General features: G+C 32.7%; 3 protein-coding genes and 1 long non-coding RNA gene across 5 annotated transcripts; 1 reads left to right on the top strand and 3 right to left on the bottom strand.

The window, feature by feature from the left end:
- Positions 1-3,440: 3,440 nt before the first annotated feature.
- Positions 3,441-4,109, top strand: LOC133792418 (uncharacterized). Its single transcript, XM_062230322.1, has one exon. It carries the CDS (start codon positions 3,441-3,443, stop codon positions 4,107-4,109), a length of 669 nt encoding a protein of 222 aa, XP_062086306.1.
- Positions 4,110-42,281: 38,172 nt separating this feature from the next.
- On the bottom strand, positions 42,282-43,730 carry LOC133792417 (T-complex protein 1 subunit theta-like). Its single transcript, XM_062230321.1, has 5 exons — positions 43,720-43,730; positions 43,565-43,621; positions 43,346-43,448; positions 42,657-42,777; positions 42,282-42,485 (listed from the first exon to the last, which is right to left on the bottom strand). Exons 1-5 carry the CDS (start codon positions 43,728-43,730, stop codon positions 42,475-42,477), a joined length of 303 nt encoding a protein of 100 aa, XP_062086305.1. The 3' UTR covers positions 42,282-42,474.
- Positions 43,731-46,320: 2,590 nt separating this feature from the next.
- LOC133790014 (uncharacterized) lies at positions 46,321-47,428 on the bottom strand. The gene is made up of 3 exons (XR_009873848.1): positions 47,064-47,428; positions 46,849-46,936; positions 46,321-46,669 (listed from the first exon to the last, which is right to left on the bottom strand). It is a non-coding gene; the product is annotated as an uncharacterized LOC133790014 (long non-coding RNA).
- A 12,386-nt stretch (positions 47,429-59,814) lies between these two features.
- On the bottom strand, positions 59,815-67,675 carry LOC133788888 (protein CHLORORESPIRATORY REDUCTION 42, chloroplastic). 2 transcript variants are annotated; one of them, XM_062226526.1, is made up of 3 exons: positions 67,267-67,675; positions 60,670-60,768; positions 59,815-59,999 (listed from the first exon to the last, which is right to left on the bottom strand). In XM_062226526.1, the coding sequence occupies exons 1-3, from the start codon at positions 67,602-67,604 to the stop codon at positions 59,897-59,899; spliced, it is 540 nt and encodes a 179-aa protein (XP_062082510.1). In that variant the 5' UTR covers positions 67,605-67,675; the 3' UTR covers positions 59,815-59,896. The 2 variants fall into 2 exon arrangements, with proteins under 2 accessions (XP_062082510.1, XP_062082511.1); XM_062226527.1 differs by lacking the exon at positions 60,670-60,768 and having other exon boundaries at positions 67,267-67,672.
- Between the last annotated feature and the right edge of the window lie 4,414 nt (positions 67,676-72,089).

Here is a 72,089-nt window from a genome sequence, read left to right as displayed (position 1 = left end):
TTTTTTGTTCTATTTTTACAAATTATAATTATAATAATTTTACAAATTAATTATTGTTCTATTTTTGTGAAACATGTTCAATGCAAGAGTTTTTTTTTTTTTTTTTCAAGTAGTAGGGGACAAAATCTAAAATCTTTGTGTCAATCCTCCCAAATATTAGTCTTTTTGCTAAAGTTTTTATTTCAAAAGCAAAAAGTTTTTTTTTTAAATAATGATGGACTTTAAACATTAACCACAAGATGTAATGACCCAACTACTCTAGACTTTGGACCATTAACGAAAACTATACATAGACACTAATCCTTAATAATACTTACAAGTGAAAAGATCGTAACTTTATTAAAACTTGTAAAAAGGAAATGTTAAACTTACATAAAATTTAAGTTAGGATATGGGATCCCATTGTTTTAAAATCAAAACATAACATACTTGTAATTAAAAGAGATTACATAAATAAGTGCGGAAAAATACACATAAACCATAAATAAAGACTTCATCCTCGAATTGAAACTCTCGGCTCTTTGAATCCATTCCGCCTCAACACACATGCCCAAAACTACCAAGAACCTTTCCCGCCACTAAAGCTATTTTCCTGCACATATAAACATAAAAGGAGTGAGCCTAATGCCCAGCAAGGAAAATCTAACACATAGACCATATACATAAATTTCATAAAGAAACATAAAACATATCATAACACTTATGTCACATACATACTATAATGGTCATTATTACTTGGGGTCCCATAAACTAAACAAGTCATATGCCCATTAGATGAATAAATTTGCAGCCTCTGAACTTAGCTTAATAGATGAATAAATGGCTGGGTACTAGGTCCTATTTATATAATTTAGGAATGAAAAGATCTTCATTTAACTTGAATAAAAAATAATGGCTTTTTAAATGAAAATCATTTGAATTATCGTTCAGCAGAGGCTGAAGACTCATTCAAAAAGATGCTGGACTTATCAAGAGGTTAAGGATTTGAATGAGAATGTTTTTTGAAAACTTTCAAAAACACACTGAAGGAGGCGATATATCGCCCCCTCTAGGCGATATATTGCCTGTGCCATTATGCCCGAGGCAATCGTGCAACGTTTCGTGTTTTTCGTATCTTCGTACTGCAATATATCGCCCCCTATAGCTGCGATATATCGGCATACGCTGAATATTTAAACACGAAATTACACATTTTTAGCTTAATTTAAATTGAGTAAACAACCTTGACTAAGTCCTCTAACATTTTCAATGCTGCTGACTGACTCTAGGGTATTCAAATTTTAACCTTAATAAATTTATTCCTCAAAATACTTAATCATTATTAAACCTATACATGACATGTGCTATTATCTTATTGGGTCTTATCTAAACCTTATAGTATAATAAATATTATCCTCAATATCAGTCATATTAATCAAACCTTAGGTTAAAATTAATATTCCTAAACTATAGGTTAAACTTAGAAAATCTACAAGTACTACTATGAGTGTCCAAATAAATCCCGGTCTGAACCAAAAATCCACATTCATAAAGATAATACTATTATTACTATTATACTACTATCTAACTTAGTTAAGTAAAGTTCTTTGGACTCTACACAAGAAATATGACATAATTTTTTTTTCGATTTTAAAATGTGGTAAATAAAATACCAAATTAACAAAAAATGTTTTAGAAATATGTGACATTGTTTTTGTAAAGAAGCCTTCTAAATTTTCAATAAATCCAAACAAACAAAGAGTATTTTCAGCATTAAAAAAACTATTCCAAATAAACAGAGACTAGGAACACAAATCCAAAACAGAGAATTGTCCACATAATGCAAAATGACAGATTCATCATTAAAAATTACTAACAAATAACAACAATTCAGCAACAAAGTACCAAATATAAAATCTAAAATCAAAATACATCAATGACAGTAGTCCAAAATATCGATATCAACATATATCATAAAAAAAATACCTCTGAAAATGACACCAAGTGTAATCCGAAAATGACAGCCACCAAGACTAATCACAAAAGTCACTGTCAAAACCAAAGTTATATATGTCACTGATTTCTTATTTCAAGATACATTGGGAATAAGAAAATCAGTAACTCAAAGCGCAGCACATGAACACATATATATTCTTCAGTTTGACTCAGTACATCTCTAAATCCATTTGCTTTCCAGGGGTTCTCCTAAACTCAAAATAAATCTCTGAATAGCTTAAACCCAATTATGCTACATGACTCAAACAATCAGAAAAATATCATCATACAAATCAACAGAAATGAAAAAATCACTACTGGTTTGGTTTTTTTTTTATTAGTTTAAGCACAATACATTTCTAATGCATGAACAATTATAATTGCCTACTAGTTCTCAGTTTTCACTACCTTAAGAAATAGAATAATAATAATATATACTCGACAGGCAATAGAAACCACCCTAAGATATATATATATATTATTGACTCACTGATAACAAAACCATTATAAGAGAAGACGGAGAAGAAAAACAAACCTGTGGAATGGAGAAGCTGTGCAGTCGAAAGGTGCAGAGAAGACGGAGAAGTTGTGCAGAAGAGAAAATGGGAGAAGAGAACGGACGCGAAGAAGAAAGGTGCGGTGCAATTTTTAACCTCTACATAATGATTAGTGGTGGGACCCGCCGCTATTAGTCTTTCCCGCCGCTAATATTAATAGCGGCGGGTTGTCCGCCTCTAATATAGGTAATTGCCCGCCGCTAATAAAATTTAAAAACTTTTCCCGGGCTTTTAATTTAGTATATTAGCGGCGGATCATGGTAAAGTCCGCCGCTAATATATTTTTAAATACTCACTTATTATTAGCAGCGGACCCCCAAGTCCACCGCTAATATACTGAACAATACAGGCGGACTTGGTCCACCGCTAATACTTACGCCGCTAATAGCCTTTATTCTTGTAGTGTTCTCATAGAGTTTTGATAGACTTGATCACACTTTCAAAATCTTTCTCTAACCTCTCTCTCTCTAGCTTTCATGATCTCAAGTTTTCTCCAAGAAACTCATAAAGAAAGTGCTTGACTTTGTGAGTTTAAATGATTGTTCAATCCCAACTCCCATTTCCTCTTAGAATAGCCTTAAGCATCCATGGAGAGCTAGGAAATAGAGAATTGGAACAGCAATACATCTCGTATATAAGCCTTGGTTGTGTTTTTGCAAAAGGAAGAAGAAATTCAAGGTGGTGTCTTAAAGCAAGGCTTTGAAGATCCAAGAAGACTCAAGAAGTTTGGTCTACAAACTAGGGTTTGCATCATCTAACTTAATGTTTTATTGGTCTCTGTCAAGAATAATTTAGTGAAGATTCATAATATTTTGGTGGTGTAATCTCACTCTCCCCCAACATTCTAATTCTATATTATTTGAGATACATCATCATGGAAGAATCCACTTCATTTTCGGCTTTGAAATAATGACACAAGACTTTATGAGATTAGATAGATTTGATGGTACTAAATTTGTTCATTGGCAAGAAAAGATTATGTTCTTGCTAACCACTCTCAAGGTCTTCTATGTCTTGGATAAAGATCTAAAGGCTATAGAACCCGCTCAAGAAGATGACACTCAAGAAGTCATCAAAGAAAGGAAGAAACACGAAGAAGATGAATTTATTTGTAGGGGTCACATTCTCAACGCACTCTCGAACTGCTTGTATGATCTCTACCCCAACACCAAGACCGCCAAGGAGATTTGGGAAGATTTAGAGAAAAAGTACAAAGCGGAAGAAGAAGATACAAAGAAATTCCTTATTACTCAATACATGAAATTTAAGTTTTATGACATGAAACTCATTCTTCCCCAAATACATGAGTTGCATATAATTGTGAATAAGCTATCTACCCTAAGTATTATCTTGCCAGAGCAATTCCTTGTTAGAGCCATAATAGCCAAATTGCCTCATTCTTGGAGGGGCTATAAGAAGAAAATCCATCATAAGAATGATGAGATTTCATTGGAACAAATCCTCAAACACTTGAAGATTGAGGAGGAATCCCATTCTAGAGATAATAATGAGGAGGAGTCTAATGGAGAGACTTCAAAGGACAATGTGGTGGCTAAACTTCCTAACAATGGCAAATGAATTGGCAAAAATAAAGGCAAGGGTAAAAAAATTTTAGGGCCTAAGAAGAATGAGGGACAATTCAAAAGTTCCAAGGGACATTGCTTTGTGTGCGGCAAGAATGACCACTTTGCTAGTGTAGTGCACCTAATTTTTTTTTTAGTTATTAAATTTTTTGTGTTTTATTTCATTTAATTGTTAAGTGTTGTGAATTATTTTATTTAATTGTTTGTTTGTTTAAATTAATTGTTAGAATTGTTTGGTAGAATTTTGTGAATTTATTTGTTAAATGTTATTTATTAATTTATTTTAAAAATGTGATTATGTGAGTTTTGGTTGAATGCACTAAGGTGCATGATAGGTAGTGATGCACCCTAGTTATTGAGTGTGTGCAAGTTCATGGTAGCATGGTGCACATATGTAGAATTTTCTACACACTTGTGGTTTCCTTTTATTATATTTAATTATTTAAAAAAAAAAGGGAAAGAGAAAGAGAGTCTTGGATGTGCAGCATAGTGGGAAAGGAGGAGAGAATTTACCATTTTCTTTATTGGGAGATTTTAGATAAAATAGGCAAGGATGCTATCATCTTTATTTTCCTCCAATTAAGAAAAATCAAAATAAATAAAAATTAAGAGAAAATAAATAGAAAATAGGAAACTTACCCTTTTATTTTATTATACCATTATGAGAGAATTAGGATAAAGGGGGAAGGAAATTGAAGAAGAGAGCAATATGCTCTTGGGCTGCCGAATTCTAGAGAGAGAGAGAGAGAGAGGAAGTGGCATGAGATAGGGAGAGAGAAGGAAGAAGAAGAGAAAGAAGAAGGTCTTGAGAAAACTCTAGGTTTGTGTTCTTGATCCTCTTTGTAATTTGATTCTCTACCCCTTCTTGTTTTCTTTTCTTGATGACTAAAACCTTGTTTTCTTCTCTTGGATGGTTGTTGTTTTTCCTCTCTTCATGGGGTTTCGAAAATCCTAGGCTTGAGCAAGGGGTATTATAGTTGTGGGTATTGGTCATCTTGTATGTTCTTGATTTTACAATCAAGAGAGGTAATGGATCTCTCACCCTAGTGTTTGTTGTGTTTCTTGGGTTATGGATTGATGGTTATTTTTTTTTATGTTGATGCATGAGGGAGTTAACCTAGGCATGGGCATCGGTGTTCATGTTCTTTTGGTTTGAATCTTATGATTGAAATTCTTATAGGTATATTTATAGTATGTCCATGAAGCTTATTATTATGTGGTGTTTATAATTTTCTATGATTTGATGATGGGTATGTTTGGCATAAAGACTCTATGTGAAGTTATGCAAAGGTTTTAAGATTGTGATATATACAAGTGTTGATGAATTTTTTTTTTTTTATAACATGAAAAGATTTGAGTATTTTGGGCTAAGTGGATTTTGGCCTAATGGTGATAAACAAAGCATAATGGTTATATATTATTTTTTTATATTTTATGTCAATTTAAATCTTAGAAACATGATAGGTTATTGTAAGATCTTAAATAGACATATGTTGGTTTTGTTTCTTTTGGAATACTTGCATGATAATAATATGTTAAGAGTATATTTAAGATAAGATCAAAAATGATTATTTGTTTATGACTTGTGAGAATGTTTCAAGGTGTTTGATGAATTATTATATGCTAATGGTAATAATAAAATGAGTAAAGAGGTGTAGAAACATGCTAGGGTTTGTGTTGGTATATTGTTAAATAAACATGTATGAATTTTGTGAAATATTATGAAAAGGGAGAATTTTATGAATTGTTGTACTTGCTGATTTTGTGTAGAAATAATGTTGTATGTGATGAAAAATGTTTTTGAATGTTTAAATAAATTTTTGCAAGTGTTTTGATGTTTCAAGAAATCAAATGGAGGATTTTAAGAAGCCTTGAAATAATATTTTACATAATTAATTACCTACACATTTTTTCTTTATTTTTAAGAAAATGTGAGTTTTAAACATAAAAATGGTGATTTTGAGTATATAGTTAGTTGCTGGAATTTTAATAAAAATGTGAAGTTGAGTTTTAAAATAAAAGGAGTTTTGTGTATATGGTGAAATAAATCAACACCCTAACCTATGAAAATATTAAAGATGGTATTTCTATTATGACTATGAGAGTTTATATTAAAAGTTATGATTTTCTTTATTTTTAATTAAGAAAAATGGTGAATTTATTTTACTTGTGATTTTTAAATAAATTAAATCATGACTGAAAGTTTAGCTAAATATTTATAAAAATAATCATTTGATTTTGACATATGATTTTATTTTATTTTAAAAATTTGATCTTAAAAATAACACAAGAAAAAATATATTTTTCCACATCTAAATTAGATTTTTCTCACATTAAATTTATAAATTTGTTAATTGGATTATAATGTTATTTTTCTAAATAAACATGTTAAATTATGAGTATTTTTCATAATTTTTAGTCTTGGTGATTTTATGGAATTTAAAAGTAAGTAATGGAGTAATTATATTTTAAATGATTAAATAAATTATTTTATGAAATAAAATAATGTCTGGAGAGATTTAATTAACCTAGTAATTTTAAGAGGACAAACAATGGTAATCAAGTATGTTACAGTTTCATTATTTTAAAAAACGATAGAAATAAGCGCGTAGGAATTATCATTTTTAATGCCGCTTTTAAACAACGTTCCCACGCATGCATGTCGCATGCAATTTCACTTTTACGTTAAAAAAATATGTCTATTATGCAACCATATAGTTTTTATAGCAAGACCATGCATGCAATATAGGTAGAATATGCATTATTCTTTTATGACCTTATGTGGAAATATGCCTTTGGATGTTGTGAATAACTTTCACCATATGTGCATGGTCCATGCACACATGGGTTATATGAGTGGGCAAAATAGAGTTTATGTGATGCTAAGGAAGGTTATTTTGATTATGACATAGGCTCGTTGTAAAGTTGTCATTTTACCTTGCTTATACCTGAGGTAAGGAAGTTAGATAGAATTTTGTTTATTTATGATGTGAATGGTAAGATCGTTTATATGAATGAGAATGTTATGATTGATGATACTTTTGCGTTATGAATTATGAAATGCTTTATTATGATGATGTGACTGGATTGCATGTCATGTTGAATGTTGTATGATATGAATGGATGTTAGTGTGATGAATGCGACACATCAAAAAGGGGTTGCTAAGGATATGAAGACGTAACCCGAGTTACTAAGGATATGAAGACATAGCTCAAAGGGCAGATGCGCCGAGGTTATTCAAGGACCAGAGATCATGTTTACCTCAAAGGGTGACATGGACAAGTTAGCGGGCCATGTTCACAAGGATATGATGTTTTTATGTGATGATGTTATGATGATGATGATTTTGCATATGATGCCAATGTTGTTATGATTATGATGTTGATGCTATTACGATGATGATGCTATGATGTGTGACGATGTATGATGCGATTATGATTTTGTTTGATTTACTTGTGTGTTGTTTGTACTTCCTTACTGGACTTTTAGCTCACCCCCCTCACTTTCCCTTCCAGGTAGCAAATAGGTTTCTCTATGGCACGCGTGGTGATGTGGGGAGTTCTATCATCGTGGCATGTATGGTGTGGGGGCGTCCTATGGACGAGAAACGATCAATTTAAATAGAATTTTCTTTTAATAATGTTATGTTAATTTGGAATTTCTAAACTTATCAGTGGGACTTGAACTTTGGTTGTTTTAAGAACTTTGCATGAAAACTTCTATTTTTTTTTTTAAAACTATTGGGCCCAACTTGCATGTTTTTAGCAAGACCCCACTGGGATTTTTATAATAAGTGGCTTTTCTCTTATGAACCTATGAATATGTGAATGTTTTATAAAGTACTAGAATAGGGCGTTTTACATCTAGAGAGTGTAGATTCAAGAGGAACTATAGCAATGAAGCAAGAGTCAATTTAACTAAAGAAGAGATAGTGACAACACTATGTGAAATCAATGCCATACATGGAAAGGTAAATGAGCGGTGGTATGATACTTAAGCTACAATCCATGTTACCTATGATAGATCTTTATTCAATACCTTTGAAGCTTCAAAGGAAGGGTGTGCGATTCAAATGGTCACTGAGAAAAGGTCCAAGGTTGAAGGAAAGAGAACTATAAATTTATTCTTCACATCAGGCAAGAAGGTTCTACTCAATAATGTTTTGTATGTACTGGAAACCTTGTGAATGACAATTTGCGGCAAGTTTACACTGTCAAAGGGTAATGTATTTGTTGAGAAGGGATATGCTTGTGATGACATGTTCAAACTTTGTACCTCTATTGACAATATGAACAGTAAAGCTTCTAGTTCTTATTATATGCTTGACTCAAATTCTATTACTTTTGTGGCATGTTAGACTTGCATATAAGATTTAGCACAACTAAAAGAGTAATTAAATGTGGATTGATTGATTGTGATAATGTTAAGCATGATAAATATGAACTATGTGTTAAATCTAAAATGGTAAAGAAACATTTTCCAAGTGTTGAAAGAAATTCTAAATTGTTAGATTTGATCATAGTGACTTATGTGAACTAAATGAAATGTTGACTAGATGAGGAAGTAGATATTTTATTACTTTCATAGATGATTGCTCTAGGTTAACATATGTATATTTTCTTAAGAATAAAGATGAAGCACTTAACGTGTTTAAAGCATATAAAGTGAAAGTTGAAAATTAATCAGAAAGAAAAATAAAAGTGCTTAGAAGTGATAGGGGTGGTGAATATTTTTCAAATGATTTCAACTTGTTTTGTAAAGAGCGTTGAATAATACATTAATGTATTGTCACCTATACTCCACAACAAAATGATATAGCGAAAAGGAAAAATATAATATTTCTTGAGATGATCAATGCTATGATATTACATTCAAAATTGAGTTTTAGTTTGTGGGGTGAAGCCTTGCTATCCGCTTGTCATATTTTCAATCGTACTCCCATGAAGAAAATTAATATATCAGGAGACATGTGGATGTCTATGCTATTTGGTAGGATACATAAACACACTTTTGAATCTCAACACATGAGAGAATGTTCTTCTCACAATTCAGAGAGAACAATTTTCTCAATTTTTCTCTCTTGGAAAATAACGTGAAATGCATCTGATGTCTCTATTTTTTTCTATTGATGTTATGTTTTATTTATATAACAATAGAAAGAAGAACTAGCCCTATTCTCATTGGGCCTATGCGTGGGCCACAGTCTATTTGGACTGTGGTTGGCGCCAAGTACAGGGCTATGAACCCTGTGGTATTTTATCTCTATAAAATGCTATTTTTTTGGGCATTTATCATATTATTTTATGTAGAATACAATTATATCACAAAATTAAATATGATTACATTAATTTTCAACGAAAAATTAATTTCGCAAAATTATTTATATAATTTTATTTTCAATTAAATATTATTTCACAAATAATATTAATTTGTGAGATTAAAAATATTACTTTATTATTTTCAATTATTTCCTTTTAATACTAAAATCTTACCTTTGTGTTATCGAGCTAGTACAGAGACAGTTTGGACTCATAGTTCTAAGCTCCAATAATTTAATTAATTTCACTAACTCTTAGTTCCATTAATTAATTTATTAACTATGAATTAATCCAGTAGAAATTCATAGTTGAATTCTCAAAACTATAATTGTAATGACCCACTAATCTTGACTATTTGGACCATTAACGAAACTATACATAAACTTACATTTTTACGAAAATACCATAATTTTATTGGGTAACTTGTAAAATAAGAGTTACTTACAAATAAATACTAAGAAGGATATGGGATCCCATTGTCTTTAAAAACAAAACATGATTTAAAAAAAAAACATTACATAAATGGTGCGGAAAATACATGTAAAAAGACATAAAACAGAAACTACATCCTCGAATCGAATAACGCTCGGCCCCTTGACTCCATTCACCATCGATACACATCCTCTAAGCGTCACGAATCTTAACGCCTCTAAAGCTTATTTTCCTGCACATAAAACAAAAAGGAATGAGCCTAATGCCCAGCAAGGAAAATCTAACACATAGTCATAAACATAACTTTATAAGAAACATAAAGACTTAACATAATACATATAACATACACTTATTATAATGGTCATTATTACTTGGGGTCCCATAGACTAAACAAGCATATGCCCATGGGATTAGTGGGGTCCTACTAGCTAAGTAGGTCATATGCCCATAACCCATTTGGGGTCTTGTTAGTCATATGGGTCATATGCCCAAGCCTACAAACATACATGCATACATATCATAACACATTTAATCACATAAAACATAAGATAACATAAGCATATAACATATTGATTCTAGCCTATTTTCCTTACCAAAGTTACCGGGATATGTGGACTGATTTGGGACTTTTGGAACACTCCTAATAACCATAATGAACAAGAGTGAGTTGAAAGAAGAAAAGAGATGAAAAGGAAAATGGGAAGACTAAACCATTTGAGAATCATGCTTACCGAAACTTATGTGCTCAAGAACTTAGATTCCCTAACCAAAATGAAGATTAAGGTTAGAGATTGAGTAGAAGACTATGAGAAAGAAAATAACATAATACAGAAATGAACTAGAGTTTTGGTTACCTCAAAGACTTGAAAGACCAATCTACACCTCAACCGAAATACTATAGAACCTCACTTCCCAAAGTGTTTGATAAGCTTATGATGTTTAAGCTTATGATTTTCCCAAACCAGGTGTTTACACTCTCACACTCACTTAACACTAGCAGCTTCTGAACTTAGAGCAAAAAGTGAATAATGGCTGGGTACTAGGTCCTATTTATAGAGTTTGGGAATGAAAGTATCTTGATTTTACTTGAATAAAAATAATGGCTTTTTAGGTGAAAATCATTTGAATAATCGTTCAGCAGAGGCTAAAGACTCGTTCAAAAGATGCTGGACTTTTGAAGAAGTTTGAATGGCTGAAAGGAAAAGAATTCAAAAGAGTTTGAATTCATGTTGGAGGAGGCGATATATCGCCTGGGCTAGTATGCCCGAGGCGACCGTGCATCGTCTCGTGTTTTCCGTATCTACGTGCTGCGATATATCGGCACACGCTGAATAATTAAACACGAAATTACACATTTTTAGCTAAGTTTGAATGGAGTAAACAGCCTTGACTAAGCCCTCAACGTATTCAAAGCTGCTGACTGACCCTATAACATTCAAACTTTACTCCTTATTAAATTTAATCCTAAAAAATACTTAATCCTTAATCACCATTCATAACATGTGCTTAAAATCCTATTGGTTGATGTCTAAACCTTATAATATAATAAATATAATCCTTAATTATCAGTCATATAATCAAACCTTAGGTTATACTTAATATTCTTAAACTATAGGTTAAACTTATAAAATCTATAAGTACTACTATGAGTGTCCAAATAATTCCCGGTCTGAACCAAAAATCCACAGTAACAAAGATAATACTAAACATACTATAATACGACTAAACAATTAGCTAAGTGAAGTTCTTGGACTCTACAATAATCTTATATTATTAGAAGCTATAACTATAAAGTCGTTCATTGATTTAGTCATTGCATGAGTTATGACCATCTGCTAGTTGTTCATAATTAAAGCTAGGTCTTAATGTCTGTTAGCCTCTCTAATTATGTCTTTATCAATTAGTTCCATTGATTCTCTAATGAACATTATTCTATAAATTTAATTATAGAATGAAATTTTATTTCTCTAACAGAAATTGAGCGCTCTATGTTCAAGCCCCAAATCAACACTAAAATGAACAACTAATCTTCTATCATTTAAGTAAGGAGAAGATTCCATATATGTGCAGTATGTTCCCATCCACTTGTAGTTCTATGACTCCAAGATATAATGAATTCAGTCGTAGGAATATTGAACCTTACCCGATAAGTCAAAAGTCATAAAAGCACAAATAGGAGTTCATTACTCACTTCAGGATTGAGGTCAAGTCTCAAAGGACCATCGATTGATGAATGTTGAACTTCTATGTTTTAACACATATTATCATAAGTTATTTATTTCATCATGTCCCAGTCCCATATAATCTATATTGCATACGGTACCTCTATCTTTTTGTATTGCTACACTTAATAGTCTGGATAAACTGATCTGTCTTAAACAGAAGATAGACCATACTCATAATCTTTATTGAATAAAGCTCCCACTTTATTTAGCGATTACGAATAATTTTTATATTATTATCTTGAATTAAATCCTCTTGTATATATTTAATTATACATATACTTGATTCAAGACCACATCAATAATATTTTATCTTCATGATAAATTTCATATATAATTAAATACAAATATGAGTGCAAAATATTAACTTTATTTAAGTAACAGTAATCGTTCATACATAAATACGCTTTAAGGGCACAAGTCCCAACAAAGAAACCAAAAATTGGTTATATTAAAGTGTGGGGGTGTCTTTCTTATTACAAGAAATCGAATCCTAAAAGGACCACATTGAGTCAAAGGGCTATAAGATGTCCATTTCTGGGCTATGCCCAAAATGACAAAGCTTATAAATTATTAAACTTTGATTCTAATGTGATAATTGATTCAAGAGATGTTGATTTCTTTGAGAACATGCCATGCGATGACAACAAGTTAATAGAACCAACTCAAATTAGAGAGCCTCAAGAGAAGACTCCTAAAATGGTTGGTAAGAAACCTCAATTGCCTAGAATGAGTCAAAGGCTCAAAGATTTGGGATCAAGTGAGAAGTGTTCTCAAATAGAGACATAATACCTTATAGAGGGTAATAATGAGGAAGTCACTTGGCAATATCCAATAGTACTTCAAATAGAGGATGATCCCAAAACTTTCAAAGAAGCTATGTCCTCAAGGGACTCCGCTTTTTGGAAAGATGCAATTATGATGAAATGAATTCAATTATGTCTAACCACACTTGGGAATTGGTTGACCTTCCAAAGGGGTCTAAACCAATTGGGTGCAAATGGTTATTTAGAAGGAATACCGATGGCTCCATACAAACCTTTAAGGCTAGATTAGTAGCCAAATGATTCACACAAAAGGAGGGAATAGAATACTTTTACACATATGCATCGGTAGCATGAACTACTTTTATTAGATTGTTATTTGCCTTATCATCTATATATAACATTTGTGTTCACCAAATGGATGTCAAGTCTCGAGGAGGTTTATATGAAACAACCGGAAGGTTTTGTTATTCAAGAAAATGAACATAAAGTGTGTAGACTTGTCAAATCATTATATGGTTTGAAACAATCTCCAAAACAATGACATGAGAAGTTTGATAAAGTCATTGTTTCAAATGAACTTAGACACAACAATGCAGAAAAATGCTTACACTCTAAGACTTATGATGACTATGTCATATTAGTTCGTCTTTATATGTGGATTTTGAGTAGTGACATGAGATGAATAATAGACACAAAGAGGTTTCTATCTTCTAACTTCAAAATGAAGGACCTTGGAGAGGTCGATACCATTCCAGGTATCAAAGTTAGAAGGGGTTTTGCTTTGAGTCAAATCCATTATGTTGAGAAAGTGCTTGACAAATTTAGTCATCTCAAAATCAAAGAAGCAAATACACATTTGATTCAAACATGAATTTTGAAAAGAATGAAGGAAGAGTGGTGGCTCAATTGGAATATGCAAGTGCAATATGAAGCCTAATGTATGTCGCTCATTGTACAAGAGCGGATATTGCATATGCGGTTAGTAAACTTAGTTGGTTTACTAGAAACCCAAGTATCAAGCATTGGAAGGCTATTAAGAGGATTTTGGGATACCTTAAAAGTACCGAAGAATATAGCCTTCACCATTCAAAGTTTTAAATGATACCTAAATGAAATTTTGACGCTAGTTGGATGTCGGGAGTGGAAGCTAATCTCTCCACCACCAGTTGGGTGTTTACTCTTGGAGAAGGTGATATCTCTTGGGGCTCCAAGAAGAAAATTTGTATATCACACTCAACCATGGAAGCAGAATTTATAGCTCTAGCGGCAACCGGCAAAGAGGTTGAGTGGCTTAGGGATCTCATGTTGGATATCCAATTTACTGCGGACATGGTATCAACAATTTCAATACAATTTGATAGCCAATTCACTCTTGCTAGAGCATATAATAGTATGTACAATGGGAAGTCTAGACATAATAGTCTAAAACATGAATACGTGAGACAATTGATTCAAGATGGAATCATATCATTCCCATATGTTAAGACAAGTGAGAGCTTAGCGGATCCATTTACAAACCTCTTGTGAGAAGGTTAGTAAGTTCCACTTCAAAAGGGATGGGACTGAAACTCCTAGAATAAGAGATTCACCAATGATGGCAACCCAACTCCAAACTTATGAAAATAAAAGGAAATAGTTCAATGGGTGAGAACAAGTCGTTGATAAGTGAATGGTTTCAATAATAAAACTTTTGTGAGTTCTATCCAAGATGGTTAGTGTTGGTTGCTATCGAGAAAGGGTTAAGCCTGGGGCTTTTAGTGAAGTTCAGTTGAACAAGCATCTATAAAGGTAGCAAAGATGTTGTAAGAAATTCACCTATGTGAACTTAGAGGTGGTGCTGCCTCTCATGGCAGTTGGAGTTTCTCCCTGGAAAGGTCATGAAGGGATGCGCACATGGCCATATGAGTGCTAAGCAAGAAAAGTGGGAAAATAAAAGATCTAGTGCAGATGTGTGAGATATCACCAATTTTATCATAAGGAATACCTAGTTCAAGCTTTTAAGCTACCAATGATTTCGATAAGACTTTGTGGTATTTTCACTAAGGTAAAGTTCAAGTCGAAAGACACTTTACTTTAGGCACGAGCTAGAGATTGAAGTTTGTATTTAACCAAGTGGGGAAATGTTATGATTGGTTAAATACAAAGGATAAGTGTTGTTATACAAGCTAGGTATAGAACACTTAGTAAATTTGAGTTTCAATTGTAGGCACTTAAAAATTATATTTTTGGATCCAAAGGGATACAATAAGGTATCTAAGGATTCCCAAAAAGTTTGGGAGCATTTGGAGGTGTTTAAGGTCAATTTCGAGAATTTGAACTTGCCTAGGTGGCGTTGCGTCACCATCGAGAAGGTGACACGTCGCCTGGCGTGTAACGCCCTACTTCCTTAGAGCCGTTACTAAGTGAGTTTAAAAATGTGTGACCAACTCGCTAATCAAGGTTTTAGAATAAACAGTGTAATTAAGCCATAAACAGAGGAAAAACTTTAGAAATAATTCCATTTCATTGAAAATCATAAAAGTTTGACACCTGGGATCCCAAAATACAGTTTAGAAACATTTACATCATATAAATTGAACCAAGTCAACTAAACGACAAAATCTAAGTTTATTTACAACCATCTCCCAAAATCCTCTGACTGTGGTAGCCAGGCTGGCCCAACATGTACACGCCGCCTCACACCTGCTACATTCATGGTTGGTTGGCCTTCTCTTTACCCTTACCTGCACCACAGAGCATCTGTGAGCCGAAGCCCAGCAAGAAAACCCAAAAACAGATAACATATGCAACACATATATCAAGCATAAAAACAGGCCACCAATGGGCTAAACACATACGGCCTAGCCATCCCAGGCGTTTACCAAGCCCTGGGTTCGCGGACCACGCCGTGAGGATATCCCAGGTATCCTTTTAGGGACTCGCCATGGCAACTCGCACCCCACGTGCTCAACGCTGCTCCCGGCCCCTTGCCATTCTCGGCCTTGCACTCAACGTGCCTAATGTCGTTCCCGGCCCTTTGTCGTTCCCGGCCCTCTGCCATCCTCGGCCTACAGCATTCCCGGCTCTTGCCGATCATTCACATAATAGCATTTATAGCATATTAAGCAAGTACAGAATTCTAGCAAATTCAGTCAAAGGCTACGCCCTGCAGTTCAAACACATTGGGCTCAACCCTGCATATCAGTTCTACTCAAACACATTGGGCTCAGCCTTGCATACAAGCTCTATGGGAACAAGGGTTTTCTTACCTGAGTCCCGAGCTCTCCGAGCACCGATGTCCCGAGCACAGTCCTCTAACTTGAGCCTCGCTGAAACCCTAATCACAACACATTAACAATATCCATCCATCAAGTTCTAATCCATTAAATAACTTCAAGCCATAACTCTAACCTCCGAGACCTTGAATTCTATCAATCCGGGTGATAAAATCCATCCCGAGCCTTAACCATTAAGCTCCCAAGCCTAAACACCCTTAAAAACACAAACTGGCACTAAGAGTCGCGGCCTTACCCACAAGTGTCGTGGCTAGCCTCAAAACAGAGGCTAGCACCTCACCGATCCCCACACGGGCCGCGACGCGCACACCAAGTGTCGCAGCGCGCATGAACTTTTCGGCCACCCATGGCCGCGCGCGCACACGAGCCGCCGCGCGCCCCTCCTAGGGCCGTGGCCCTCACCTGCAAACCCAGAATTTTCATCATCTTCCCTACATTTTTCCTCAAACTACCTCACCCAAAGCTTATCTAACTGACCCAGATAAACAACACAAACATCCAGCTCAGTAACAACATCAAAACCCATCAAAATCTGCTCCAAAACCCAACTAAAACACTCAAGAACATGTCAAACTTAACTAGCATGCAACTAACAAACCAGCAGAAAATCTAAACATAATCTCTATAATTAAAGCTTACCTTTGCTGAGCTTAGTCCCTGAGTTTGATCCTTAATCCTCAAGCTTTTAGCTCCTAAGTTTTCTCAGCCCAATTCCTTGCTTTAGCTAGCTTACACCAGAATTTCCTTGTGTTTTTCTTAGAGAATGAAAGAGAGAAAGGGATAAGAACTATCTTCAGTTGAGAGGAATAAGTGTCGGTTCCTTAAGTTTCTAAATGTTTCCTTCCTTTGTTTCTTAATCTATGTGGTTACCTCAAGGCTCGGGGTACCAAAACATCCCCGAGGACAAAATGGTAAATTTCCCCAATATCCCCTCCTAGACATTCTATCCTCAAATATATCTCCAAATATTTATTTTCATAACCCGATAATACCATAACACATCTAGTACCCAAATTACCCCTCGACTCGCCCCGAGTCTTAATCTCAACCCTGTTATGACTTTCTAGCTAACCGCTCTGCAGGACTGTCTCGGATCGTGCTCCACAGACATATCACACATATATATCGCATTTATCACATTTATGCCCCTAATATCCAGGCGGGGCCCACATGCACATTTAACTTAACTAAACATGCATCATTGTTATATATTCACATTAATCCACACATTAGCACACTAAATCATTTATTGCCCTCCAGGCACACTAATCGAGGCCCTAAGCCCGATTAGCAAATTCAGGTCGTTACATGGCGTGTCTGTATAGACATGTGTTTTAGCTCCAAATGTTGTGTTTTGAGTCTCTAATCCTATTGGTTAGAACTAATGATTGTGCTTACTCTATAGAAAAAGGTTCTCATAGAGTTTTGATAAACTTGATTACTCTCTCAAAATATATCTCTAACCTTTCTCTCTAGCTTTCAAGATATCAAGTTTTCTCCAAGAAACTCATAAAGAAAGTGCTTGACTTTGTGAGTTTAAAGGCTTGTTCAATCTCAATTCTCATTTCCACTTAGAAAAGCCTCATGCATCCATGGAGGGCTAGGAAATAGAGAATTAGGACAACTATGCATCTCATGTATGAGCCTTGGTTGTGTTTTGCAAAAGGAAGAAGAAGTTCAAGGTGGTGTTCTAAAGCAAGGGTTTGAAGCTCCAAGAAGACTCAAGAAGTTTGGTCTACAAACTAGGGTTCACATCATCTAACTCAATCTTTTATTGGTCTCTGTAAAGGATGATTTAGTGTATATTCATAATATTTTGGTAGTGTAATCTAACTCTCCCCCAACAATAACTTTCACTGCAAGTGCATAAAACAAAATTTATTTTCTATAAAGAGTTTTGGTGTTCAAGTTATATATATTACTTGTCGTAAGTCTTTTTGGATATACATTTCTATACCATGCTTTACTTTCAGTGGTTGTAGCATACTCATCGCTGCTTTGTAAGTCCTTAAATGATTATATCATACAAATACATCGACACTCAAAACACCGATCCCAAAATCCATAACAATGATAAGATACGTCAGAATTTTATAAGGAAAAATAATTTATTTGGTAAATTCACAAATAGGTGGTGTGCATAAGTAGGAAATAGCAACACTTTCATACTAAGCACTGCCTTAAATTTCTCTAATACGCTTTCAAAACTAGTGTTTGTATCACAATTTTATTACAAAAATAAACTCAATATATTTTCTGACGAAGAACTATTGTACTGTCACTAGAACATTTACTATCTCCACCATTTCTAAAATTTAGAAGATATAGACTAAAACTGAGAAAGACTGTTGAGGAAGTAAATATGGTTCTACAACAAACCAAGGTGGTCAATTAGAGGTTTAAAAGCTTGTTAGGGTTTTATAAATGGTCAAACCAAATAAAAGATAAATAACTAAATACTAATGACTATAAATTAGTTAAAATAATGGAAATAAAAAAAGAGACTTACACCCATTACCAAGATGAGGCCATGAGATATATATATATATATGGAGATAAAATATAGGGAGAGAGTGACAGCCATGAGAGACAAATAGGCAGATTTAAGGAAAAATGTATACAAAGCCCAGAAAAATCAAGGAAAATACCCTTGCCCCTTCCAAAGCCATTGTCACGAAGCCCATAGCCCCCGTCGTCCTCCCCTTTCAAAGCATGTCGCCGAGAATCTCGTAGCCTCCATCGAAGTCCGTCATCGCGAAGCTCGTCGCCTCATCAAAGCTTGTCACCACAGGTAGGTCTATGGAGAGAACGAAGGGTGAGAAAATGGAGGAAGATAAATGAGAGTTGAACAAAATAATACGATTACGTTTAGTTTAACCCTAATTTTATACAATAAAGTTTATATTATAATAAAATAAAATATAATATTAGTCATAATTTTAACAAAAAATGTATTATATATTTTTTAATGACATGTGTCCACATATGTGGTAGGCATGTGTCATATATTTTTGACACATTAGAAAATTTCAATACACATAAGCATTTTCTAAAATAAAAAATAATAAATCAAATAAAAATTGGAGGAAAAATTGAGCGCCAAGTGCTAATTTTTTTTAAAAAAAACATATACGCAGGTAAAGTTCTATACTTACCAATATTATTGATAAATAATAATGTTTTTGAAATATTATTCCATTTAATAAAACATTCACCTACTAAATAATTGTAGGTAAAATAGATCTTTACCTACCAATAAATATATGTAGGTAAGAAATGCGTAGGTAAAGACCAGATTTCTTGTAGTAAGAATAAATAGAGAGCGCTCTCATCTAAGTATGCATACTAAGTGTAACGCCCCGTAAAATCTCTTAACAAAATTTACGAAAAAAATAAACATTTTCTAAAATAGGGTAACTAAAAATCCATATATATTTTTTTTCAAAACATACAATCGTTTGGAAGTATGTACATACTTAAAAGTGAATTACTGTGTCATAATTTTAAAACATTCAACAAGCCCGAATAAACTATTAGTTATCATATGGGTTCTAATCCCCAAAACCATAAATTTCCAAAAGGTCGGTCCACATGTACATCCTCGCAGATAAACTCCAGCACTCACTAATCCACTTTGCCTTTGAGCTTACCTACAATACGAAACAGCTAGGTAAGTGAAACACTTAGTAAGAACAACTTAACAAACATAGCGACATAAACAGAGCAAGAACTTAACTAACTGTAACTAGGTAGATAATCAACCAAGAATAGGATTTTGATGAAACAGAACCCTAAAATACATTTTAGGAACGTGTGAACGTCCTGACAAACTTATGGTCATGCCTCATAACCAAAATTTATAACCTGAAGGTACACCTGCACGTAGAAAATCCCATAGCATACATACAGTCTTAACTGGTAACATACATACTTACTTACTCAGTCGTATCATAACAATCATTCATATCATATCATACATACTTACTTAGGGTTCTGGAGGAACCTTCACCATAGCTTAACATATCTCAACATATCTTAGCATATCTCACCATTGCATCGACGGGTGTAAACTAGTTACACAGGTTACCCAGACTCCTAGAGTAATTCGGCATACTTTCTTAGCCATAGAGATTTGATTCCGGAATTAATTTACTTACATGTCACGGAGTTTAACCAGACTCTTATGTCACGGGTGTTAAGCCGGACTTCTTACATATCGCAATGGCCAACCGACTTTAGCCACATAGGCATCGGTGGCGAACCAGACTTCTTACATATTGCGATGGCCAACCGACTTAAGCCACACATGCATCAGTGGCGAACCAGACTTCTTACATATCGCGATGGCTAACTGCCTTTAGCCACACAAGCATCGGTGGCTAACCAGACTTCTTACATATTGCGATGGCCAACTAACTTTAGCCACATAGGCATCGATGGCGAACCGGATTTCTTACATATCGCGATGGCCAACTGAATTTAGCCACACAGGCATCAGTGGCGAATCAATTTCTCACATAGTTTCCTGGTGGCTAGCCAGAGTTCCTAGTTGTCACGGTAGCTAGCCAGACTGCTTACCTTAGTCATGAGTATGCGAATTCTCTAGGACCATGGTCTTGAGTAAACCTTCAAGGACTAGTTCAAATTATTAACTAATAACTCAGTTATTTAAACTAGTCATTAATGTGTTGTAGCCAAACATATCATAAGTTGTCTTACTCGGATTCCTTAGCGCTTGCTTGTGGAAACCTTCTATCCAAAAGCGAGCATTCACGCTTAGATAACACTGTAGTGAAACCACACAGTGACTCGGATTAAACTACGACATATTCTTATAGTTAATATTCCACAATGGCTACATGAAATAAATTATTAGCAACTCTATACTATAGTCTCTTATACACTTCACAATGTATAAGGCTGGATTTCGTTTCAGTCTTAACGCTATCATAGGAAAATCGGTCTCGCCGCAACACACTCACCGTACCATGCATTTTAATATTCTTTAATTGAAGAACTCACTTATCGGATAACTAGTATTTTGGTTTTAAGAAAAAGGAGTTACATTCAACTCATATCTTTAGAAAATACCAACTTGTTGTCTTCTTATGAAAATTTACCCTTTCCTATCATTTACCAAAATACCACTTATTGATCCGTTTCAAATAATATCTAACAATATCATATCACTCTCTTAAAGGTTCTACAAAACCAAAACTCCCATTCTTACTAATTCTTACCCATAACCTAGGATCTCTATTCATGTTGTTTGTTAAAAAGAAGGGCAATTGGACCCTTAACTTATAAAAAGGTAAAAAATCAACTTTTCGTTATGGTTCGAAATTGCTACCTTTCAGTTTTTAGGGAAAAAACTTAGAAACCTTATTTCTCTTAAACCATAAAATATTTTTCTCTCAAATTTTACGAAGTCCTTGTACACATCTTAACTAATTCTCTTCAGAATTTTATAATTTTTGGGATGGAAAAACCCATTCAAATTTTTAAAGCAATCTGAACAGTGCCTACTACCCAGAAGTTTTTCTCAGTTTTTATGGTAAATTTGAAAATTTATTTCTTTAACACCATAACCCATTTCTTTCTAAAATTTTACAAAGATATTTATAAATGTCTAAATTAGCTTTCTACAAAATTTCATAATTTTTAGAAAAATAAAACTTAACCAAATGTTTAAATCCATCTGGGCAGTGCTTGCTGCACAAAAGTTTTGTTCTGGATACAAGGGAAAACTTTGAAAAATCATATCTCTTATACCTTAAAATATTTTATTTTACAACTTCACAGTGACCCTTATACATGTTTAAACTAACGTCTTACAAAATTTCATAACTTTTTTATTAGTAAAACCCGTTCAAAAGTCAAAATAATCTGGGCAGTGCATGATGCCCATAAATTTTTCAGATTTACATCAAGATGCCAAAAAGTTCATAACTTCGGTTTGAAAACACCTTTTTTCGATTTTCAAAAGCCTAAACTCAAGTAATCATCTAGAACTATGCAAACACATAAATTATTTCCATAAACAGAGGTAGAAGGGTACAATCTGACCCATTGGAAGTCAGACCACAAAAACTTGGCAGCATGCATTTTTACACATTCTAGCAAAACTAAACACAACTAGCAAAACCCTAGCCACATGTATGCATGAAAATCAACCAATCTAACCCTCAAGCATAAATTAAACTTCAAAAACTAACAAAACAACCTATACAACCAGATCTAACATTAATAACCAAAAACAACTCAAAACCAACCAAAGATCTACCTTTGTGTTCTAGCTTGGAGATGATAGTCCTTAGCTTGACCAAACTTCCTTCTTGGATTCTATACCCTCAAACCGAGCCCCATAGGTTTCACATGCAGATTTTTAAGAGAGTGTTAGAGTAGGAGATTTTATATGAATGGAAAAGCACAAAAGCTCTAGAACCCTTACCTTTGTTTTCACTAGATCACCAAAAAGCTTCAACTTTGAGATCCTCCTAGAACAACCTCCCTTGAACCCTAGAACACAAGATCCATGTCATGCATGGATATTAGATTACATGCATGAAAATTCCACCCCTTAGGATTTCGGATTTGAAGAAGAAAAGAAGTGAAATGGACAAAGTTTCGTACTTACTTCTTCACTAGTCTTCCTTTGAGCTTCTCCTTCCTTCAGTGGAGAATGAATGAACCAAGCTTATGAAGAGAAGAGAAATGGAAACCAAGGGGCTCAAGGCATTCAGTTTTGGGAGTGTGGAGTGGAAGAGAGAAAGTTGTTTGAGTGGACAAAATGATTTTTGAGGGAAGTGTGTAGTTTTGGTGAAAAATGATTAAGGACAAAAATGTGTAAGAGCACTAATCATTAGGGTAGTTTTTAACCTTCCCTAGGATATGTGTCATAAGACACTTGGGTGCATAGGCATAGCCTAGCCGCCCACCCTTCTCTCTCCTCCCTCGTGAAAAGACTTTTATGCCCTTGCCAAATTTTACCACACTGTAAGGCATTCCTTTGGTAATTTCACTTCTAATTTCTAACCAAAATTTTACCCTATAGTTTTTAAATATCCCAAGCTAAAATTAATTAAATAAATTTGACCAAAAATAATTTTTGTCACATAACACATAATTTGGTAATTTACTCAAATTGACCAAAATTCCCTCAGGGGCTCGGGCAATAATTTCTATTCTTAAACCCAGTCGATTAGAATTAAATCCTCAATCAATTTTTTCTTAAATTTATTGGCTTGACTATAAATTCCCATATCAGACAAAATTAATATTTTTATGCCATAGTATTTCCTATTTAATTAATCCAATATTTTTACCTGATTAGGGTTTTTGGCTCGGTCCACGACCAAGGGTCTCAGTTTCTAAAAAGGAAACCACACTTAGCACAGCATGGCAAGCATTCACACATCACAACTTCATGTAACATAAAATGTTCACCTGACATAATACATAATACAGAGAATTAAAATACCCGAACTAGGGTTTTACCCAGTGCCCTAAACACGAGGCGTTACAGTAAGAATAAAGCCTAGATGTCTCGGTGCTAGTGGGTTGTAGGGGATCTCATCTAAGTATGCATATTGTGATCAACCAACCTGTAGAGTTGGCGGGGTTTCCAAGCCTTTCGCAATTAGTCGCTTTACTAAGTTTATATTTTTTTTTTTTTTTTTAAATAAACTTATGAGATGACTTGATTGTCAAACATTACTCCTTTATGCACTTAAACTATTTTATTTTTGGTTTTTAACTGTTTGGGATCCCAAGACATTACATTAATGTTTTATTATGTTTTAAACCATGAAATGATGGTTAATTTTTTCATAATAATCCTTTAACGACCATCTTTAAAATTTTGACTTTTTCTAGAGGCGTTGACTACTAGAAAAAACTATCATTTTCTAGTGAGTCAACAAAGTTAGAAAGTCGGGTTGTTGCATATTTGGCATGGTGAGATTGTGTCTCGACCACATTTCCTAAAAGAGCACGCAAAGAGTGTGTATGCAATGCCAATTTCTATATCAATATGGTTACCAAGTAGAAGAGAATTTTTTGAGCTATTATGATGAATTTGTAAAATTAATTGAGGAAGTAGAGAAACCCATTTATGCTACTGTCATTCTTGGTTAGGATTTATAATTTAAAGGCTCAAAATGAATGGAGTGACGATGAGTTTTGTTACTTTCTTACATGAAAGATATTTTTCTTGAAGATAACAACATCCCTAATAAAACTTATGAGGCAAAGAAGCCATTTCGACCATTAGGCATGGAGTGTGAAAAGATATAGGCATGCCCAAATGATTACATTTTATTTAGGAATGAGTTTTTTGAGGCTAGTAATTGCCTTATTTGTAAATGCTCCAGATGGAAGTTGAATGATAATGAAAAAGAGGTGAAGGTCAAGATTCCTGCAAAATTATTTCGGTATATGTCACCTGTTCCTAGGTTTATGTGTTTATTCACAATCCTGAACATTCAAAGAGTTAAGTATGACATGACGAAGAAAGAATTAAGGATGGAAAATTGCATCATCCATCATATTCTTTAGCTTGGAATAACATTAAGGACATGTATCTAAAAATAGTTTTGGACCCTAAAAATCTTCATCTAGTTCTTTTTGCAGATGGTATCAATCCTCATAGTGCATTTAGTAGCAATTACAGTTGTTAGCCAATCAATCTTGTTATTTATAATCTTCTTCTTGGTTCTGCATGAAGCATAAATTGTCAAATTGTCATTATTAAATTTTGAGCCTAAGTAACCTGAAAATGACATTGTTGTGTATTTGGCACTATTAGTGAATGATTTGAAACTTTTATGGGATATGGATTTGAATGTTATGATGCGAGAAAGGAAAAAAAAAATTTACTTTGTGAGCAATTTTACAATGGACAGTCAATGATTTTACAACATATGGTAATTTCTCTGGCCATTGTGACAAGGGGTATAAAATGTGTCCTATTTGTTTAGAGAACATATATGTTGTTAAATTAACACCCAACTAGAAAGTTGTGTACATGGGTACACGAACACAAGCAAATATTTTTAAATAAGATTTTGAATGATTTGCACACACATTAGCCATCAAAAAACATTATTATGTTTCAAATGCTTGCATAAGACCAAGTGAACGACAGTACTAATTTAGATATTTTTATATTAAAATTATTTCAAATGCGAGCACCTTTTTATACTTACACTAGAAAATATAACCGCGCTCCGCGCAGTCTTTTGTAATTATTAAAACATATATATTTTAAAATATTTTTTGGGAGACTGTGGGGTGGTGATTCATTTTGACCATACTCGTACAACATGTTCTTTATATAGACACGTGAAGACATCTTGACCATAATTTTTTATTTCATGATGGTGTTCACTGTTATTGTATAGCGAACCTCCTGTAGATTTTTGAAAAATTCTGACAAATTTTAAAGTACTGAAAACAAAGTTCAAAAAGCGTGTTGTACATTTACTTTTATTTATTATTATTATACGCTTTGTGTAGTTCTTTTTATAAAAAGTCTAAATTATGTATAAGAAAATTTATATTTTGTGTAAGATTTATTTTGGCTAATTACTTGTTTGAAGTCTTTATTTTTAAAAATTAACTTTTAGATCTCGTGTTTTGTCAAAATAATAAAAATTGGAATCGATAGATTGATTATTTGAACAATGTATTTTTGCTCATTACCCGTTTTGACCCTATGTTTTTTTAAATGAACCTTTGGACCATGTATTTATTTAAAATGTTCAAACTTCTTATGAAAATTAAATTATATTTTTATATAATTTTTGTTTTCTGTAAGGGTTCACACTATTTTGAACCTTGTATTTTAGTCGATCACCCATTAGAACTTTTATTTTTACAAATTAACTTGTAGACCTCAAGTTTTGTCAAAATATTAAAATAGAAATAGATAAATCTATTATTTGAACACTATATTTTGGCCGATTACTCATTTTGATTGTTTATTTTTAAAAATTAACCTGTGGATCATATATTTATTCAAAAGGTTAAAAATTATTTATAAAAAGTAAATTATATAAATATATATAATTTATGTTTTCTATAAGGGTTCACACCATTTTGAACCTTGTATTTTAGTTGTTTACCAATTTTGACCATTAATTTTTTTTAAATTAACTTGTGGACCTTGTGTTTTGTCAAAAATTAAAAAATAGGAATGTAAAGATAGATTATTTGAACCACGTATAATTTGGTTGATTACCCGTTTGAATATTTTATTGTTAAAAGTTAATATTTGGATCTTGTATTTTGTCAAAAAGTTAAAATATAAATAGATAGATTTTATTATTATTATTATTATTATTATATGTAGATATTTTTATCTATTATAATTTTTATTAAAATAAAAATGAGAAAAAAGAGAACAGACAAAATAGATAAAAAAAAATTCATTAATAAATTAATAGCTATAAATTAAAAAAGTAATATAAAATATGAGAAAAAAATATTGTTTACTTATATTTATAATTTAATTAAATAGTTGTTGTAATGAAATATCTAATCAAATTTAAATTCAAAATATACATCGTTGAAATAAATCAAATTTAAATTAAATTATACATGTTGTTAATATATATTTTTGTAAAACTATTACATTTAAATTAAAAAAAACATAAATAATTTAAATAAACATTTATTATTTTTGTTATTGTGCATTATTTTATTTTTAGTAATATTATATGTATGTATAATTTTTTTTTGGACACAATATAAAATTCTCACAAAATAGTAAAAATAGATTGTAAAAAATATAGGATACCACATTCTCATTTATATATAGATATAGATATAAATATTTTGTAAAACTATTCACTTTGGAATAAAAAAACATAATTATAATATAATAAGACAAATAGATATATAGATAATCGAAAATTATTACGTAATTTTTAATTAATTTTTTTAGCATTTTTCAATAAATAAGTAGTTAAGATATTTAAACTAAATAAATTTTTAATCAAATTAATATGTATATATATTGATATTTTCAATTGTTAAGATATTTTAGAAAATAGAAAATGAATAAAAAAATTAGATTAAATGAGAAAATAGAAAGAGTGATTTGAAGAGATTTTAGAGTGTCACGTAATATCCTTGAAGTTCTCATTTATATATATATATATATAGATACTTATATAGACATAAATGCAATTAATTGAAATTAATTTAGATATTTTTATATTAATATTATTTTAAATTTTAGTAATTATAATTTATTATTTAATGTTAAGGTCGAATAAAATCAAAGTTGATACCAACAATGTCGTAACTCAAAAAACATATCTGAGATTTTTACAAATAATCATTACTCCAAAAGTTGAAGATATTATCACAATCAACAAAATTTAAGATGTTCTTACAACTACCGTGATATATTACTATAAATTACTTAAATATGTTGACAAACTCAACTTTTTTTAATATTTATTGAAACATTAAGTCAGTTTATTTACTTTTTGTTAGTTAGATTAGTTAGATGATTAACCAATTTCGGTTAATTAGTTTTGCTTCTCGTACATTCAGCTATTAATAGCTAAACTTGCTCTTCTTATGTACCAATTTTGACATTTATAGAAATAACAAAGTTCTCATTTCTTTCCTTCTAATATGGTATCACACAAAACACACCTACCTTGACCATGGTTAGAACTCGCACCCGAACTCTTCTCCTGGTCCCAAAAGCTCCGACCGCTGATGCTCCACCACCTCTGCCTGGTTCCATTGGCAACAACAATTCTGGAGTAACCGCTCCGATTCCAAAACCTCCACCTTCACACGATTACTCTGGCGATGGTGCTCGTGTTTGCACATCTAATCGATCCTCTTCCCTTACATCTTTGTATCGTCCCCGCCATGAAGATGTTCAAAGCCAATATTTCCTCGGCAATGGTGACCACCCAGGGCTCATTCTTGCTTCTCCCCCGCTCATTGAAAATAGTTTCCCTTCTTGGAGGCATGATTTTCGAATCTCAATCGAGGCCAAGAACAAACCTCATTTCTCACGGGTGTTCTTCCCACACCTGCTCCGACAAATCCAACCTTCACTTCTTGGCATAGATGCAATCAAATGGTGATGTCTTGGATCCTACACTCTGTCTCCCTCAAAATTAAGAGCAGTAACATGTACCTTGATACTGCCTCTGCTTTGTGGACTGAGCTGAATAACAAATTCGATCAAGGGAACAAGCCAAGAATCTCTAAGCTTCATGAGACACTCACCAGCCTTCATCAAGGAGATGATTCTATAAGTTCTTACTTCACTACGCTCAAATCAATATGGGATGAGATAACTTCAACCCCGTATTCTTTGTACATGTGTTGCCTCAACTAACAATCTTGATCAACACAATCAAGATCAAATTCTGCAATTTCTTACTGGATTGAATGAATCATTCCATGTTGTTCGAGAAAATCTTGTCGAGTGATCCATTCCCTCACATTTCCAAAGTTTTTTCCATGGTTATTCAAGAAGAATGCTAAAGAAAATTAGGCCCTCCTCACAATAACCCCATTGCTACAGCTCACACACCACACCCTTCCCACCCTAAACCAAATAACCCAAATTCAACTAATCCCATTTTTCATAACCCCAATTCTCGATACCCCAACTCTCATAATCCCAATTCAAGAACTAAAAAACTCCGACCAACATGTACTCATTTCCAAGAAAAAGGTCACCATAAGGAAAATACTATTTCTTACACGACTTCCCTCCTGGTTATTGCACTCGCAATAATACAATAGAAGCTTCCACCTTCGCTGACCGAAGGAAAACAAATTAACACTTAGCTGGTGCCAATTCTAAATCCTTTCAAGTTTCGTGTCCCTTGTCCAACTCGGCAAGTCTTACACCTCAACATTGTCAACAACTCATCGCCATTCTCAGTCAACAACTACAACAAGGTCACAACAATTCAGGGCATACTCCCACGGTTGATACCTCCCTTGTGATGAGCAATTTTTTTGGTAAAAAAAAATCATTCTCCTCTAATTTTTGGATAATTGATAGTAGTGCAACTCACCGTGTTTGCTTTGATATCACTTGTTTCTCTTCACTTGATTCACATACTTTTGCAACTCATATTACATTGCCTAATGGTCACAAAATTCGTTGGGGTTTTATGCCCTAATTAAAACCCAAATTCTTTGTAATCTCATTTTATTATCAATAAAAGAATAGAAATCATTTTTTGACTTGGTCAATCACTTTGCTCACATGTTTTATTTTCATGATTATTTGTTTAATATAAACTTCTATTAAATCCCGAGCATATAGCTAATCTTATTTATAGTGATGTAATCACAGTGGAATATAAATATGATTATATGTTCAAAATAAGTTAGTCCTAAGATTAGTCAGTGCACAGGATTTACACTGACTTGCCAATATACGATATGATCTACTTACACATTACAGTGTTATGTTCTTTCCAGAACATTAGCAAAGTAGATAAGATCGGATATATTTGTTACAGCAGACAGGACCGATATTGACAGTTGATAAGATAAGTAAACATACTGTTATTATCTATTCTATTCATATCATATAGTTGACCATAGGTTAATTCAATCTCAATTCTGAGTGGTTAGTATTCTAACTGATTGTATTATTTGAGTTCTTTGACTTGTTCATTACCAACTTACCCTACGAACTAGCCCATACTTACATCTTGGGAACTCGGTAGTATAATTGAGTGGGAGTGTTAATCTTAGATATGAACATGTATAGCTTCTGATGAAAAAGTGAAACGATGGTTTCCTTTTAGTTTGGTTCAAGGTATTAAATGATAGAGATCTCATTTCAGTAATTAAATTAGTTTACTGAAATATCATTTACAAGGAACTAAGTGTTTTAAGGATAAAATACAATGAGGGGTAAAACGATATTTTAGTCCTATCTCATTGTAGACCGTCTATAGAGGATTGAGTGCCAGTTATGGTTGTAACAATGGATAATTAATAGTGTGTCTATATTTGTTATAGAGTATTCTATGAATTCAAGAGTGCAATTCTGAATCTATAGTGGAGTCACGAGGAATTAATAAGTTAGTAAATTTATTTGTTAGATTTATGATAACTTATTGGAGCTTGATTTCATAGGCCCATGGTCCCCATTGTACCTTGGATAAAATCATCTAGATAGTCTCAATTAATTGATTTAATCATCAATTAGAATTATCAAAGTTGGCCAGGTCACTTTTGGATAGTTTCACAAAGTTGTGTAATTTTGAGAAGAAAAGAGAAATTATGACAGATTTATTAATTAAGATAAATTGGTATATAAATTAATAAATAAGTTTAAATCAAGGTTCAAATTATAAATAATTGATTTGATAAAGGATTTAAATAACTATTTAATTAATTAAATCAATAGAAAATAATACATGTCTTGATTTTAAGTCCAATGGGCTTATAATCAAATGGGAAATTTCACGGGCCTAAAGCCCATGATAATTTTGACCTAGGGCTTCAAATTTGCTATTATTTTATTGATTTTTTAATTAAATTAAATGGCTTAATTGAGTCTATAAAAGGAGTGCTTAGAGAGAAGTCATCAGTTAAGATTTCTGAGACGACAAACAAGTTTAATCACTCGTTTTCTGATAGTTTTAGATTTTCTCTAAACACAAGTCATTTTCTAAGCCTCTTTGTAATTTTCTCTTCTTCTCTCTATATCTATCTTATGTGTTGAGAATTGCCCATACTAGTCTAAGTGATTCTAAGGATACATTGGAAGATTGTGAAGAAAATAGAAGATCGGTTCAGTTTCTTGATAATACTCTGCGACAGAGAGGATACAAGAGTTAGAGAAACTGAAGGAAGGACTCTTTCATTTCGCTGCATATACTATAAGTATTCTATTCTTTGTTTCTCTTTCAATTCAATTTTAGAAACATGTTTTAGGCTATCTCGTATTAATTTGTTTAATATTAGATATACATGAAAATAAATAAAGATCCTGTATAGCTAATCCAACAAAAACTCCTATAGAAAAATCTTGAATTGTTCTTATTAATACACATATGCCTTTACATAATGTCTTATATGTACCACAATTCTGATTTAACCTTTTGTCTATCCACCATTTCCTCAAAATCACTTCTAATATCCTTCTCGGCATATAACGATTGGGATTGCTATAGTTTCAAAATCTCTATATTCTTTCAAGAGCTTCCTCTACTTTCTCAGAATTAGTTTTGTGTAATAGTTGTATTAGTGTGGATCAATTGCACTCACGCCTTGGACACCCATCTTTATTGATACTAGCAATATCAATAAAAGTTTACAAGTTTCAGATTCTCTATATTCTTCTACTCCTTGCTCTATTTGTCACTTTGCAAAACAAAAAAGGATGCAATTTATTTCAAATAACAATTTTGCTCCAAATCTTTTTGATTTAATACATCTTTGATATTTAAGTTCCTTTTCATATTTTAAGCATTGATGGATATAAGTATTTCTTAATAATTGTTGATGATGCAACAAGATTCACTTGGGTTTACATGCTGAAATCAAAAGTTGAAGCCCAAATAGCCATACCAAAGTTATAAATCCTCAGTTCTCAAAAAGCATAAAATCGGTTAGAGACAATAATGCCAAAGAACTGAATTTGACATATTTTTTTTTCCACAAAGGGCATAATCCAATATAATTCATGTGTTGAACGCCTACAACAAAACTCAATTATGGAAAGAAAGAATTTACACATTTTGAACGTTGCTCGAGCTTTATGTTTCCAATCAAGTATTTCTCTATCATATTGGAGCTATCTCATTCAAATATCTGTTTATTTGATAAATAGAACTCCATCTAGATTATTTAAATTTAAAACTCCATTTGAATTACTACATAACAAAGTTCCTAACTATGATCATTTGAGAAATATAGGTTGTTTAGCTTATGCATCAACTCTTAATAGCAAGAGACATAAATTTTCACCTCACTTACGAGCTTGCATTTTTATTGGGTATCCTCGTGGCATGAAAGCTTATACATTACTTGATATTACATCTAATCAAATCTTTCATTCACGTGATGTTGTCTTTTATGAGAAGACTTTTCCACTTTGGTCTAACAACACTCAATCAGATGTTGACAAGTTTTTTTCTCAGTCTATCTTGCCTAATTCTTTATCAAGTACATGTCCTACATCTACTACCAATGCATCTGCTGCTTAACAAAATCATTCAGCCAAACTGGACACTAATATCACGGTAGACCTCCAACATCCATGCCTAGCCGACCCAATATTGTCAAACCACAACATCTACAAGACTACATATGTCAATATAACACTACGGTATCATCTACTTCCCACCCTATAGCTAATTTCTTGTTTTATGAAAAAAATTTCCCCTTCATTCAGGGCTGCAATACTCGCTGCCAATTGCATGTTAGAACCCCAAAAATATTCTGCAGCTTGCACCAAACCAAAATGGCAGCAAGCCATGCAAAATGAGATTGATGACTTAGATGCAAACAACACTTGGACCATAGTGTCTCTTCCACGAGGACAACATACCATTGGATGTAAATGGGTGTACAAAGACTAATATAACTTCAAAAGGAGAAGTTGATCACTATAAATCTTGTTAAGTCGCCAAATGATACACTCAAAAACAAGGTAACGACTATTCTTGAACTTTTGCACCCGTTGCTAAATTTACAACCCTTAAAATTTTGTTAGCTCCAGCTGCCATTCAAAATTGATCCTTACATTAAGTTGATATAGACAATGCACTTTTACATGACGATTTGAATGAGCAAGCCTATATGACTGTCCCAAAAGGATATACTATAAAGGGGGCAATCCCTAACAATCCCATTTGCAAGTTAAACAAGAGTTTGTATGGACTAAAACAATCCTCTCTTCAGTGGTACGCAAAGCTTAGCTCTACTCTAATTCAGCTCGAATTTCAGCAATCTCCATTCGACAACTCCTTATTCATCCACAAAAACTCAGGTGTATTCCTGGCCTTACTTATATATGTTGATGATATTATTCTTGCTATTAATAATGATGAGGCTATCTCTAAGTTCAAATTCCAACTAAATAATTTTTTCAAACTCAAAGACTTAGGCCCTCTTCATTTTTTCCTTGGCCTCAAAATAGGCCGCTCTACTAATGGGATTTCCATTTCAAAAAGACTTTTTTATCTTGAAATTACTTGATGATGCAGGTTATCTTGGAGCTAAGCCAACCTCTACACCAATGGAACCAAATTTAAAATTATCCAAAGATGAAAGAGAAGAAATCAAAGACCCTACAATCTATACAAGCATGATTGACAAACTAATATACCTGACTATCACACGACCTGATATTACCTTTGTCGTCAATCGGCTTAGTCAATTTCCATCTACTTCACAATTACCACACTTACAAGCTGTCAATCGTGGTATGCAATATCTAAAAGGCACACCAGCTCAGGATCTCTTTTTTCCATACAAGACATATGCACCCATTCAAGCTTATGCTAAAACAAACTTCAATTATCCTGACTTGCAATTGAAGATCTTTGCAAATGCCGACTGGGGAAGCTACATAGATAAAAGAATATCAGTTTCTAGTTTTTGCATCTTCTTTGGTCAATCTCTTATTTCATGGAAATCTAAAAGGAAAACTACTATCTCTTGCTCCTCTGCTGAAGCCGAATATCGCACCATGGAAAATGCAACATGTGAGATAGATTGGCTTCTAGCTCTCCTTCGAGATTTTGGGATTGAACACAATGCTCCTGCCACTTTGTTCTGTGACAACAAAGCTGCCATTCACATATCCGAGAACCTTGTATTTCATGAGTGCACCAAACATGTCAAAATCGATTGCCACATTGTCCGAGAAAAAAATCATAATGGAACTCTGAAGCTCAACCATGTTTCAACTTAGAATAACCTTGCTAACATCCTTACAAAAGCACTTTTTCCTAGGGTTGTGCAAAAAAATTTGCAGCCCGCCCAACGTGAATAACTCACATAAACCAACCCGAAAAAATCGAAAAAAAATGTAACTCGAAAAATCCGACCTTCATTTCAAACCGTCCAATTATTATATTGGGTAAGTTGAATTTTTTTGCAACCATCCAACCCACCCAATTAAGGATTTGTCTACTTTTTTAAATTTTATATTTATACAATTATTAATTATACATTATATAAAACTAAATTCAAATTATTTTTTTATAAAAAAACTTATATTGTAAACTAACAATTATTTTAGTTACAAATACAAACTAAAAAATAGAGAAACAAAAAGTGAAAAATGATTTTTTTAGGGAAAAAAAAGTTTCGGTGACCCACCCAAACCGATGGTCGAGTTGAATCTTTTTTTTGTAATAGGGTGGGTTACGAGTTGAAAAGTACCAACTCGATTATGAGTTTGAGTTTATCAAAAATCCACCCAATCCGCCCAAACTGATCAATGAACACTTTTACTCTTTCCAACTCAATTCAAGGAGTTTATCAGCAAGATAAGTGTACAAAACTTATATCTTGATATGGCGTATTAAAACATTAAGTCAGTTTGTTTACTGTTAGTTAGATTAGTTAGATGATTAACCAATTTTGGTTAATTAGTTTTGCTTCTTGTACATTCAGCTATATATAGCTAAACTTGTTCTTCTTGTGTACCGATTTTGACATTTTATAGAAATAACAAAGTTCTCGTTTCTTTCCTCCTACCTCCTAATAATATTTCAGCAGCAAATGTATTGGCTTAAAGCAAAAATCTCAGTAGCTGGTTATACAAAAAAAATTCTACAATATATGTTGCAACAATTGTTATAAAATTACACAAGCATATAAAGATCAAATATGTTACACCCAGATTTCGAGACTTGAGGTTGTGACCTCGAAAGCTGGATTCGTCAGGAGTAAGCTCGCGATAGCTAAAATACATGTTCATAATCTAGACGCCGAATCTTCAAAGCAGGTGGCAACCTCGAAGATGGGTAGCCTCGAAGTTCTTATAAGCTCGAAAGACAGAATATCGGAGGACATCCATTGTCGGGTGGCCTCGGATCAAGAGGTCCGAGCATGGCATAGGTGTGAGCTCGAAATAAGGTGGCTTCGGTGATATTTACCCACTCCGAACTGGTCTTGGGAAAAATAATGCAACTCGTAATTTATTCAGAGACCTAGACTGGCATGATGCTGATTGCTGACACTACAAGAAAAAATTCTTTTGATAACACCGAAAATGTGTTATCAAAACATACCATAACATTTTTTGATGTGTTAAGACCGACTATGTTATCGTAGGTCAGGGTACTTTTGTTAGAGAATATATAATTATTGCTCAATGGAATTATGGAAAAACCAAATACAACTCTATGCAAAAATACAATGGACAAGATAATATTGATTAAATAACCATTACAACTCAATTGCTCAAAATACAAGTAAATAGAAATATGTAGAAGAAGAAGATTACAAACTCAATACTATAACAATACAAGTAAATAAGAAGAACACAAGAATGAAAAACACAAACAAACTCTCACACAACCAAAGTGTAGAGTAGTGGGGATCACCAACTTGAACAAGGTTCAAGACCTTTGTCCAAAAGCTTATTTCCCCCTATTCTCTAAGCACTAAGGGATCTCTCTAGGAAATAGCTCTCTGGAATTATCAAGCCTTTTGGTGTATTTTTCAGCCAAGTGCTTTGTGGATGAAAAAATGGTGTGCCTTACAAGTGAGCATTAGGCTCCTATTTATAGAGTTTGAGATACCCCTTTGAATTTCAAATTCCTCCAACCCCCATGGCTGTTACCAATGTTTAATTGGATGTTTTATGGAATTAAAATAGAGATTTGGGAGTTACTTAGTTGTTGGAAATGTTCAAAATTGGATAAAAACCGAAATTATAGAAGCTGTCAGGCATTAGGGCCGCGGCGCTTGTTCTAGGAGCCGCGGCGCTTGTTCCAGGTGCCGCGGCGCTCAGTCAATTTCAACAACAAATTTTTTCAGTTTTTTCCAAAACGTTCCAATTTATTCCCACTTGATTGTATAACTTCCATACACAATATGGGAGTTAAAATCATATCTCTATCAGCCATTTCTCATATGGCTTTATGAAATCCAATCTCAAATGTGTAACATATAATATACACATTATTGGGTAATATTTGGGAGTTACAAATTTGTAACTGATTTTGTAACTCCAAAATATGTCACATTTGGACACACACATGTGTCCAATTTTGTGACTCTCAATAATATGTTACAAGGTGTGACAAATCACATTTGTGTGACAAATCACATTTTGTCACATTATTTAATCTAATATTATATTATATGAAATAATATAACATTCCCCCACTAGATTAAATAATCACTTTTTGTAACACTTATTTAATCAATCAAACATTATATTAAAATATAATATTCCCCCACTTGATTAAATAATCACTCTCTATAGAAACCTTTGCATTGGTGCATAAAGTAAAATGTCTTTCGACTTGAATTTTACCTTAGTGTAATTATCACAAAGTTTGTTGAAATTTTGGTTGCCGAAGCATTGAACCACTATCCCTTGATAACAAACCGGAGATAACGCACACACTTTTGCTATGTTCACTTGAGACCTCAATGTCTCGCTTTTGAACCGTTAATGGCCATGTGCACATTCCATTCATAGACTTTTCTTAAGAATGACTCCCAATTCTCATGAGGGGCGGCACCACCCCTAGGTCTATATAGGTAGAACTCTTACAGTATTTTGTTACCCTAAAATACTTGTCTTTTCAAGACTGAGTTCTATTAAAAAACCTTTCGGTTTTAACCCTCATTTTGGTAACACACTAGTACTCATATCTCAGATGGGACAAAATTTGAGTACTACTATCTATTCACTTGATTGACTTGTTATTACCTATTGAACATAATACTAGTTTGGTTACTAGTATTAAGATAGGTTACCATCAACCGTGAATCTCTTTAGGGAGTCTAAGTCCCACCCCTTGAGATGTAGAAATGATTCCATTTGAATCATTTCTTTTCTCATGTATGCATACTTAGACACTCTCATTATTTTATTCAAACTTTGTTGCTAGCCATAGTTTGATTAAAATAGTTACCCCTTTTAAATAGTGATTTTGACCATAGTCAACGCCCCCACTATTTTATAGTTTTATATCCAAGATAAACATTTTCCTTGAATATTAATTCTAGAAACCTCTTTGTTTCTAAAATTCTCCTTTATGTTTAAATTGATTCCTTCTTGAATCAAAATATTGCAAACAATGTCTTTAGACACCAAACATGTCTAGATTTGTTCATTCTATACACATATATAGCCAATGTGATTTAGAATGTGGAATTCAAATCACCTATTTGATAGGATGACCAAATTAATCAAATGATTAACAACAAAATAAATTGATTAACTTTGGAGCATCACCCCCACATTTCTCACATAATGATAATAAAATATCACTTTAAAATAGAAATCTCTTCATTTCTAATAAGTCATTTATCCTCCAAGATAAATCTAGACCTATGATTCTCAAAGTTCATCATGAGTCCTTAAGCTTCATGATAAACACTCAATAGATCAAGATAAAAGACCTCAATGTTTATCTTGATTCATTTACTTGCTAAAGCAAGACACATTTCTTTCAAAACAACTTTTACTTTTAGTTGTGTAAATAATCTCAAAATCACTTAAACAACTTTTGTGTATTTTCTAAGAGTTTCTTTGAGATTCTTTTGAAAACATCAATTTGACATCCATTGATTTTCTCATCAAAATCAAAATGAAGATGTCAATTTTTTTTTTAAACAATTTAAATCAAAGAAAATAAACCCTCATTGATTTATTTAAACACTTTGATTTCTTTGGTTTAAAATGATCTCCTCATTGAGATTAATTTAAACATATCACCATCTTTAACCAAAATGAATAAAGTTCTCTTTTATTCACCATTAGTGTAAAAATTCAAAATTGCTTCTCCAATTTTGTAATGTATCCTCATTGAGATATTCAATGTTTAAGAATTATTGTCACTAAATAATGCTTAAATATTTTCTCTTTTGACCATTCTTTAGATTATAAGTCTATTGAGTCAATATGTCATCCCACAATTTTTGAATCCACTTTGATCCATTTTTCTTGCAATGGCAAGACACTTATCAAAAGATGTAATCCCCTTAGGTTCATCTTTTCTTATCTCATAATTGAGATGCTCAACACTTTAAATGAGAATTTTAATTTCCAAATAATTCTCTTTATTTACCAAATGAATGGTAACTCATCACATTGCAATAATAGAGGATAAAACATATTAATATTATTATCACCTTAATAATCATATTATATGGCACACCATAATAATCATGATAATTCTCATCAATATAGGATAAAACATATTAACATCTCACAAATGTTTACAAGATTATATTTCAATATAATTTCACATTGTTGTCAACTAATATGGCTCTTTATTAATATGAAACATGAATTAATAATATCATCCACATATGATTTCACATTTCTATTGATTCACAAAATCAATATATAGGCATGTCATTCTAATAATTTCTCATTAACACAAAATAGGACAATTCTATGACATGGAAGCATATTACCCAATAATCTACTAGATTATTTACATATTAATCACATATCATGAAACTCAAGATGTTGAATTATCTTCTAATCTAACCACTATTTTTGAAAACAAAAGAGATTAGAAAACAATGAACCTCATTTATAAAATTTTCTTCTTCTCATATCTATCACTATATGAAAACTACTAGATCTTCTAAGAAAACCAAAGAAGAACATTACCTTATCTTACCATCTTTTCAAGGTTGAATCCTCACAAGATCTCTATGGCTTCTCCTTCCATTGAAAAGGAACATAAGCTTTTGATTGTTAGAGAATATATAATTATTGCTCAATGGAATTATGGAAAAACCAAATACAACTCTATGCAAAAATACAATGGACAAGATAATATTGATTAAATAACCATTACAACTCAATTGCTCAAAATACAAGTAAATAGAAATATGTAGAAGAAGAAGATTACAAACTCAATACTATAACAATACAAGTAAATAAGAAGAACACAAGAATGAAAAACACAAACAAACTCTCACACAACCAAAGTGTAGAGTAGTGGGGATCACCAACTTGAACAAGGTTCAAGACCTTTGTCCAAAAGCTTATTTCCCCCTATTCTCTAAGCACTAAGGGATCTCTCTAGGAAATAGCTCTCTGGAATTATCAAGCCTTTTGGTGTATTTTTCAGCCAAGTGCTCTGTGGATGAAAAAATGGTGTGCCTTACAAGTGAGCATTAGGCTCCTATTTATAGAGTTTGAGATACCCCTTTGAATTTCAAATTCCTCCAACCCCCATGGCTGTTACCAATGTTTAATTGGATGTTTTATGGAATTAAAATAGAGATTTGGGAGTTACTTAGTTGTTGGAAATGTTCAAAATTGGATAAAAACCGAAATTATAGAAGCTGTCAGGCATTAGGGCCGCGGCGCTCAGTCAAGTTCATCCACTAGGGCCGCGGCGCTTGTTCCAGGTGCCGCGGCGCTCAGTCAATTTCAGCAACAAATTTTTTTAGTTTTTTCCAAAACGTTCCAATTTATTCCCACTTGATTTTGTAACTTCCATACACAATATGGGAGTTAAAATCATATCTCTATCAGCCATTTCTCATATGGCTTTATGAAATCCAATCTCAAATGTGTAACATATAATATACACATTATTGGGTAATATTTGGGAGTTACAAATTTGTAACTGATTTTGTAACTCCAAAATATGTCACATTTGGACACACACATGTGTCCAATTTTGTGACTCTCAATAATATGTTACAAGGTGTGACAAATCACATTTTGTCACATTATTTAATCTAATATTATATTATATGAAATAATATAACAACTTTACATAACACTTTATCATTGTTACAGATGTGTTATTATATTGTCAACGATAACACAATTTCTGTGTTATTTTAATAAATAGATAAGTGTTTAATTATGTTATTTATAGTCGATTATATAACACATTTCAATACTTATAAATTTGTGTTATACTACACTTTAGTATAACACTTTTTTTGTGTTATACTATACTTTAGTATAACACATTATTTGTGTTATACTACACTTTAGTATAACACATGTGTTATATTAGCTTAGAGAAACATAATCTTTTTTTACTTACACAAAACTAGGAAAACAAATATGAAAGTTGAAGCCAAATAAGGTAACATAAATAGATTTTTATTAATTACTCAAAATGTAATTGCAATATTTAGTCTACTAGTCTAGGCTTAAGAAATCATATTACAACATAATTTATGCCCAATTCAGATTCCTTTATCACTAAATACAAAACAAGAAATGTATACAAAAATTAGTGAAATACATTCTTCCATTCTAAAGGCCTCAACTACAAATGTTGTCAAGAATTGCTCCAAAGAAATCATCTCAATATACCTGCACATTGTAAAAAAAAAAAGTCCTTTTATTATTAAGAACATAAGAGTTAAGCTAGTTTCTACCTGTAAGCATATAAAGTTTAAATTAAATTTTTAATAACTCCAAAACTTGACGAAAAAGCAGGGTATAGCAAGATGTACTACCATGCAAAACAACGACTAAAGCAACAAAACATATTGCTTCTTCCCTCTAAAATTAAACAAGAAATACAGAGAAAAACTCATAACCTGCATGTATTAATTTAAAGATCCAATCCTAGGAAGCCACAAACAGAGAAAAACTCAGAACCTGCATGCATAGGAAGATCATGAAATTTCTAGGAAGTACGAAGCATAAATGTAGAAAGACAGCTCTGACGTACTGACCTGTTCAAAAAATAAAAGTGTTACTCAATTATCAACACATAAAAAGCATAGAACAGCAAGATTCAATTGCTACTGCAAAAGCAGAAAACATAGAAACAAATGACCAAGGGATGATCAGAAAGTCGTTCTCTTCAACACCAAAAGCTAGTTTCTTATTGTTACTAAAATCACTCCCATAAAGAAATAATATAAATCAAGAAAAACAAAAAGAACAAAGAACATAGAGAGAAACTAATTTCAGAGGAAAAATGAAACAAATAAGGTCATTAAATACAAGAATTGAAACTTATCACATTTGAGAGTAAAGGAAACCAGGAAACCAGACCTATGCAACTCGGGAGAAAAAGAAAGGGAAAGGACAATTCATACTAACTAATTTATCACCCTATATTCCATAAGAAGAACCAATATGAAGAAACAATTCATACAGTTTGTACTAACTTCTATCCCCATTTATTTCTTCTCTAAAGACCTAGCAAGGTTAATTCCTGTCTATAAAGTTCAATACAAACATAGCATTGATGTGTAAATAGCTTTGGCAAAATTCTCTCTGTGATAGGTAACCAACAGGGCATCAAGTATGGCATCCAAATTAACAAGTAGAATGTGAATATGGCTGTTAGAGGTCCTTTATGAAGCCCATGCTATTCCTCTTATTCTCCCAAAGTTTCTCTTTCTTTCTAAGTTGGAAGTGGGAAATGTGTTTAGAGTTAGGTTATGGGAAACAAGACAAACAAAAACTGGGGAAAAAAAAAAACAAAAGTGGAAACAAACAAATTACCATGTTTCTTTAAATGAATACTCTTTCACTCTCTTAGCTAATTCAATTTCAGTAGCAGCTGCACCAGGAACCATTCGGCTATCCCTGCACATAGCCTAACAGGAAAAGTACCCGGTAAGAATGGTTAGTGGGGTAGATAAGTTTCCAATTCATAAGTCTGATGCAACAAGTACTTTCAAAAAACCTACTCTGTATGGATCATACGGTCATACCATCCTAAGAAGATTGTAATAGACAATTAAAGATACCTAATGTTGCTTCTAAATAAAGATCGATACACAAAGAAAAACTAGTCCAAATTACCTGTAAGTATTTACTCCATCATCAACTGCCCTTTCAATGTCATCTAAAATGCTATATGTGGTTCCTCGCAATAAAACAGTGGTTACGGAGTTCCCACCTTCTTCATTCTTCACAACAGTGACCTATATTTACATTATGGGAAATGTTAATGAGATTAAAAGGAAAAATAAATAATAATAAAAAACAGGAACAAAATACCTAAGGGTGGTAGCTCAAACAATCAGCCTTTGGTTTGCTCACACAAAGTCTGAAGTTCGAGTCACACCCGGATACTTATATCGCAATTGCTATCGTTTCCTGATCCACAAAATATTTATGTACCCTAGCACCACCAATTTCTTCTACTGAAACTGAATCAACATGTCCCAGGTCATCTGGGTTTGGCTTGCTAAGCTTTAACTGTAACACAAATAAGAATATTGTTAGAGAATTTTGGAAAAAATTCAAAAAAAATTGAGTACTATTAAATGCAAGCTGACTTACCATAGCAACAACACCAGTAGTGCGGCAAATTAGTAAGTTAATCAATAAAAAAAACACAATTGAAGGTGATATACTTGTAGCGCTCACAGAAATGAAGTGCCATCTCCCCAACTGCTGCTCCACTAACAATTACTTTGGCACCGGAATCAGCAACTGCCTTTATAAGCTCCTCAACTTTAGCTTCTTCAGTTTTCGCATAATTTTCTAGCTACAAGATATTAAAAAAACTATGAGAACTACTTAAAGGCACATAATACATAAAAATGTCAAGGATAACATAACAAACCAAGATATTAAGAAGCAATTTTATATCAACTGGAGCAAGAACCGAGCAGAACAGTATTCTCACGATGGTGTCATTTGGCATTCCTGAGTCAGGAATACCCACCAATATCATGGGAAAGAATAGAATTGCAACCCCAAAACTGTCCAACAAGAAAAGCTTTTCTTTTTTTAATTCATCATTCATTAAGGAGAAAATATGAACTAAAAAACCAAAAGAACCCAGAAAAATGGATGCCACTAAACATTAATATGAGATGAAGGAAAATTTTGCACAATACATTAGTTACGTGGAGGATCAAAAATAGCCACAACAACAAAGGCATTGACAGACAGACAACTGCAAGTGCATGCAAATAAAAAGCAAGAAATAAAGAAAATAAAACAGAAAATAACTGCTAAGTATATTGGCTACCTCGTGAATAAGCAAGCCAGAATAAGAAGAGAAAAGTTCATATAACAGCAAGCAAAAAATATCCATTTCAGAATTTTACCTGGTCAGCACTATGAATTAGAACTGTTCCTTTTGTCTCAGTTGCAGAGGTATCCACACCACCAACAAATATCCTAAGAAGACCAGCTGATACAACAATAGACCTGTGTGGATGAATGCATTTGCAGAAGAAAGGTATTATACTCGTATCAATAACCAATTAAAGAAAGAACATTAACATAAAATATTGCCCAATATAATATTAGAAAAGGCGTAGTACCTCACAGTTAAAACTACACAATACATTCCTCCAAACTCTTGACTAGAAATGTTTCTTCTGCAAATTTCCAAAGCAAAAGACATCATAAATTAAGATTCTTTGCTTGCCAATATATTATCACATAAATCACAAACTAATAGGCTAACTTTGCTTACCCATACACCATAACAGGAATCAAATCACGACCAGATCTTGCTATAATAAGATCAAAACACTCTTGTGCATTACAAATCAGAAAATTAGATGCTATTTGTGCTATGGAAATTACAGAAACTCATGACACATACAACATATTTTTCTCCCCCAAAAATTAATCCCCACTGTCTAAATGGGTAATGTCGTAAATATGTAAAAAGGATAAGTTAAACAAAAAAATACACATCTAATCAACACTTAAATTGATAACTCCAACAAACATTCAGGAAAAAAAAGAAGAAGAAAGCATAAATTGCTGCCAAATTCAATTAAAAAACAGTATCTTATTTTTTAATAAACTATTTTCAATCAATATATGTATATATTTAAATATATATATATATGTGTGTGTAAGCTTGAAATATAATTATATATGTGGTGGAGAGCTCTCAAGAGCCATCCACCATAAAGATAACATGAACAGAATTCTTAAATGTTGTTAAGAAATTGTACTATTGAAGAACCCATTGTGTCACATGAAATATAAATCAGTTTCACAGTCAATAGGAGAAAAGTATCCAGTCAGTTTCACAATCAGTTTCACATAAAAGTTTGTGATCATTCTAATTCAAAAAAGTAAAAGATATTTATATATAATCATAAAGATATGATTGTGTTCATATAAATATAAATATAATAACATGAGGTAAAAAGCATTAAGAGGACTACATATGCTTACATGGATTAAAATAGCTTAGAATCTAAATATGACTGCAGACCAAACCTAAAGGATGTGATACAATAAATAAGATATTAAATGGTTGTGCCAATTGATCATTAGTTCGAAGTAATTTGAGGGAGTAAATAAAGAGCATGACTATGTATTTAGACTAATCCTATTCTCTTAGAAATTTAAATAAAGTTAAGCAAAATGTTTACTGTAATATTACGTACTATATATAAATACTCTTCTATTAACTATAAATACATATTTCTATGTCAATAATATAATAACAATATTACCAAGAATTTAATCAATTAATTTTTAAGAAAGGAGTGCTCACTTATGCTTTATGCTAATGGGTGCACATAAACAGTAAGCTCAATTATATGTACTTTTATATTCACCATATCATTATGTTTCATGAACCTATAGTAAACACAAAAACATCTCAGAGAAGAAAATAAGAATCAAGACCCAAACCAACACTAAACTATTATCCTTTTTTTTTCCTCAAGAAATGTGAGCTAAAACCCTAAATAAAACATACCCATAAAAATAGAAGCAAAAATAAGTATAAACATTAAGTGCTAGAATATAAAAAATGGGATGAAAATTTGAAGTATAAGAAACATACGACTGTGAGAAATTTGTGATTGTGAAACTAAATACAATGGTCCCATATTGAAGAAATAAAAGACCAACAAAAAAAAGATAAATAGAAAGATATAGGGATAGACATTTAGGGAGAAATAGACATTAATCATGTATGAGAAAGAAAATAGAATTGCAATCCTAAATGGGAAACATCTTCACTTTATCTCCGTGTTTGATTATTTGATGAATATCTTTATTTGGATTATCTTTATACATTTCAAAATAAGGGAAATAGTACGCATAGGAGAATACAAACCTATACTCAGTTGTCATGTAAGACTCAAAAACTACTTCAAATGTTAATAACAAGATAACCAGAGAGAAAGCCTTACTTCCATTTTGACCAGTGATAATATTTACCCAATCACCAAGCTTGATCGCAAAATTTCTATGGCACATATTAACATTCCAATCAATTCCTTATTAGCTTTGGAATGCTAACTAGAAAGGGTTCTGGGGTCCTCCATGACTCAAGTATGCTTACTCTAAAGTTTTATCCGTTGGAGAATAAGTGAAAAGAAAACCCTAATAAGAAGATGAGAAGAAAAAGAAGAAGAGAGAAGCGAGAGGGTAAAGGAAAACAAGTCCCAGTTGTGAATTGTTTTCTTAAGCCTATCACCTGAAAGAGAAAACAAAAGTTAAAAACAATGGTGCTTAAAATTTTGGTGACCCGCCCATACTTTATTTTTTATATTTTTAGGGGCCCGCTCATTCTACATAGCATAATACTTTTTTAATTGTCTCAAATTTTAGTGTTGTAGTAGGCCTTTTTTGTTGTACCTCAAATTTATACTCCAACCAAATCAAAGGAGCCTTATAAAATCTATTAATTGAAAGTTAAAAAACTGAAAGAATAAAAGATGAGGAAAGAGAAAATAACATATTTCAGAACTCCACTGCCATGTCACCAAGCTTCCTCTCTATAACATCTTTCTAATTGTCCACTACAGAGTATTTTGACAGTTAAAATAGTGGATCATGTACATAGAAATCCCTTTAGAGCATATTTCTCTAAAGGTCTGAAATTAAATTATAACTAGACAGACCACACAAAATGAAGAAATGCTAGTTGATAAACAGAAAACATATCACTTACTATCAAGACACAAACCTCTATCAAAATAGCCAGGTCAATCACCAAGCTTGTGATATATCCCAAGCAAGGTCAATGACACCTCTTGCAAATGATGAAGATCCAATGCCTACATCAATCTGCAAAATAGACAGTTAAGCTGTCATTTTCTACAATTTTGTATCCCATAGAGAAAAAAAAAAAGAAAAAAAAAGAGGTTTGCTAGGGCAAACTGGTGAGACATTAATCCCACACTAAAGAGGAATCATTATCATATTACTTCAGTAGCCAAAGGGAAAAAGTAAATGTTTCTGTAAAACTGAAAGCTGCAGCAGTGGCTCAGATAGAAACAAATTCAGTCATCAAGTAACAAATATATACATGAAAACACAATTTCCTAACATTTTCTACCTAATTAACTGCAGAATAAGCAGAGAGAAAGTCTAGATACCGTTTGCCTTCAGGATCCCATATACATGATCCCTTTGCCTGAGAGAACACAACTGGTATTGGGTGATAGCTGCATTTCAATGGCTAAAAACTCTTAGACAAGTACTGTATTAGCATTTAGAAACAGCTGCTCATTAGGTTTCTCTAGCAGAAGAAATTCAATACAAGGAAAACTATACACAAGAAAATGTAAGTGCAAACTTCAGAACATCAAAATGACACAAGTTGAAGAACATCAAAAATGCTTACATTCCTACCCAGTTCGTCCAAAATAGGGTAAGCTTCTCTCTCGAGGTCCGCCACACTGGAATCCAATTTTCCTTCTGAGAGCTCCATACTGAAACAAAACAAAACAAGACAAACCAACTTTGTCAAGAAAAAAAAATGTCAAAAGGACCAAACACAGAATCAAAGAAAGTTGGAAACTAAAACCATATATGATGATATCATTATGTGTGTTATACTTGTTCTCTGTTCATCTTTTCTCCTGACTTGGTAGCTTGTCTAGCATCTTCTAGAAGCGCAGCATCCTATTCTGACCTAACTTGAGAAAAATCAAGTGTCTCACGCAGGGAAAAAGAAGGCTTGGCCGCACACAGGGAAGAGGAGAAGAAGAGCTGGCCTCCGGTGTCGTCGTTCGCCTCTGGTGTCGTGTGAGGGCTTGGACTCGCGTGGTCGAAGCTTCGATGGCCTCTGAAGATCCCTAGCCGGCGCGTGTAGGGGAAGGTAGCGGTCGGTCTCCACAAAGACAAAGGTGAGAGAGAAAGAGTGAAGGAGAAAGGTCTGGTGGGAGAAAGAGATCCGAGAGAGAGGAGAGAGAATGATGAGGAAAAAGGAGAAGGAATTGAAGGAAATGAATTGGCCCCAAATGAAATGAAAAAAAAAGCTAAGTGGCGGGATGGTTTTATTATTACCGCCCTTTTTTTCATAAAGTGGCCCCAATATAAGTACTCTAGCATAATACTTTTTTATTAGTATTATATTCATGTGTTATGGAAATGGGTATTTGGTGTAGTGTGATCTCGAACGACTTAATAGGTCACCTGAGGAGACACAGTCTATGCATTCAAGAGATATTTATTATTGTAACTTCCCTACAATAAAGGGATATTAACTAGTCGGTTATACGCCCCCTGGTCTTCAGGGGACGTTTCCTTGTATATAGGAGTTACAAACTTTAAAGTCATTAAATTTATTAATGTACAGAATAACTTCCCGAAACATGTGGGATTGTATTCTGAGATCTCCTCTATAAATAGAGAGATCATGTACCTTTGTAAAGGACCGAAATTTTGTGATCTTGAGAGAATCTCTGGAGAATTCATCCCTAAATAATTTCCATAAATTTCCTAAGTCTTAATAAAAAGGACTCGTAGACTAGGCAGAGTTAACTGCTGAACCACATAAAAAACTCTCATTGTTTTATTGTATTATCCTTTTTTGCCATAGTTTTTACTGTTTACGTGCTCTACATTTTAATTTGACGAAAAACGGCATCAACAAAATCTTTCAATATAATAAAAGGAAGCAATCGGTATTCCAAGGTAATTTTTCAATTTTACCTATTATATTTTATAAATAAGTTATTAATTGTATTGTTATTTATAACAAGTATACATGTATCTCAAGCGTAGACTTCGTATTGAAGTCAAGACAACTGATGAAACTAGACCAAGAATAGCTATTGAGTACGTATATTTGTCAAAATGCATCACAGACTACGTACATAATTATTTCCATCTTTGATGCATCATCATAACTATTGAGTGCAACAATGAAAGAAAATGACAATCCAATTAACACTAAAGGTGGAAGCAGCTAAATTATGTACCTTGTTTAGTTAACTTAAGCTATACTAAAACTAAACTTTTGAGGATCATACTTATGCACTTTTATTATGCATTTTTGGTACTTGTATGCTTACTAATAAAACTTCAAACAATGTTAATACTTATGCAAAATTATATAGTCGTGCACTTTTGTAACTTATATCTCTTCTATATAATAAATATGTAGATAACAATTTTTTTTTATTTTTACGGTTTTTTTTCCATTAACTTTAACGGAATATTCTTATATTTAACGTTAGATTGTACATATGACTTAAATTTAAATAAAATTAATTAAAATAAATAATTAAACAAATTAAAATAAGATATTTTTTATATATTTTACAATGATAATTATTTAAAAATAATGAAATCATATATTTTATAACTTAAATAAAATTTAATTGAACTTAAATTTAATATTATATTAAACATATAATATATAATCTTTTGTTATCACTGTCAAATTCAAAAACTAGAATAAACTTAAACTTGAACAAAAATAAATTAATTAATTAATTAAAATAGGATATTTTTAAGATATTTTATGATAATTAAAATAATTAAATCATATTTATTTAAAAATAATAAAGGCATATATATCATTTTTTTATCTTATAAATTTATATGATAGTTTGTTTTTTATCAAGTGATTAGAGCTCTTTTTCTTCATCAAATGACATTGCGAGATATATTAGAAACTAAAAATAGTTTATGCATGTATACTAATGTCTACACTATGACTTTTTCTATTCTTATTTTATTTATATTATTAATTTCTTTTTAAATATTATTATAATTTATATATATATGTCATTGATATAAATATTTATATATATTATAAAATTATAATTCATTCTATTATATATATATTTTTTTAAATAATAGATAATATTTATAAATTTAAAATTAAGAATACATTTGTTGTTTATACCTAGTGTATATATATATATTTATATTTAACTAGTATATATATAGTATCAGTCATGTAAATATCTATAATCACTAAAAAAAATTCTTTCTTATAAACATTGCACTTGTTTTTATTATATGTCACGTTTTTTTTAATTATGATTGTTTTTTTATTAATAAATCCATGACAATCTTTCGAAACTCCATTGCCAAGGGACCATTCAAGAATAAGTTACCCATGTGGCACGTGCATAATGCACATGCCTCAAACTAGTATCTAGTATATATATTGGGTAAAAGCAACCCGCGCGTTTGCATAATTTTATTTTTAAAATGTATTAATATATTTGTATTATAGTTTTTAATTATTATTTAAATTTTGAATAAAAAGCAATGTTATATATTATAAAAAAAATTACATAAACATATTTAAAATATTAAGCCAAAATATTATCTACAGTTCAAAAAAATATTATAATTCTATTTTATATTTTAAAAAAAACCGTTAAATCAAGATTCATTAGATACACATTTGACGTATAAAGATATGGTGGTACATTATTTGATGTTGTTATTAGTTTGAAACTTTTGTTCATAATAATTTAAATTTTGGTACTTTTTATGTTTTGATTTACATATTATATGTGGTGATCATTCTAGTGTTAAAATTAAATATTTTTTTCTAATTTTCTTTTAGAAAAAATATTCGATATAAAAAAATATTAAAAAAATTTTAAATTTAAAATTATGAATTTAAAAAACTTATTTGATAAAATTTTAATTATTTAATTTAAAAAAATTAAAGCCAACAAATATATATATATATATATATTATTTAATTAATGGTTAGAGCAATTAAAATAAGTAAATTCTCATTAAAAAAAACTAAACGACAAAATAAGAAATATATATTTATGTCTTATTTCATTATTACTTATATGTTTGGATAAACAAAATACATTAAATGACAAAATAAATAATTAATAAAAGAAGAAAAATAATAAATTTAAGCATATTTTTAAGATATAGTTTTGAAAATATAATTGATAAAGTAATTTAAATACTTTAATATGAAATTTTAAAATAAGTGATGAGAAATTATTATAGCTCATTTATTACTTTTTATTTTTATTTTCAATTTATTTACCTTATTTAGACTTTATTATTTTTTATTTTATTTACCTTATTTAGAAGACTTTAAAACTAACGATGTTAGAAAACAATAAAAAAAAAAAAGTATTAAATCGAACGGAATCCAACAATCTCCGTTAAACTCACATTTATAATATATAAATATATCATTACTACAAAATACCATTTACAGATCACATTTTTAGGACACGCACCTAAATGTAAGCCCTAAGATATATCTCTGGAGTTTTCAAGACTCTCATTGAGAGTCCTTAAAAAATACATTTTAGGACTCACAATGAGTATCCTAGTAAAATATGTGGATCCTAAAAAAACCTGAAGATGGAATTTGAGTTGGGATGCTAATCACTACAAGAATTTTGGCATAATATAACACCTAAAAATCACAATTTTCAAAAAACTCTATGGTTAAATGTAAAAATATAGGCGGTATATATGGTCCTAAAAGAATAGTAGGCGTGCTCTCGGTACCAAAATTTTTAAAGCCCGCCACTAACTTTTCCATCTTCCCCTCTAATATTCTCTTAGTCCTAAAGTCTCTCTCTCTCTCTCTCTCTCTCTCTCTCTCTCTCTCTCTCTCTCTCTCTCTCTTGTATCCTCTTCGTCACAGATCAACCCTAACCATTCCCCTCTCCATCTCTTTCTCTCTCCGTCTAAAAACAGCCGCACACTCCAATCTCTTGCCTTTTCTCAATCTCTCGTTCACTCCCGATCACAAGGACTCTCTCTAGTTTGACACTGCCGTTTACCGACCTCCCTCTCTCATTCTCTTTTAGACATGGGCGCTAAGGGTCAACGATGACGAGTCCTAGGCAAGGGCTCAAGGTCGATGATGACGAGCGCAAGAAGGGGCGAATCAAATGGTCTCATAGTGCTCTGATCCTTCCTTATCCCTAGCGCCAACCAGAGGCCTCTCCTCTAGACAATGGGCAATCGAGCTTCTCCATGTTAGTAGTACTGGACCAGCCCAAGAAGTAAGCCCAATAACATTGGACCTGGAAGCAGGAAACAACAAGGTGCAAGACTGGATCAACCAATCGGCCCAAGCTCATGACTTAGAGAAAGCTACGGAAGAACTCAACACCAGCCAAGAGGAGGGATCAGTACCACTTCTCCAAGAGAATAACTTCCTGTGCGTGAGAAGATGGTGCGCGTGCGACCCAGCTGGTTGAAGGAGTTTGTTAGGATGGAGGGACGTTGAGGAACAAACCACAGATTCCAATTTTCTGTTTGAGTCGTTTTCTTTTACTGAGTATATATAGTATTGTTAAAAAAACTATGATTTTTTTTATGAAAAGAAATATAGAGTTGAGAAGCTTTTGGAGTTTGGCACTGACTCGAAGAGTGCATTTGGCTATTATTGGTGCTTTCATTGTTCTTACACACCATGAAGAATGAGAAAATTGTTGTAATGCTTCAAACCTTGGAGCTAAACTTCAAGCAATATTCAGACGCCCAATTCGAGAAATTCTCTACTATGTTGGAACAACATGTCACAAAGACGGAGGAACGTCTAGCTCAGATTCTGTTTCCACCAGCATCAGAGACGGAAGGCAGGGCAGTGTTGATCGGGAATCAAGGCGTTCGGGTGGTAGAAGAATGGATTATGAATCAGATTGTTGTGACCTCAATTCACTCCTCAAGACTTTGCGGGTTAAGGTGCCATGATTTGATGGGTCGAATGTAGATGATTGGATTTATAAGATCAACAAGTTCTTTGATCTTCACAGAGTAGAACATGCTATGCGACTGTCTATGGTAGCTTTTCACTTAGATGGGGCTCCATCTTCTTGGTTTCAGTGGATGGAAAAGGGCGGGGCTATTTCAGATTGGAATTTTTTTCACAAGGCACTGCAACAACGCTTCGGCACTTCAATTTATGATGACCCATTGGCTAGAATTTCCAAGCTCACACAGACAGGGAAGGTCTCTCAATATCGAGCTGAATTTGAGGCACTGATGCCTTGGGTCACAGGGGTTGTCGAGCCCATGTTTTTGAACTTCTTTATAAGGGGACTTAAGCTGGAAATATGAAGAGAATTGCTACTGTCTAAACCAATGGATTTGGTTGATGCAATGGCCAAAGCACAACTATTCGAAGATCGTAACGATGATTTAGGGGGTTATCAATGCTTGGAAACTAATCGAACTGGCTGGTACACTCGATCTTTTCCCTCAAATCAGGTCGTTCCTTCCACAAAAATCACTTCTTATAAGCAAGGCACTCCTTCTTTCACTTCTTCAGGCCAGCAAACTACAAATCTTCAAGTATAACTCCTCTGCCTATCAAGAAATTATCTCCTGCTGAACTAAAGGAACGTAGAGATAAGGGATTATGTTTTACTTGTGATGAGAAATTTAACTATGGCCATAAATGTAAGAACCAGATATTGATCTTTTGTGCTCATGAGGATGAGGATATTGAGCAAGGTATTGAGATGGAATTAGGTGAGATGGAAGATGCAGCTGAAGACGAAGTGAGCCTAAATTCCCTATCCAACTCTATCAATCCAAGGATTTTTCGAATTCTGGCAAAACATGGAACTGAGACATTGGAGGTTTTGATCGACACAGAGAGCAATAATAATTTCATCCAAGAATCTTTGGTAGCTTAATTGGGGTTACCTTATGAAGAGACTAAGCATTTCAAGGTTTACATAGGAAATGGTCATTTCTTGCTATGTTCAAAGATATGTAGACCAGTAGAGTTGATTTTACTGGGTCATTGGTTTGTGGTGGTTCTCTATGTACTGCCTATTTGTGGAGTAGATGTGGTTCTTGGAATGAAATGGCTGCAAACTCTTGGTCCTTGTGTCCATGACCATAAGGCTCTTACAATGGAGTTCTCTTGGCAAAAAAGTGTAGTGAAACTAGCTGGTTTTAAAGAGGTAGATGCACACCAATTATCCTACACGCAACTGCATGCCTTGGTCAGGGAGGGTGACATTAGAGACTTCTATAGATTGTCTAACATGGTTTCACAATCCGGGGACGGGGAGACAACCCTTAGTAGTTTGGAAGAGAAGTTTCCAAGAGAAGGCTAGGGCCTTCTATCGGAATTTATTGATGTATTTGCGGAACCCAAGCAGTTACCATCTCAACAAAATGTTGACCACATAATCTTCCTTCAGCCAGGGACTGCACTGATTAATGTTAGGCCATATTGCTACCCTTATTTTCAGAAAGATGTCATTGAAAATTGGTGAAAGAAATGATTGCTTGTGGGTTTATCCGACCTAGTACTAGCCCTTATTCCTCTCCGGTTTTGCTAGTTAAGAAGAAGGATGGAACTTGGCGTTTTGTGTAGACTATCAGGCACTCAATGGCATCACTGTGAAAGATTGTTTTCCTATTCTGACCATAGATGAACTCCTTGACGAGTTGCGGCAAGCACAAGTGTTTTCTAAGTTGGACCTTCGTGCCAGATATCATCAAATTCGGATGGATCATAGAGACATCCACAAGACAGCTTTCCGCACCCATGTGGGACACTATGAGTTTGTTGTGATGCCCTTCGGCCCTACAAATGCCCCATCCACATTCCAGGCAGTGATGAACCAACTATTCCGACTCTTTTTACGTCGATTCATTACAGTATTTTTCGATGACATATTGGTATATAGTCGGACTTCCAAGGAGCATGCTTATCATTTGAGGCTAGTATTGCAGCTCCTTCGTGACCACAGTTTTTATGCTAAGGTGAGAAAATGTCAACTTTTCAAAAAACTATTGAATACTTGGGACACTTGGTATCATCACAGGGAGTACAAGTTGATCCTTCAAAGATAGCAGCTATGGTTGAATGGCCTGTTTCGCAGACACTCAAACAACTTCGAGATTTTCTCGGTCTCACTGGTTATTATCGTCGATTTTTTGCTCACTACGCTACCATCGCAACACCACTTACCAAGCTACTGAAGAAGGACAACTTTAATTGGAATACTCATGCAGTCGCAACTTTTGACCACCTTAAGAAGGCAATGACTAATACACCGGTTCTGCACCTACCAAATTTCTCCAAACAATTCGTAATTGAAACTGATGCTCGTAATGTGGGAATAGGGGGAGTATTAATGTAGGAGGGACACCCGCTAGCCTTTTTCAGTAAGAAATTAGGCCCAAGATTCATTGGAGCGTCGGCTTACATCAGGGAGATGAGAGCTATTGTCGAAGCTGTCACTAAATGGCGTCAATACTTACTGGGCAAACACTTTATCATAAGGACAGACCATAAAAGCCTCAAAGAATTACTTACTCAAGTAATACAAACACCGGAATAGCAGCAATTTTTACTCAAATTATTGGAGTTTCAATTCTCCATTGAATACAAAGTGGGGAAACAAAATTCTACAGCAGATGCTTTATCAAGACAACATGAAGGAGTTTACTCATCCATACACTTAGCCATGAGTTCGAGATGTTTTGAATTCCTTGAAGAACTGCGAAGGGAAAACACCACTTGTCCATATCTCCAGGTACTACATACTAAGCTGTAACAGGGAGAATTAGACACTACACTTTACTCTACCAGAGACGGGCTGCTGTAATATCATCAACGGCTGCTGATTAGCAAGAATTCCAACTTGAAGCAATAGTTACTCCATGAGTTCAATGCAACTCCAATAGGTGGCCACGCAAGAGCTGCACGTACCTATTTGCGTTTGGGAGCCAATTTTTTTGGCAAGGTATGTGACAAGAGGTGAAGAAGTATGTGCTCTCGTGCTCGGTTTGTCAAACAGTGAAATACTCTCCTACCGCCCCTTATGGCTTGTTACAACCCCTTGAGATTCCGGAGAGAGTTTGGGAGGATTTGGCCATGGATTTTATTGTGGGATTACCAAACTCATGTGGGGTGACTAAAATTTTGGTGGTAATTGACAGGTTCACTAAATATGCCCATTTTGGTGCTCTTTAGACTCATTATTCTGCCACTAAGGTCGCTTCAATTTTTACTAACATGGTGATTAAATTACATGGACTGCCTAGAACTATTGTCTCGGATCGTGACTCGATATTCACTAGAGCTTTTTGGAAGAAATTATTCAAATTAATGGGGACTACATTGAACATGAGCTCAGCTTATCATCCACAAACAGATGGCAAAACAGAGGTAACAAATAGGTATTTAGAGCAGTTTCTTAGAGCTTTTACAACTGATAATCAGAAACAATTGAGTCGGCTCCTATCCGGGCTGAGTATCACTACAATACCAATCATCACTCGGCCATCGGAATGACTCCATTCCAAGCTGTTTATGGCATAACTCCCCCAACGATTCCAGCATACACAAGAGGCTCCACTACTATCCAAGCTGTATAAGAGGATTTATAGACTAGAGATGACATTCTTCAGCAACTGAAACAAAACTTATAGCATGCTCAAAATCGTATGCATCAACAAGCCAACAAGAAAAGAAAAGACATCGAGTTCAAGTTGGGTGATTTGGTTCTGGTCAAGCTACAGCCATATAGACAGTCCACTGTGGCTAAACGCCTCAATTCCAAACTCTGCCGCAGGTATTTTGGCCCATTTGCAATTTTAGCTAGAGTGGGACCAGTGGCTTACAAACTTGCTCTTCCTCCGGGCAGCCGAATTCATCCAACCTTTCATGTGTCATTGCTAAAACCATATCATGGAACTCCTCCCCCGAGATGCTATCCATTGCCAGAGCTGAGTGTAGCTAACAAACCTATCATGCTACCTCTAGCCATTTTAGCCACAAGAATCCAAAGGATCAATAACTCAGGAGTCAAACAAGTTTTGGTGCAATGGACCTTGAGTTCTCCAGAGGATGCAACATGGGAAGACTTTACTACTTTCTGCAGGATATACAATCTATTCAACCTTAAGGACGAGGTTAATTTTGACGGAGGGAGTAATGTTAGTAGTACTGGACTAGCCCAAGAAGTAAGCCCAATAATGTTGGACCTGGAAGCAGTAAACAACAAGGTGCAAGACTGGATCAACCAATCGGCCCAAGCTCATGACTTAGAGAAAGCTACGGAAGAACTCGACACCAGCCAAGAGGAGGGATCAGCACCGCTTCGCCATGGAGAAGAACTTCCTGCGCATGAGACCCAGCTGGTTGAAGGAGTTTGTTAGGATGGAGGGACATTGAGGAGCAAACCACAAATTCTAATTTTCTGTTTGAGTCGTTTTCTTTTACTGAGTATAAATAATATTGTTAAAGAACTATGAATTTTTTTATGAAAAAAAATATAGAGCTGAGAAGCTTTTGGAGTTTGGCACTGACTCGAAGAGTGCATTTGGCTATTACTCCATCATGCGAAATAAGGTAACTTCAATCCAATTTTTAAAATTTTTGATGTATGAAATATGATTTATATGTCAATTAAGGTAGTCGAGCCTGTCAATTTTGAACTTTTTGGTGTTGATTTGAGGATTTTAAAGTTTAAACATTTTAGGGTCCAAATTTTCTCAATTTTTATTGTTTTTTTCCTGCCATTATATGCGTAACACTCGATCATGCTCTTTGATATTTTTTTTGTAGTTTATTTTTATATTGAATATGTTCTTGCAGCCATTTATGGACCAAAAGCAGGAACTAAGAAGAATGAAAGCCCTAAAAAGGCTTTCTTTGATGCTATTTAGAAACCTAAAATGGGCGAATTGGTAAGTCATGCTTTTTTTTTTCATTTATCTCATATGTTAGAAGGAATTGAAAATTGATTTGTTTAAAGAATTTTTTTGAGTTTACTATGTGAATCCAAAATGGTAGGGAAAGTTCTCTTTTGTTTTGGGCAAACATAGTATGAATGATGAAAAAAAAAATGAATTTTTCAAATCTATGGATTCTTTTCCTTGCTTGTATAATGTTGAATTTTGAATTTAACCATATATCTTTAAGTGGGAACTCTGTTATTTGAACAAGTATATTGATCTTTTTGTTGAGTTTTAGACCAAGTTATTTATATGTGATGATGTGTGTGTATCCAAGGAAAAGAAAGAACAGAGGCCATGCTTATGTGATTATGGTTGTTCTATTAAAGTTATATTATGTCATGCTAAAACTTAAAAAAAAAAAGTAGTGTTTGTTTGCTGTTCTTGTATGTGGATCAACTGTTTTTATGTTTTCCTGATGTCTTGATAGAAAATAATTGTTGGTTACGAATTATTTTTTGAACTGACAAACTATTTATTATGGGCCTTTGATTCTTTGAATCTAAATTATTATGGTTCATAGAATAAAAATTGGATTGATCTCTTGTAGTAATATTTTCATGTTAATATGAGTTTTTCATGTATTAATTCATCATGTATAATTACTTCCCTGTCAAAGTTACATAAAATAAAAGTTGTGAAGCAAATACTTTTATTTAGACTATTGTAAGATTTATTAGGATTCTATATCTATGCTTATTTCACTAAAAAAATATTATTTGGATCAATTTAAATGTCATATATTCTTCTGACTGACATACAGTAGTTGCAGAGTTAAATTGTTTGGCAATGAGAACTCCCTAACTTGAGTTAGTTGTGTGATTTTTTTTATTTGTTTTGGATTTATGTTCTCTCTCTTTCTTTTTTATTTTGAAACATCTCAGATTAAGAAAAAATTGTGTTAATGATTTTTTTTTCTTATAGATCTGTTTAGAATGGCTTAAGTTCGATTATATTTAGCAATGACACTATTTTGTATGTCTACTGTCATCTTGAAGTATCTCAATTGCTTTGTAAGCTTGGTTGATATTTCAGATTCTTAAGGTTCAAGCTCAATCAGATTTAGGTGTCTCAATTGTATTATAACATTGATCTTTTTTCTTGCATTATAATTTTAAGGTGAATGTGGGAAAAGTGGAGAGAAGTGACATTCTAAACATTTCTAAAATCTGATGTTTTTTCTCTGGTTTCTCCCAACTCACATTTTTCCTTTTGAAAGGTTCCAACCCACATTATTGTGCTAGTTCTTTAACTATTCAAGTTTATTGTATGATTGATTTTAGTATCATGAAGAATAACTTTTAGTAGCATTTTGCTCATGAAACAGAGGGGAAAGAAAAGAAATATATAATTTTAATGGCTTTAATAATTTCATACCTTTGTATTCTTGCTAGTATACCATTTAATAATTATTGGTGGACAATACCATGTTGTAGAATATTTCTTCTCTTTTCTGTGACATGTATTCATGAGATGATATGCATGCACTCATCCTCAATCTCGTCGATCCATATGGCTTTTTAACAAAGTTGATATATATTTGACCAGCAACAATTTTCCATATAAGGAGAATAATAAAAGAATATGAGTATCTCATGTGTTGAGCCATATGGATATTTAACATAGTTGATATATATTTGACCAGCATCAGTTTTCCATATAAGTTTGTTCTTTTCATATTATTAATGGATTCTATAGAAATAATTTTAGGACTTCTTATGGTAATTTTTCTCCATATTAAGAGCCTAAAACTTGATATATATATATAAAAGTTCAGGTTTGCTAAGTCTATGATATTTACTTCTACTAAGAGTCTATGATATTGACTTCTATTAAGAATGTGTTACTTTCTCACATATTTAAATTACTGAATCTCAATATTTGTTTTCTTGTATACTAGGCATATACGTACTTGTATGAGGCCCACAATATTGGAGCAGTGGGGAAGTCTAGAAGAGGTGTTTGTAAGCTCTTGAGTGTGGATCCAACTAATCTAGATGTCATGATGAGAAATTTTACAAAATCATTAAATTGATTATTAGATTTCTTAGTTTTGTATTATAAATGCAATAAGATTGTTTATTCATCTTTGTTCCTAAATTTGTTTTTAGATTTGTAACTATCTTGAATATATAATTTTTGTTATTTTAATCTATAAATTTTCAGATTTGTATATAAATGTTTCATTTAAATTATAATTTTTTATATAAAACTAATTTAAATTAATTCTTTTAAAATGCAAAATATAACTTTTAAGGACATTCATTAGACGTCCTAAAATTATTCTTTTAGGGCATGCAACGAGAGCTCTGACAATTTTATTTAAACACACTCAGCAGGATCTTTAAGTTGCGCGTCCTAAAAACATTTTTTTATGGCTCGTAACACGCACCCTAAAAAATTTACTTTTTAAGTCTCTCAAATAGAAGATTCGGAGAGAGTGCACCCTAAAAAAAAAATTAGGGCTCACAAGCCTTTCTTGTAGTAGTGTATATGTTATAATAGTCATTATTGCTCATGATATACTTTTAGACTTTTAACATTGTGTGTTGAAAATTTTGAAAATAGTTATATAAATAAACAAAAATGTATAATATATTAGTCTAAAAACAATTGAATAAAAGTTGACTAGCACCATCAATAACATAATATGAATAAAATATATATAGGCAATATTATCATAGAATATCACATCATAATATTTTTTATTACAATAATTTTTTTTATTGATCAAGCTCCAAGGGCTTAAAATATTTACCGTCTATTAGGTAAGTGCCAATACTTAAACGGATTGCCCAGACATCCTTTGGCTTTCTTGACACAATTCTGCAATTTATAACAAATTACAAATTAAATAATTTATCATCTTAGTTCTTAAATCAACAATCAAGTTGTATTCATATTATAGTTGGATTATAGATCTTAATTGCAATTTAAATAATTAAGTTCTTTTGTGTTTTTTATTCTCTTAATGGTGCAAAGTATTCTATTTTGATAGTTTCTCATCAGCCCTTACTCGTCTAATATGCTCCACTTTAATAGTTTTTTCTTTTCACCCGGCACAAGTTTGGCCAACTATTTTTTACTTCCTACTTAATCAACTACGTTTTTTCTTATGTTTATCATTTTGAATCATTGAAATCTAAGTTTGGACGAGAGAGTAAGTCATATTTTACTGAGTCATGTCAAATCAGGAAAAACTTGTCATTGTACTACAATGCTGAAAGCACCCTAATGCTTCTCTACAACAGCATTAACAAAATATATGACAAGTGCTACTTGCACCAGTCATTTCTATAGTCCTACTTATAGTAGCACAATTTTTGAATGTGTGGGCCTTGAGACTCGCCTAAGTCCTAGGAGGAACCCACAACGCATGAAATCAAAATCATAATAACTTGAGCACGAGCTAAATTGAAACAACAACGGTGGAGATAATCAACAAAACTATAAGAAGAATAAAGGTCATTCTAAAAGTTAGTTGCAATCTGCTCACAGGGGTAAGTTCGATATAATGAGTTTGACAATACAAGCAGAACACCCATTGTCAAGATGGTCGAGCTCGAGGAGGTAGGAGCAGGATCTCTTTAACCACCTGAATGGTAGAAGGAAACATCACGACCAAGATAATACGTCAAAGTCTCGACCAAGGAGAAGCGAGCTTATGGTAAAAATAAATTCAAATGAAGAAAAGCTTAAGAGCATGGATCGTGAGCTGAAAGAATTGTGAGCAAGGCAACAAGTAAAAGACCCAGATTTAGATAATAAGCACCTAGGAGAATGTTCTGGAAGTTGAACACCCAAGAGAGTGCTCAAAATTCACAATAGAAAAGTACCCAAGAGCATGTTCCAAAATTTGAATACCCAAGACAGTGCTCGAGATTCATGAATGGCAAGCGCCCACAAAGTGCTCAAACATTATAAGAGAAGACTATTGTTCACGTACAAGTTATTTGTTGGGAAAAAACTACTCATGTTGAGTAGAATCAAAGGATCATTTATAGCAGGTTACAAGACAAAAGTAGCTAACAACACTAACTAGGGAGAGTAAAATCTAGGACGAGCATCATCCAAAATCTCTTGTCCCTCATATTGAGCATCCACGCAAGTGCTCAGGGCCAAACTCCTTTCCCTCATTGAGCACCCACGCGAGTGCTTGAGACCAAAATCTTGTCTCTCAATGAGCACCCACATGAGCACTCAAGACTAGTGTTCAAGTTAAGAAAACTCAAATATGTGTATATTATCCAAACTAATGATTTTTGTGTTTATATAGGATGACCAAACTCAAAGATACAACTAAAAGTCCTCACTGCAAAGAGTACGAGCAAAGACTTGGAGGGATAATGTTGTACATGTTTTTAACACGTCCAAAAACTAGTCTTGTGAGCAGGAGAGGTGCTCTCATCAAGATGGGTTGTAGAATCAAAATTGAAGAGAATTATTTAAGAGATATTTTCAATGGTCAATAAATTAGCTATTTAAATTTAATTAGTCAACTCCACTAAATTAGGAAACTAAATATTAGATAGTTATTTTAGTTTTTTTTTTTAAATTTGAATCAATTATGGTTGTAACAAAATGAAGGATAGCCCTCTCTAATAGGACATCCATTTAACATGTAAGATATTTTTAATATATATAGGAAAACTACACTAATTAACCATATTTACTAGCCTAATACTAACTCTAACCATTTTTTAAATGTTTTTCGTATTTTTAACCTTATACCTATGTAAAATGACTAAGTTACTCTTATTAATATTGGGGATTCTTCCTCCCCTTTCCCATTTCTTTTTCAGCTAGCAACCACCATCTCCTTCACCATTCATTACTCTTCTCACTATTTATTCTTTAAAATATTCATTTATAGGTTATGGGTGTCTTATGTAATAGTTCATATGGAATTTTTGAGCTATTCCGGGCTGAAGATTTTGTGAAAAAAAGAAGAAGATTTTTTATGGTGAGATGATGAGTTCCATTTGATTTCTGCGATTTAGGTTATTGGGTTCACACGTAGTTCACACATCATTCACACATTGTTCACCATAAATTCAAATAATGGTTCATAAACTATTCACACCAAATTCACACAGTATTCACATCAAAATCACACATGATTCACACATCATTCACACATTGTTCACCATAAATTCGGAACATCGTTCGCACACTATTCGCACCAAATTCACACATTGTTCACTCTGAAATCACACATCATTCACCATAAATTTGGAACATCGTTCACACACTATTCATACAAAAGTCACACATTGCTCACATCGAAATCACACATGGTTCACACCAACTTTACTTCATATATGGTTCACACTAAATTCACACCACAATCACACATGGTTCACACTAAATTCACTCATTATTCACACCAAATTAAAACATGGCTCAAATAGTTATAACAAACTTAGAAATTTAACCAAAGTCTGAACCTTACCTTCTTCTAACATGTTTTGAACCACAACCATCAAATCTCAAAGCATCAATATGACAATGTCAAAATAAACAAGGGAGCCATAAATAATATAATAACAATACACATAAATCTTAATAGAGAACAATACACATAAATCATACAATATAAATAATTTCATAAATCGAAAGGGCTGGGGCTCCGAGCTTGCAAGGGGAGTGTGGGGTCTTAGGTGCCGGGGGACACGCGGGGGCTAGAAACAGAGGCAACGACAAGGGTTAGGGGTTGTAAACCTTGGGCTCTGGCGATGTGGGCTTAGATATGTGGCTGCGGAGCTCGGCGAGGTGGTGATGTAGGTTCATGGGGTCGGGAGAAGGCGGAGGGGATGGGGGTTGTGGATTCTTTGGTGTTGGTGGATAGGAAAGGGTGGTGCACATCAAGCCTCGGGCTTGGATGTTGTGGGTGTCGTCGAGGAGGGTAAGGGTGGTGGGAAAGGGGCAGGTTGAGGTATGTAACTCTTTCATTGTAGTAGAAGGGAAGGGGTCGGGTTGGGGAAGAAACTAAAATGACCTAATGAGTATTGAGGGAATTTTTGTCTTATAGGGTTATTTTATGGAGAAACAATAATCATGGTTATGTTTAATAATTGTTAGAATAGTGGGGTAAAACCATGGAGTTTCCCTGTATAAAAGATCTACTAAAAAGTGAGATAAATCAATAAAAAAAGGTTAGTAGCAAGTCAAATTTGTTGGGTGAAACTACTATAAATTATTCTTCTATTTTTTTATCTTCTAAAGTTCTTGAGTTTAATTGATCATTATTCGTTGACAAAAATTACCCCAATAGTTGTGTTCCTATATGTTTCATTACCAATGAAGCAAAGGTATAAATAATTTATTCTTAGGCGTGAATTAGGAACTTGCACTTTGGTTTCACATGCATACTCTACCGACTACATTCCCTCTATATTGTTACCTATTGGAAAGTAACACCACTTTTCCTACTTGGGGCTACCTACCTCCTATTGAGTGAGTTCGTGACCTTTTCATTTGCATTTGCATCTCCAACGTATCAATATATAATACAACCTTGCAATACTATTCATTTATGTTTGGAAAGTAGGATTCAATTAGATTAAGAAATATAAGGGAAAAAACATATAAAATTAGTGAATGAGTTGATCATTTTCCAATAATAAATTATGAGAAGATAAGTAGAATACAAAGTTTTTTTTTTTTTACTATTGAAATACTTGAATATGTGAGATCAAAAATGATAAAATTATTTCAAGTTTTTCTTATCTCCATACTAGGTGATTAAATAGGTTGATTTTCTTAATATTCTCGCTAATTTTATAATAAAATCACATAAGAAAAATGATTCAATCCTATCCAATCCTACTTTTCAAACATGACACTTATGTACTCAGTGAAAATCTAAACTAATTATTATATCACACCACCAAAGAGTCACCTTTCTTACTTAGGAATTGGATGTCTCCCTACTACACTACTATAAATATAGGCTTCTACTTCGTTTTTTACACAAACAATAATTTAAAAACCGAAGTAAAAGCTTCTAAATAAGTATTTACTTCACTTTATGGGAATGGTTCTTAAAAAACTAGGCTATTAATTCTCTTTTATAAAAAAAAAATGAAGTAAAAAAAGAAATAATACAAGAGTCGTGTTTGGTTGGCACACCACAAAAGGTTTCCACTTCGGTTTTTATGAAAGAACCGAAGTGGAAAAGTGTACGTACCAACAAGACCCTTACTTATTGTGAAACTCTTTTACTTCGGTTTCTATATAAAAACTAAAGTGAAAAGTAGACTTTCCACTTCGATTTTTATATATAAACCGAAGTAAAAGGATTTTAAAAATCCTATTCTCTTTCACTTCGGCATCATTTCCCTCATCTCTCTCTCTCTCTCTGAAGCAAAAACCTAGAAACAAAAAACGTTGTTTCTGGTTGTACGACTAACGAGGGTTAGGTTTTCTAACCCTTTTTTTTTCCGCCATTTATGACCAGTTTTCTTGCTCAAAAACTTAAGTAGTGGCTAAAAATTGATCTATTTTCATTTTTTAGGAAAAAAAGGCTTTGGCGGTGGGTATATTTGGAGTTTGAAAATGGCGTTTCCTACATGGTTTTGTTTGGATTTTTGGGGTTTAAATATGTTCTTGAGCTTCAAAATAGGTATGGATCGTTCAATCTTTTGTTGTATGATTTTTTTTTTAATTCTCTATATTATTTTTCAGATTCTTTATTTTTATATATAATATATTTTTTGTTGTTGCTTTTTATATATAATGTGTTGTTTGTGTTGTTTGTGTTGTTTGTATATAGACTTAGAGTTGATTTTGAGCATTAAAGATTGTTTTAATCCAAAAAACTTTGTTTGTATTATTTGTTTATATTATTCCGAATTTTAGGTAATGTTTTTGCTAATGTTAGAACTTAGAGAACAAAAAATGCTTGGAATGTTAGTGACATTTGATTTTGTATTATATAACTAGTTTGACATGTTGTTTGATAATTATGTAACTATTTTTTTTTTGTTAATATTTTTAATAGTCTTGTTGATTTAGTGGTGAGCTTGTTGTTGAGGGATATGATTGTTTTAAGAAAGAGGTGTTTAATTTGAAGACATATGACTTGCAATTTCAATATTTAAATATAGCTTTAATAGGTAGTGTTGTTGCCAATGTTAGAACTTAGAATGTTTGGATTATTAGTGGCATTTGATATTATTTTCTATAACTGACTAGCTTTATATATTTGATGATTATGTAACTAGTTTAATTAATTATGTAACTAATTTTTATTTATTTTTGTTTAAGCTTTTTAGTAGGATTGTTGATTTGGTGATCAATTTGGTGTTGATTTCGGGTGACTTCAAGAGTAATATTGGAGGTGAGTAATCTTTAAATTTTATTTATTACTATTGCAACATTTATTTATAAAATTAGAGTTAAATTATGCATATTGAATTTAGTGAAGTATGTTCTAGGAAATTTGTATGTTGGCGATGATATAAGAATGCAATTATTTGTGTTGATTTTTATGTTTGTTTGTATTGAATTTATAAGTAATTATGACATTGGGATATGCTAGACAAACATAGGTAACTCTACCATTTTTTTTTAGATTTTATTAATTGTTTTCCTTTTAGATTTGCACACCATGTTGGGATATTCTATGTGTTATTTACAGGTTTTTAAATTTTCGAATATGTTAAAATACAGTTGTTATGCTTTAATAATTAAACTTCTATTATCTTGGATGTCTTAGAAAAAAGATTGGGAGTGGAAGATGTAGAGGGATTATATGAAATTTGGATAAGGTTAGCGCGAGAAACGAAGAAGACTCTTGTCACAGATTGGGACAGACAAATTAAAGAAAGAATTGTAAATGTTTTAAAGTAAAGTAAGAAAGAATTGTAAGTGTTATAAGTTACTAATTTAATCGATCATTTGTTTATTTTGCAGAATGAACTAAAAGACAAACTTCGTAGTAGTCAAATCGTCGCTAAGGGTCGGGATGACATTGTCAATCCAACAAGAATGGTTAAGCCGATTGATGACTTACATTTATTAGTAAGTCTATTTTGTTTATACATACATTTAGTTTTATGTGAATGAATATTTATGCTATTTTACTTAATTACAATTATGTGAATGTATATGTGAATGATTAAGTTATTTTACTTAACCATTATGAATGTATAGATATTGAATTTTATAAGAATTTTAATTCTAAGTATATAATTTTTGTGATTTTATTTCTTTTATAAATTAAATGAAAATAAATAAATAAAATTGAATATAATTAAAAATAGAAATTTGCCAAAAAAAATATACATATATAATTCAGATTTAATTTCTATTTTATCAAAATTTGGTGGAATTTTTTTAAAAAATATAGACATTCCACTTTAGTTTATATATATAAATTGAAGTAGAAAGTAGACTTTCTACATATAAACCGAAGTAGAAACACTTCAATATGATGGTGCCCAAATGATTGAATAAATCAAAGTGGAAAGTCTTTCCACTTCGGTTTTTCACCACTTTTTTTCTTCATCATGAACTACTTTGGTTGTGATTTTATGCGAAAACCGAAGTTTTTCTACCTTAAAAACCGAAGTAACAGCCTCATTTCCTTGTAGTGCTATTTTTTTATGTGCTTGTTTTCTGCCAAAGTTCAATTTGATATTTTTTGCAAAACAAAAGATGATACTTTTAAATTCATGCTTTGAAAATAACGTATTTTTTATCTGTAAATAAATAAAAAAAACTAGAATTTGTTTTATACTAGTCATAGTGATATCCCTAGTTACTTTAAGTTGTGTTCACTGTTAGTTACTACATCGATAACTTGGCAATTAAGTTGGTTGTCAGCAAAATCCTAGTTGGTAACCAAAATTTTCAAAAATACCAATATGTTTGCTCTTTTTGACAAGTACCAATTACCAACTCACAATTGTAAAATTTTAAACATTTATGAATTTGATTTTAATAATATATATTTTCGTTCTAGGTAAAGTTACTTGTTATCTTGTGGTGATTACTCTTATATGCGTAAATATTATATGGTATATACGATCGAGAAAAAAGCACCAAATAATAAGAGATAAAGATTGTAGGATTAGAATATATATATAACCTTCCAACATCACCGGGGTTGATTAAGCCATGGTTGATTCTAAGGCAGGGAATTGAGGCAGCGGTTTTGACGGTCTTAGGAGCCTCAACCACCACAATTGGAGATCCTATTCCCAGTTTCGAATGGGTTTTCTTGGGACTCTCATCTTTTGAAGAAGAAGAATCGCACTTTATTATGCTTGCTGCTGGGAACACTTTTTTTCTAGTATGGTAAGCTGAACAACTGTTGTAGTAGTAGTTGTTGAGTTTGAAATTAGAGCTTGAAGTAGTTTTGGGGGGTCCAAGCTTTGAGCATGGAGGGAGCTTGCTTACTGAAAATGAAGATGTTGCCATGTTCATATTTTTGTGGCTCTCACCTCTCCTCTGCTCTGCTGCACTTATGTTATCCTCTCTCTCTCTCTCTCTCTTTCTCTATATATATATATGTATATATTCGGAAAAGCATGAAGAAATTCCTCCTACAAATTGTTGAACAAGAAGCACATGCCTGAGGCACGTGCCTCCTATTAGGAATAAAGAGATGTTTAAAAAAGTTAGTTAATTAATATGTAATTTGTACTTAAATCCCCCACTCAAAATTCGGTATTTAAATGTCTTACGTGCTGAATAGCATGCTATGCATATGTTAGTTCTTTTCAACTTTTCGTATATTTTTTTCTTTAACTAAGATTTTGTAGCAAAGATCTTAATTTATAATTTATTTTGCATCTAGGTCTCAAACTTTTAAATTTTAGTATTGAATTTTTTTTTTCAAAATAAAAAATAATTCTAAATTTATTTAAAACATAGAATTAGTAATTAAGTTGACAATTTCTAAAATTCTTTTATATATATATCTAACAATTTTTTTTAACGATTCATTATTTTAACTTTAACAGAATATTCTAAATATTTAACAAAATATATCTTTAAAACTAATAAAAAATAAATATTATTAATTATTTTAATATAAATTCAAATATTATAAAATATCATTATTATAATAATATTTAATATTAGATTACATGTATAATAATTATATTAATATAAATTCAAATTCAAATGTTATAAAACATTATTATTATAATAATATATAATACAAAATAAAATATTTAATAATTATATTAATACAAATTTAAATATTATATAGTATTATTATGATAATAATATATAATCCTAAATTTTTACTAATTATATTAATATGAATTCAAATATTATAATAATATTTAATACAAAAATAGATATTTAATACTTATATTAATATAAATTTAAATATAATAATATATAATACATAATCTTAATTTTTATTAAAAAAATTAGCATATATGTTTAAAAAGGTTATTATATTATATATATATTTATTTAAAATCATAAAAAAGGTTATTATATTATATATATTTAAAATCATAAAAAGGAATTCCTAGTAATGGCTCAGAACCAATTAGGGAAAACGTTAAAGTTTTTACGATCTGATAGGGGTGGAGAATATTTGGATATGCAGTTCCAAGATTATTTAACTGAACTTGGGATTTTATCACAACTCACTGCCCCAGGTACTCCGCAACAAAATGGTGTAGCGGAACGCCTGAACAGAACTTTATAGGAAATGGTTAAATGCATGCTTAGTTACTCAACTCTACCAACTTCGTTCTGGGGTCATGCAATTGAAACCGCGAATGACATTCTCAATGTCTTTCCGTCAAAATCAATCCCCAAAACACATTTAGAACATTGGAATGGTCGTGAACCTAGTTTACGCCATTATAGAATCTGGGGTGTCCCGTTCACGTCCTAAGGAAAAAGGAGGGAAAGCTAGAACCACGAACTGAAGTGTGGATGTTTGTTGGCTATCCTAAAGGTACTCGGGGTGGACTTTTCTATAGTCATTCAGAAAAGAAAGTGTTTACTTCTACAAATGCTACTTTTCTGGAAAATGACTATGTCCAGAACTTTAAACCTCGCAGCAAAGTAGTTTTTATAGGAGATGGTTAAAGAACTGACTCCAACCAATGTTCCATTGTCATCAACGTAAGTTAATGATGAAATTCCCACTCTTCATGTCCAACCAATGCAAGTCGATTTAAATGAAGAAAGTACCATTGTTCCTGAGCAAACAGTCACGGAGCCTCGTTGTAGTGAGAGGGTTTCTAGGAACCCAGTTCGCTATGGTTTGGATGGTGAAACCAATATGGTTGTTGGTGAAACTAGTGATGATGATCCGCTGTCTTTCAAACAGGAAATGGCTAGCCATGAAAAGGAACTATGGCTCGAAGCCATGAAACAGGAAATGGAGTCCATGTACTCAAATTCCGTCTGGGATCTTGTGGAAGCACCTAGTGACTTTAGGGACATTGGGTGCAAGTGGATCTACAAGAAGAAATGAGGTGTTGAAGGAAATATCGAGACTTATAAAGCTCGATTAGTGGCAAAGGGTTATACCCAAAGAGAAGGCGTGGACTATGAGGAAACTTTTAGTCCGATAGCCATACTCAAGTCCATTCGCATCCTCCTAACCATAGCAGCCGCTCTCGACTATGAGATCTGGAAAATGGATGTCAAGACAGCTTTTCTTAATGGAAAGCTTGACGAAGCCATTTATATGGATCAACCAGAAGGTTTTAAAGTAGTTGGACAAGAAGGAAAAGTTTGCAAGTTGAATAGGTCCATCTATGGACTTAAGCAAGCTTCTCGTTCATAGAATCTTAGGTTTGATGAAATAATCAAAACCCATGGCTTTGAACAAAATATTGATGAGCCCTGTGTTTACCAAATGAAGGTAAATCAAATAGTGGTATTCCTGGTTCTTTATGTAGACGATATCTTACTCATTGGAAACAATGTTAAGAAATTATCAGATGTGAAGAATTGGCTGAGCACTCAATTTCAGATGAAGGATTTGGGTGAAGCAAGTTATGTTCTAGGTATCCAGATCATCAGGGATAGAAAGAACAGACTCTTAGCTCTATCTCAAGCGGCTTACATAGATAAAGTGCTTGAACGTTTCTCAATGATAAATGTCAAGAAAGGGCGTCTACTGTCCTGTCATGGAATTCATCTTTCAAAGATGCAGTCTCCCCAGACTCTTGAAGAATGAGAAAAGTTCCTTACGCATCTGCAGTTGGAAGTTTGATGTATGCATGTTGTGTACTAGAACAGATATCTGCTATGCAGTGGGAGTAGTGAGCAGGTATCAGTCAAACCCAGGACCGGGACATTGGATAGCAGTTAAGCATATCCTAAAGTGTTTGAGACGGACTAGGGATTATATGTTAGTCTACAAGGGTGGTGTTATGAACCCTGTAGGCTACACCGATTTAGATTTTCAGACTAATGTCGATGACAAGAAGTCTACTTCTGGAATGGTGTTTACTCTGGGGGGTGGAGCTATGATTTGGAGAAGCGTAAAGCAGTCTACAATCTCAGATTCCACCATGGAGGCTGAGTACATAGTCACGTCAGAAGTAGCTAAGGAAATAGTCTGGCTAAAGAAGTTCTATTTGGATCTTGGTGTTATTCCATAAATGGATAAACCACTTGTGTTATTTTGTGACAATACAAGAGCGATAGCCAACTCGAAAGAACCTCGAAGTCACAAGAGGAGTAAGGATATAGAAAGGAAGTATCAGATTATTCGAGAATATGTGGCCAGGGGAGATGTGAAGGTTATGAAGATTGCAACTAAAGACAATCTTGCGGATCCATTTACAAAGACACTACCAGAAGCTACATTTGATAAACATATCAAGGAAATGGGATTAGTATAATTAAGGCATTAGTTTTAATTAGTGCAAGTGGGAGTTTGTTGGGGTTTTATGCCCTAATTAAAACCCAAATTCTTTGTAATCTCATTTTATTATCAATAAAAGAATAGAAATTATTTTTTGACTTGGTCAATCACTTTGCTCACATGTTTTATTTTTATGATTATTTGTTTAATATAAACTTCTATTAAATCCCGAGCATATAGCTAATCGTATTTATAGTGACGTAATTACAGTGGAATATAAATATGATTATATGTTCAAAATAAGTTAGTCCTAAGATTAGTCAATGCACAGGATTTACATTGACTTGCTAATCTACGATATGATCTACTTACACATTACAGTGTTATGTTCTTTCCAGAACATTAACAAAGTAGATAAGATCGGATGTATTTGTTACATCGGATAGGACCGATATTGACAGTTGATAAAATAAGTAAACATACTATTATTATCTATTCTAGTCATATCATATAGTTGACCATAGGTCAATTGAATCTCAATTCTGAATGGTTTGTATTCTAACTGATTGTATTATTTGAGTTCTTTGACTTGTTCGTTACCAGCTTACCCTACAGACTAGCCCATACTTACATCTTGGGAACTCGGTAGTATAATTAAGTGGGAGTGTTAATCATAGATATGAACATCTATAGCTTCTGATGAATAAGTGAAACGATGGTTTCCTTTTAGTTTGGTTCAAGGTATTAAATGATAGAGATCTCATTTCAGTAATTAAATTAGTTTACTGAAATATCATTTACAAGGAACTAAGTGTTTTAAGGATAAAATACAATGGGGGTAAAACGGTATTTTAGTCTCATCTCATTATAGACCATCCATAGAGGATTGAGTGACAATTATGGTTGTAACAATAGATAATTAATAGCATATCTATATTTGTTATAGAGTATTCTATGAACTCAAGAGTGCAAGAGTCACGAGGAATTAATAAGTTAGTAAATTTATTTGTTAGATTTATGATAACTTATTGGAGCTTGATTTCATAGGCCCATGGTCTCCATTGTACCTTGGATAAAATCATATAGATAGTCTCAATTAATTGATTTAATTATCAATT

The sequence above is a fragment of the Humulus lupulus genome, chromosome 7 (genome assembly GCF_963169125.1).
Source record: "Humulus lupulus chromosome 7, drHumLupu1.1, whole genome shotgun sequence".
Classification (NCBI taxonomy): Eukaryota; Viridiplantae; Streptophyta; class Magnoliopsida; order Rosales; family Cannabaceae; genus Humulus; species Humulus lupulus.
This window is presented reverse-complemented; position numbering and strand designations above follow the sequence as displayed.

What these genes read in the sequence shown, in the direction of transcription:
- LOC133788888 (XM_062226526.1), bottom strand. Translation starts at nt 67,604, where the DNA reads ATGAACATGGCAACATCTTCATTTTCAGTAAGCAAGCTCCCTCCATGC. An exon ending in AACCCCGGTGATGTTGGAAG is followed by an intron (nt 60,769 to 67,266) that starts GTTATATATATA and finishes TCTACCATTCAG; the next exon opens with GTGGTTAAAGAGATCCTGCT. An exon ending in ATTATATCGAACTTACCCCT is followed by an intron (nt 60,000 to 60,669) that starts GTGAGCAGATTG and finishes TATAAATTGCAG; the next exon opens with AATTGTGTCAAGAAAGCCAA.
- LOC133792417 (XM_062230321.1), bottom strand. An exon ending in TGTGTAGTTTTAACTGTGAG is followed by an intron (nt 43,449 to 43,564) that starts GTACTACGCCTT and finishes TCATCCACACAG; the next exon opens with GTCTATTGTTGTATCAGCTG. An exon ending in TAATTCATAGTGCTGACCAG is followed by an intron (nt 42,778 to 43,345) that starts GTAAAATTCTGA and finishes AATATCTTGTAG; the next exon opens with CTAGAAAATTATGCGAAAAC.
- LOC133792418 (XM_062230322.1), top strand. Translation starts at nt 3,441, where the DNA reads ATGACACAAGACTTTATGAGATTAGATAGATTTGATGGTACTAAATTT.